Raw genomic sequence first — 72089 nt, 5'->3', positions numbered from 1 at the left:
TCCTTGCATTTAAGGAAGCAAATAGCAAATATTTTCTAGACTATTTCAGAAAACAGGAGAAGTTAGCGTGGCCTTTAGGGTGAATTTCAGTTTTTCCTTCCTGTCAAAAAGGCCAGTAAAATAATGTCTTGCATCATTTCAATGTTGTCATTTTCTTCACCACGTAACTCCCCAACTGCTCAAAGTCTGGTTCAAAATATTTTCCTTTACCTTCTTTATTTATTCCGTGTTGTTCAATTATATTGAATAAATTTAATTGAACATTTATTGGGCTCTACTAAATTACAAAATGTGTGGAAGACAAAAAATAAATAAATAAAACAGTATTTCTCATCTCAAAGAAGTTATCTATTTAGGTAAGGGAAGACTAACACAAATAAATGTCAAGTGAACAATACAAACCGTTGTAAGACTCCCTGACTCCTGAACGACGCCCAGCAGATAGAAGACTCCCAACTGATCTTTGTGGAGTGAGTGGATGAACCACTAACGCTCCAGTTTCCAAACGCCATCAGAGTTGACAGATGGGGACCCACAAGGAATTATATTGGTCAGAGAAGTTTTCACCGGTGAGAACTGCAGACCTCCACCTGTACCTCTGCACTAAGAGATGACCAAACCCTAGGTTAGCTTTTAGCAGCATAAGGTCGTGTCCCTAGGATGACCGCGGCCCCCTCCCCCCTCCACCCCATCAAAACACCTGCCTGAGAAAGCTCACCGCTGCCAGGAAAATTGGCCGCTTTTTTTAGCCAACACCCCAGGATAAGCCCAACCTCCACCTCCGTTTCTTAGAGCATCTGCTAAAAGGAACTTACAATTGTGAATCCTTCCTCTCTCCCCTTGAGATGTATTGTATCTCTTACAACTCGGGAGTGTCCTTAATGACCTGAGAGCCTTTGAAATGTAACGGTATGGAAGTGTAGGGCCTCTGCCTCCCAGCCTGGGCCTAAGGAGAGAATTCTCACTTCCATCACCACCAGCTAGCACTCACAGCTGGCCTCAACACATTGATACTGCCCAGCCTTTGTCCTTTTCCACGGGAGCCCCACTCTCTTCCCCCATGCTTCCTCCGGCTACAACCCCCAGACACCTCCACGCAAATCAGAATGGAGCTCAGCTCTTTCCCCTCCTGTCAGTAGTTCTGAATAAAATCTGTTTTCACTGCTTTCACTAATGGCCTCCTCTGTTTATCTCTGAAATGGTGACGTCGAGACTAGGACGACAGGCAGGATTCCCTGGTCCTCAATCTCTTTGGGCCCTTCTCTCGGTCCATCTCATAGACGTGCCAACCTCCCCACAGCCACTGTCGCCGCCCACCACCGGGTCCCATTTACCTGTCGCGTCTTTCCCCAGCCAGTGGCAGCATCTGCGGAGTGTGGTCCTGGGGCAGACTGATGGCACACCCCCGGAGGGGGCCTAGTATCTGAGGTAGCTCCGGTTGCATCTAACTCCAGGAAGTACTCAGAAACTGTGGCCCACACCAGGAGCCCCTGCTGGCAAATTAACTGAAATCCCTGCTCCTCCCAGGTGTGGTGGGACGGAAGGGCTTTCCCAGGTGGGCAGAAGTGAAAACTGCTCTTCAGGGGTCCTCCTCCCCCTCTTATCCTGGCATCTGTAGGCAGGACCAGAGATATAAAGACTCTATGGAGTTCCATTTCTACAATCTTCTCATGTAATAATAGAGGAGAATAAGATCCCGGGGTTGCTGCTACTTCCACTGCCACTCCTACTTTCTTTTTGCAAGCATACTCTGCACCAGGAATTGTTTCAAATCCTTCACAAATTGCACATCCTTCTCCCCGCGTCTGCAGAGGAAGACACCGAGGCTTGAGAAAATGAAGAGTCTTACCTGAGTTTATGCAGCCAACGAAAGGGGCAGAGCTAGAATTCAAACCCACTTTAAAGATGTTTTTCTAAATGTCTCACAAATATGCAACTAAAATTAGCCACGCTCTTGTCCCTCAAACTTAAGTAAAATAGTAAGTCCGCCACCGCATTTTGTAAGATGCATTTAAAAAAAAATTTTTAAGTTTACTTATTTACTTTTGAGAGAAAGAGAGAGAGAAGGAGACAGGCAACAGAATCTGAAGCAGGCTCCAGACTCTCAGCTGTCAGCACAGAGCCTGATGCGGGGCTTAAACCCACAAACCGTGAGATCATGACCTGAGCTGAAGTCAGACGCTTAACTGACTGAGCCACCCAGGTGCCCCTCGTTAGATGCATTAAAAAAGATTTTTTTTAATGTTTATTTATTTTTGAGAGAGAAAAAGAACATGAGCAAGAGAGGGACAGAGAGAGGGAGACACAGAATCGGAAGCAGGCTCCAAGCTCTGAGCTGTCAGCACAGGGTCTGACACAGGGCTGGAACCCATAGACCCCAAGATCATGACCTGAGCCAAACTCGGATGCTTAACCAACTGAGCTATCTGGGTGCCCCTAAATGCACTGTTTAGAAAGAGATGTGTAGGGGCACATGGGAAGCTCAGTTGGTTAATTGCCCAACTCTTGACTTTGGCTCAGGTCATGATATCACAGTTCATGAGATGGATCCCTATGTGGGGCTCTGCACTGTCAGTGAAGAGCCTGCTTGGGATTCTCTCTCTCCCTCTCTCTCTCTGTCTCCTCTGCTCTCTCCCTCAAAACAAACAATAAACTTTTTAAAAATTGAAAAGCTTTACATTAAAAAAAAGAGAGAGATGTGTGCAAAATGATCAGTTTTGAGGATGCAGGTAAAGGGGTCTATGATATATAGTTAGAAATTTGTACAAAGTTCTCTGTAGACTTACCCCGATCACATTCTCTGTAAATATGGCAAGATTTCAGTAGCAATTGATTTAATATATGAAAATGGTAAGATAACATGTTATCCTAAGAGAAGCTAAAGCTTCTTCTTTTATTTGTCTCAGTTTAGTGAAAGACTAAATCAGTAAAGAGTTTTGCAAATATTGGAAGTTCCATTAGGGGGCAACATAGGGCCATCACATAACTAAGACATTATTTCACCAAAAAAATCTGATTCTTCTTTTTAACCTCAAACATTTCCAGAGCCCAAGCTTACTCCAAAAATAATATTCTAGGAATTGATTTTAAAAATTATTGCCAGGAATTGAAAATTCTGTGAAACCTTCCCAATGGAAGTGGGAGGGAAATAGAGTTTAGGAGGATAAGAACTGAAGTTGGACCTTAGGTAAGTTCTTTGCCCACTTTAGGTCTTCAAGTCCAATATTTGTTAAATAGGGCTAAAATCACCTACACTGCTTACTACAGAGGGCAGATGCTAATTTCCAATGAAACTTTATGCCTGCACATGTAAGATTTGATTAAAAGCAGTTAAAAGAGAATGAATAAAACAACTCAGCAATCCCCACCAAATTCTCTAGTGACCTCATGTAGGTCACCAGCAGAGGTCACTAAAGAAGTGATTTGCAACAACATGGATGGAACTGGAGGGTATTATGCTAAGTGAAATAAGTCAGAGAAAGACAGATATCATATGTTTTCTCTAATATGTGGAACTTGAGAAACTTAACAGAAGATCATGGGGGAAGGGAAGGGGAAAATATAGCTTCAAACAGAGGAGACAAACCATAAAAGACTCTTAAATACAGAGAACAAACTGAGGGTTGATGGGGGTGGGGGAAGAGAGGGGAAAATGGGTGAGGGGCATTGAGGAGGGCACTTGTTGGGATGAGCACTGGGTGTTGTATGGAAGTGATTAATCACAGGAATCTACCCCCAAAACCAAGAGACACTGTATACATTGTATATTAGCCAACTTGACAATAAATTATATTAGAAGAAGAAGGAGGAGGAGGAGGAATGGGAGGAGGAGGAGGAGGAGGGGAGGGGGAGAAGTGATTAGGTGAGACCAGGTATCTAACCTAAACCATTAAATGAATTTTCAAAGGAAGACACAGGGTGATAAAAATCTGTTTAGTATTTTCCATAGATGTTATATATTCTAGGCAGGAAATGATCCTGTTCTAAAAAATTCATCAGGTGGGGAGGAAAAACATAACCCTTTGTTAGAGTCATAATAGGGCCAACCATTGAAAAAAAAACAGAGCCTGTTCAACCTGGGTTCATCCATCTACGGAGTCAACATTTGCACATTCAAAACTTGCAGGTATCACTTGCAGGTATACACATATTTGTTTTGAAGAGAATTTTTGGAGCCAGGAAATAGTTTACTCTTAGTGACAACCATTTGACATCTCCTGACTTTTGTTCTACCATACATGAAGATGTCTCAAGAGAAATTTTAATTTTTACAACTTTAAGTATTTTTACTATTGTGCTGAAAACACATAGCTAGAAACAAAAGAATACTCATGTCTCTGGGTCCCACACAGCTCCACAAAGCTTCACTGTAGACTGTAGAATTCTGAAAGCTGACCCTCTTGCAAAGTGCAAAAGAAAGTTCTCAAGAAGCAGTGGAAGAAAGCAAAGTGGAAGAGGGAAAGTAAGAGAAGGCAAAGGGAAATGTTCTACTTGTAGTCAAAGAAAATTCCATGACAGTGATGTTGGGATAGAAAAGAGCTGTGTTTGGACACCAGAAATAAAGGCATGGAGTATGATAAATATGAATGCTATTTGGGGAAGAGTTAATACAACGTATGAAATCAGAGGTGTCCTAGACCCAGGTTCTGTTAACCCAGGAGTTTACAGACCTTTTCACAAGGCTCTTGGGTTTATGGTTACAGGAAGTCCTAGTGTCATGTACAGCCTCCTTTGCTTAGGCTACACACACACACACACACACACACACACACACACACACACACAAATGGCCAACTTCCCTCAAACACTGGGGCATCTGAATTTAATACATACCAAAATTTTCAGGACAGTTTTTGCATGTAGATAGGGCTTAGCTGCCTACAATCCCTGCTAAGCCAGTCTTTCCCAAAAAAAAGGCATACTTGTCCTCAATCTGGGAAAGCTGGTCATCAACTTGGTTCATGCCTCCCAGATCCCCATTTAGTGACCTGTGTGCTAGTTTCCATTGGGGTTTCCAACCACCTGAGCCCTCTCCCTGACATTAGTGTGAACCCCTTCTCAGTACATTTTTTTCTCATCACATGCCAGGCTGAAAGTCGATTTCACCACACCAGAAAATGTCAGGATTGCCCACAATGATCCAACCCTTCCAGGAAGTTTAAAAATATAAAATGTGCCTTCAGCACCAGCTCCCCAATCTCACCCACCACTTTCAGTTCTTCACTCACTCTTTCATGTACCCTCACCTGTGCCCCAGCACCAGGGACAACCCCTCTGCACCCTAGTCCTGCTGTAGGACCCCACGGAGAAGCTGAAATTGGCATCTCTGATGGACATCATCACAAGGGGATTTGCTGTGTCAGAAAATGAACTCAAAGAGGTAAAGGATATACCCCATCCTCAAACTGATTACCATCAAGTGTCAATGGCAACCTCACAATTCAACAAAATGTTTTCCAGCGTGAGGAAATGTTATAAAACAACTAGATTGTCAAGAATGTAGGTTTTATGTCAGTAGCTTTGTAGATAAGCCCCCAAAGTTAGGTTAGGTGAGAGCAGGAAGGTTTTCAAAGCCAAGGAAAGAAGTTCAATTGGATGTGATGGGTCACAGGCCATCGATAAAGGTTTTGGAGCAGGGAGTAAACACAAATGATGTGTGAGTTCTAATACTACCAGAATATCTGGAGGGCAAGTGTCTAAAGGCAGAAAAAACAGCTGGAAGCCTAGTATAATCCTCCAGCAGGGAAAACACCAAGGCCTAAGCCAGAGAAGAGCAGAGGAGATTAAGAAATAAAAAAGAACTTGCAAAGGAAGAAGCCCCTGGAACAGGACACAGAATGGTTAAATGCAGTAAAAACAAGACTTCAACCCCTGGTTCCAGGGAGAGGAGTGGTACCGGGAGCAGAAATCCTTTTTGAGTTACATAAATTTGTTCGCAAGAGACTGAGATCCTCTGGTTTTCCCAAATAGAAATCATAGTGGCCAGAGATGTGAACCCTATTTTCCCCAGCTGTTCATTCAACAATCATTGATTTAGTACTTCTTATGTGCTAGGCATTAAAAAGTCAGAAATAGGGGCACCTGAGTGGCTCAGTCAGTTAAGCGTCCAACTTCGGTTCAGGTCATGATCTCACCTCCATGAGTACGAGCCCCATGTCAGGCTCTGTGCTGACAGTTCGAAGCCTGGAACCTGCTTCAGATTCTGTGTCTCCCTCTCACTCTGCCCCACCCCTGGTCCTGTTCTCTCTCTCTCTCTCTCTCTCTCTCTCTCTCTCTCTCTCAAAAAATAAACATTAAAAAATTTTTTTTAATCAGATATAATTAAATGAGGTCCAGACCTCCTAGGAATTTATCAACCAGTTCCATGACTTACAAGTAATTATTTTGGTTTCCTCATCTCTCAAATATAGAACTGCCACTCAATTTTCATTCATGATTCCCCCCATAACCAATTATTATGCAGCTATCATGATTTAAATGCATGCTCTCTTGGAGGTATCACTAGCCACTGCTAAGATGTGAATAATTTATTATGCTCCCCTTTCTAGTTGCATTGTCAAGGAGAACACAGAGCTTAAAGAACACCATTTCAAATGGAATTTCAAACATCACAGAGGACCAGAGGCAATGGTCCTTCACAGCTTTTAGCAAAAAGTATCCTTCTCTGCTCTTTCTCAAATGGAATTTTGTGCTCCAGCAGGAGCATGGGCAGTACACTAGGCTGTACTTGGAGCCACGGGTAACAGGGCACGTTATTCTGAAACATCTATTTTACTTGAAGCTTTGGGGCAATTTTATTGACTGGAAGTAGCTTATATTGAAACACCAAAAGCACTATGCAATTCAATATAAATTTTGCACAAATTTTTCATTGTAAACAGGAGAGACTTAAATTTAATGCTGGGGCACCTGGTGGTTGGGGCGTCTAAGCATCCAACTCTTGGTTTCACCCCAGGTCATGATCTTAAGGCTCGTGACATTGAGTCCCCCATCAGGCTCTGTGCTGACAGTGTGAAGCCTGCTTGGGAGTCTCTCTCTCCCTCTCTCTGCCCCTTTCCACTCATGCTTCCTACCCCACCCCCTCAAAAGTAAATAAACATTTTTTTAAAAAATAAAAATAAATTTAATGCTGGGCTGTTGGGAGCATGTGAAAGAGACCTAGGGGAAGGGAGAGGAAGGTAAATAAATTGACTCTTGGATACAGTCCAGGGTAAAGCTTGGGAATCCTGGCTTATGCACCCTAGGATGAAAAAAAAAAAACAATTCAGGACCACTCAATGAGACCCAAAACTCAGTCTTCCTAGGCATCAGTACATTACTAAAATGTCCTTCCTTTTCCCCTATTTTCACTTTCAGTAGAACTTACATGTGCTTTATAATTCTGAGGCTATATAGGCTAGAAGTCACAAACTCAGTAACCGAAACGAAGGAGCAAGCTGTGAACCAATGACAGCGTCAGAGCTGATACTGGGGTGTGTGGGGTGAAAACAATGGTGAATATGGACACCATTGTCTGCAGACCATAGCCAACCCCCCTCCCCCAACCTGTGATGGTTCACTGGCGTGTACCAGTCAAAATGTCAAATTCAAGGATTGTACACTCTGTCTGCTTTTGGTCTCCCCCCACCTTGCAAGGCCTTTAAAGAACTCAGGAGCCCAAATTCCTTGCCCTTTTAGGTTGTCTATGTAAATCTTGACACAAGGGAGCCATCTCCATAGTAACCCTAGATAAATCTAGACATCAGAGTGGCTTTGATCCCTTAGACAGAAATGAGAAAATTTGGTTCAAACTGCCTGACTTTTGATTCTAAAGATGATGAACTCAAAAGATAAGACAAAATTATTTAATTCTGTCCTCTGTGGCATCTAAATAAAGTGGACAAGTGGACGTATGGTTTTCCCAGAGTTTGTCAGCTCTTGTGACTGATGGCTGAGATTTTTTGTGGCTTGGATGCAGCACCCTGGGTGTCTTCAGCAGGCAACAGCTAAAACATCACACAGGTGAGAAAGGACCCCCCTAGTGAGGTTTAGAGCAGAGCAAGCCTTAATCCTCCATTTAGAAACATTTGCAGGGTAGAGAAGAGAGCAACAGCCTTCAGTGCCCACAATGAACAGGAAGAGAAATGAGCACTGGCAAAAGTAAGGGTCTCAGAAGACTGGTTTTCCCAGACGTCTGCACTCCTTCCTATCCGTCTACTAGAAGGCCAAATTTTAGAAGCTGCTTTAACTCCCTGGAAATCTTGAGTTAGAAAAGTAAGGTGTGGGGCAGTATAACCTGATCCCTTGGCTCCCTGGGGAGCATGCTCTCGTAGGTCCCCACATGGGTGCAGAGAGATCCAGTCTCAGAAGTTTCAGGTCTAGTCCCTGACTCCACCCTGTCCTGCCCCAGGGGATCCTGGCAGTCATTCCGGCAAGGCTGGTCTCTAGGAGTGCAAATCTCCTTCTGCTCCCGAAAAAGAAGGACCATGGGTGGGAATGGTAGGCTGACTGTGGACACGGCTTAGTTTATAACTTTAAAATATTGAGATATATGCTATGCAGCCTGCTTTCATGCTGCTGAATCTGATCAGTAATCAATTTCTAAGAAATACCAAGTCAGGGAAACATGTGAAACCAAAGCCCAGTGATGCAAGCAGCAAAAATCCAAAAAATGGAAACTCTACAGGACAAATAACAAACAAATTGCAAGAGGGAGGGGGAAAAAAGGCCACAGAAACTATAGATTAAAAGAGACTTGAGAAACCATTCAACCAGCTACCCTGTGCAGCCCTTCAGAAACGGAGGGAGCTGACTGTTACAGTCATTCATGAGCCGCTCGAGGTGATTTTAATACTGACTCGATATTTGGCAAATCTAAGGTATTATCGTTAACTTTTTAAATATGTGGTAATAATATCAAGGTGACATTTTAAAAATTATCTTTCAGAAATATATATTGAAATATGAATGGATGACATGATATGACATCTGGGATTTCAAATAATCTAGTGGCCGGGAGAGGAAGCGGGGGGGATAGAGATGAACTCAGATTGGCCAGGAATTGACCCCTGTTGAGGCTGGATCATGAGACATGACAGTTCCTGATACGACTGTCTCTAGTTGTACGTAGGTTTCCCTTCTTCCCTCCCTCCTTCCTTCCTTTCCTCCAGCCATGTCTATACATGAGACTAAAAGTAAAATAGGAGCACTTTGTGCGAATAAATGCAACGTCTTTTGATATTTGAGGAACTTAATCTTTCGAGTCAAATGCTTTCCACATGTTAAATGGAGGCATTACCTATATCAAAACATTTGCTGTATCAAGACAGTGTATGAGAGAAAGCAACTCTGAATCCAGAATGAGCTTTAATTTAAATCTCACCTTACCAGCTGGGCGACCTTGAGCAAATCATTAAACCTTGCAGAACCTCCCTGGCAGTTTTCTCACTTATCAACCGGTAATAAAACCACTTTGTTTGCTTTGTTGTGAAGATCAGCAAGAATGTTTGAAAAGTACCAGGAATGTGATAGGTTCTTAGCACACAGAGTTTACAATTGATTATAGACACTGTTGCTTTTATCATTTCTGCGAAGATTTGAATTCTTTGAAACAGAAGACAGAATTCTTGGTTTTAAAACTTCCACAGTTCACCATTTTATTAAAGGTTTTGTTGCATTTATATGTATGACTAACTCTTCCTTTTAGTCTGAGATAGCAACTATAGAAAACAGCAAGCAGTTTAAAGTTCAATATTAAATGTTGATCTGATAATGAAATTGTCTTTGACCATCACATTTTGCCTTATTCTTACACCAGCTTCTGACTGAATATTTTCTGCGTATATACTTATCCATAAGAATAAATTTTGTCGGTTGGCATATGCAAAATTCATCAGCTCTTGGGAGTGTAAAGAACAAATGTAAAGGAGGAGTATTTATCATTAACCCCCCACACCCTGCCTCCCCTCCTGGAACATGGGAGAAGCGTCCCTTCTCCATGGAAGCCCCATCCCTCCACTGCAGTTCGGCTTCCCTCTCCTCTTTGTCTCCTCAAGGACATGACTCCATGATTTTCCCTTCTCTCCTCAGCGTCTTCTGTTTCTCCCTCACTACTGGATAAAATACAAATGATAACATCTATTTAAAGAACCCAACGCTCCCTTGACCCTAGGACCCCATTCAGCCTCTGCCACATTCTTTGGCTTTCTTTAGAGCAAAATTCTAAAGTCCTCTCTCTCTCTCCACTCCCTGGCCAACCCCTCTAATCATCTTTCATCCCCACCACTCCCAAGAAACAAGTCTTGTCAAGGACTTTCTGTCACACTCAACCCAAAGACTGAGTCTTCATCCGAACTGACCTCTCACTGCATTTTGATGCCATTGTCCACATTCCTCTTCCTGATAAGCTTTTTTCTCTTAGGACCTGAAGCTCTTCACTCTTTCCCTATTCCAACCTCCTTTTCCTTCTTCTATACCCAGCTGCTAATCGTAGATCCCAGGCCTAAGTCTTCAGCCTTCTTCTCTTCCAGCCTTTCTGCTCCCACCAGCCCCCCACCCCAACCCCAACCCCACCATGGATCTTTTCTAGGCCCATGATTTTAAATGTTATCTATTCACTAATGACAACCTTATTTTTATCTCCAGTCCTGACTTCTCTCCTCCTTGAGCTCTGATCCCATATATACATCTTTTTAAATTCAAGTATAATTAACATAGTGTTATATAAGTTTCAGGTGTACAATATAGTGATGCAACAATTCTATACATTTCTCAGTGCTCATCACAAATAAGCGTGCTCTTAATCCCTTTTACCTATTTCACCCATTCCCTGACCACCCCCCCGCCCCCCCCCCTCCCCCCCAACCATGCAACCACTAGTTCTCTGTATTTAAGAGTCTGGGGTCTTTGTTTGTCTCTTTTTTTCTTTGTTCCTTTCCACAAATACAATTATTTAAATAACATCCACTCCACATTTGGGTGTCTATGGACATCTCAAAGCTAACATTTCCAAAAGAGACTCCAAATTTTACCTAAGCCCCACCTCTTGATTATGAGCATAGAGGGGAAAAAGATCTAAGGACACCAGTTGTTTTGCAAAAGTCACTATAAAAATAATTAGGTTTGGGGCACCTGGGTGGCTCAGTCGGTTAAACACCCAACTTCGGCTCAGGCCATGATCTCGCGGTCCGGGAGTTCGAGCCCCGCGTCGGGCTCTGTGCTGACAGCTCAGAGCCTGGAGCCTGTTTCAGATTCTGTGTCTCCCTCTCTCTCTGGCCCTCCCCATTCATGCTCTATCTCTCTCTATCTCAAAAATAAATAAAAAAAAGTTATAAAAAATAAAATTAAGTTAAAAGGCAGCCCATATTGAGAGGCATGTTCTTTCTTCCTCCTACACGCGAGGGATCTGTTACGTTAAAAATCTGAGGCAGGGGCGCCTGGGTGGCGCAGTCGGTTAAGCCTCCGACTTCAGCCAGGTCACGATCTCGCGGTCCGTGAGTTCGAGCCCCGAGTCAGGCTCTGGGCTGATGGCTCAGAACCTGGAGCCTGTTTCCGATTCTGTGTCTCCCTCTCTCTCTGCCCCTCCCCCGTTCATGCTCTGTCTCTCTCTGTCCCAAAAATAAATAAACGTTGAAAAAAAAATTAAAAAAAAAAAATCTGAGGCAAGAGAGTGATGGTGTTCAAACAGCAATTATGGAGAACCATAAATGAACCATATCATTTCACTTCCTGCATAAGTACTTTGCAGGCACTCCAGTTTCCACACATTAGGATTGTTCTTGCTCCCCAACCACAGGCACTGAGTCTTTAGAAGTGTGTCCTTTCTTTGGGAACACTGAGGGAGACATTACAGGTAAGTGCTGTGAAACAGGGTTGTTCTACAGAGCAGTGGTACATGTTCAGTCACTTGAGATGAGCTATTTTCAATCCTGGTTGAAAAAAGCTCAGTAATGTCATGAGCTGTTTGAAAATTCCTTTAGACGCTCTTACCAACCAAGCTAATTATTCAACCGTAGTTTCTTCTATGCCTTGTTCCAATTTTTGCTAGAGTTTAATGTATCCCATACTTAAGTCATCCACATCTCAGTCTTATAGGTTGTAAGGTTTTCTTGGAAGCACACTTAACCTTAAATTACATAGTATGCACATGAGTACTATTTTTTCTTTACCAAAATCTTTGCAGGCATGTAAATTATTGGCAAATTGAACTCCTCAAATTTCACATTAAATCCTGATGAGTGATAAAGAGTGCTATTTAAGGGTTACAGGAGAGAAACTGAAACCCAGAGACATTACTAAATCCATAACAGGGCAGGAATGGGATGATGGAAGCCGAAATAAAACGCTTTCTCCTTTTGTTTTTCCTACAGGCCTTCTTTAACCATATGCCTAGTCAGCACCCTAAACAAGGGGCAGCCTCCTGAAGATGTTCGCATTTTTCTTGAGATGGGACGACAAAGTGTCTCCAAAGGCTACATTTAGCTTTATTCACTTTCCCAGCCCTCTTAAAGCAAATGAGTGCCTCTGTGCCCCTCCTTTGATTTATTTTGGTGAAGACCTTACTGACAAGTAAACTTTCTTGTCTCTGTTCAGAGTCTATAAATAATGAATTACTGTCTTCAGAGATAAAAGGAAGGATTAGTTCACAGCAAGGTCAACAGCACATTGTAATGCTCCCTTAAGCCCACCCTTGATAGAGCATAGAAAGGGCAGGTCATGTGTCAGAAACTTCTTCATCAGGACCTGGGAGAAAAGCACCAGACTACCTCCCTTGTAGAAGGGAACAGACTCAGGGAGGTTGACTTGCCTGAGCGCTCACAGCCAGCACGTGGCAGAGCTGAAGTGTAACCGAGGCCGGTCCTATTCCACGTCCATCCCCCTTCCCCTCTGCACCATAGAAGACAAGGCTGCTCTGCTGGAGCATCTTTGGGAGGGACATCTGGAGATCTATAATCTAACCCATCCAGATCCCCTGTTCTGGTCCAACCCTTGGGCCAGCCTCGGAAATCCATTTGCTCCTCCTGAGACACTAAGGCTTTGCCAAGGGCTACCCCAGATTAGGCTGAATTCCTGAATTTTGATGTTTTGAGTCTTTCTCAATCAAATATGAGTCAGGGTCAAATCAAAGCAAACTGGTCTTCGAAAATGGAGGGCGGGGGCACCTGGGTGGCTCAGTCAGTTAAGTGTCTGACTTCAACTCAGGTCACGATCTCACATTCATTAGTTAGAGCCCCACATCGGGCTCTCTGCTGTCAGCACAGAGTCTGCTTCCGATCCTCTGTCTCCCACTCTCTCTGTCCCTCCCCTGCTCAATCTCTCTCTCTCTCTCTCTCTCTCTCAAAAAAGATTAAATAAATAAACATTTTTTTTTTTTTTAATGGGAGGGAAACAGAGGTCCTGGAAGCAGAAGGCCAAGTTTTCTGCCTGGAATCATCATTTGCTGGCAGTGAAAACATATTGCCCCACTGCTCTGAGTCCAAGTTTCCTAATCTGGGAAATGGAGATAGTAAAACCTCTGCCTATCCCACATTATTACACTGAGAATCAAAAAAGTAATGGAAATAGTCCAGGTGTCCCTCAATAAGAAAAAGGATAAAAGAAAAAAAAAAACAACTATGGTGTATCCACACAGTAGAATATTACTCATTAACAGAAAGAAACAAATTACTGATACCTGCAACAACACAGATGACTGTCAAAAGCATTACACTAAGCGGGTGGGGGAGGGGGGAGCCAGACACAAAAGCCTGAATGACCCAATTGATATGAAGTTTTCTAGCAAGAAAAGCTAACAAGTGATGACAAAAAGCAGGACAGTGGTTGCATGGGGCTGGGTGGGGGGAACTGACTGAGAAGGGACTTGAGGAAACTTTCTGGGGTGATGGAAATGTTCTGTCCCTTAACAGAGCATATGCGTTTGTTAAGACTGATAGAATGAACACTTAAGACCCATGCATTTCACCATATGTAAATTGTGGCTCAATAAAAAGGATAATAGCATTTAAAATTCTATAAATAGAAAAGCTGTGTACAAATATAAAATGCCACAGTCCTCTTTACATCACTTCTTGGTCAGACAACCACATCTGAGTGACCTGTGGTTGCTCCCAACAAAAATGCATTTAATTGAGGTTGCTTTCTTTTAATGCCCAAAGTTCATGATCGGATCAGAACACAGGGATTTCTGAGAAAAGCAAATAGCATACAAATAAAGGAACACTAAGTTTAGAAATAATGAGTCACATTCTGATAGCAACGTGGTGGCATATGGGCCATTCCACAGCATATACACATTTCCTCTAAATCAGACTCCTAAATTTCCATAGGAAAGGGAAGTCGCTGTTTAAAATTTAGTCAAGATAGCAAGCAGCAATGAAAAGAATAATAGCCGTTTGTATCGAGTATACCACCAGCCTCCTTTAGAGTGTTACTGTTTCTGCTCACAACAGCCTTGCAAAGCAGATAGCATTGTCTCCATTTCACAACTAAGAAAATCAAGGCTCAAGAATGGCAGTTACTTACAGTAAGACACATACCAAGAAGTCAAACCTATGTGTGTCTAATTCCATAGCTTCTTCACTCTATCCTGACAGATTATCAGATTATACGTGTGTGTGTGTGTGTGTGTGTGTGTGTGTGTGTGTGTGTAATTTTATATCATTATGTAACAGTCAGAATAGGAGTACTTAATATTTATTAGGTAAATATATTACCTCACTAAATATTTGTGTAAATCTCACATTTAACATGTATTATCTCACTAAATGCTTGAAACAGAGTAAGAGGTAGACATTACTAGCTTGATTTTACAAATGAAAACAACTGACCATGGGAACTAAAGGAACTTTCTGAAGATCACATATGTAGCCAGGATTTGTGCCCAGACAGCCTGGGAAAGGGCTCATGCATATTCCGGCCATTGCATTATCTTTTCTCAATGCCAGTCAAAGGGTGGCTTACCTCTGAGAAACCCAAAGTGCAAGGCATAATACAGTAGGATTAAAACTTTTATTTTGGAAAAGAGTAACAAATTTTTCAAGTTTGCTAGGAAAGATCTGCAACCAGGTGCTAGTCCTAGACTATGAAACAATTGCGCATCTCCTACTTCTAACTCCTAAGAGTAGTGGGGGCTATCAGTATTTCTACAGTAAATGCAATGACAACAGAACTTTATAACTCTTTATCAACAAGTATTGTAAAAAGCTCACCAGGATTGACCATCTCTTGGCAAATTACATTTACCCAGTCTAATGGTTCACCCCGACACCTCCCAAACTTGTGTTCAGATTCTCAGAGTAATGGCTCACTGTGCAGTAATGGAAGATAGAAGGAAGAGTATGAGAAAGGGAAGAGAGACTGTGAGCTTAAGAAGAAACCCAAATGTTTCTGATACTCTCCTTCCTCTTTCTCCTCCTGGAGAATTATTGACCTAAGTCTTCTATTCCTATCACAGGGCTGCCAAATGTTAGCATGCATCAGAACCACCCGGAGCAAGGGAAAGTTCTAACAAGTCCCCAGGTGAGGCTAATGCCACTGGGCCAAAGACCACACTCTGAGAACCACTGACCTATAATATTCATCGCTAACCACTGCCCTATAATATTCATTGCTATAGATCCTCTGTTTAAATATCTCCAACCACAATGGACACTGAAGTGAAATTAACACTGCCCACTCAGCAAAGCTTCAGGAAGTTAGAATTTTATTTACTTTTCAAAATGTTAAATCGAAAAGCATTTTGTAGTAACAAATTCTAAACACATATACTTCTGAAATAAAAACAACAGAAATTTCCATATTTCACCAAAAACTAAGAGGGCACACTTCTTCTTTTTTTGTTTTACAAACACCAAAAAGCCCAGCTCAAAACTGTTTACATATGAAACCTCTGCAGACACAGAAGCTAAGGTGCAGCTTCTGCATAAACATGGGCAGCCCGAGTCTCAGTTGAGCTCATTGAGCTTAACAAGTCTCTAGCTCCAGTTCACAGTCAGAAGCAGAGATCAATAAAGCTCCATAATGCTTGTCCGTTAGTCTCCAGACTTTCTTTGCACGAAATGATAAAAGATGAGCAAGGGTCAATAGTGCAATAGACATAGCCCATCCCTGCAGACTCATTAGAGCTCACTACAGTTACAGGTACATTGAGTCAAATAACACTTTTTAAGGGGGTTTCTGTGTTTTTCTGGGGTCACTTTGGAGAGATCCCCTCCCCTTGGTTTATCAATTCACCAAATCCTAGGTAGGAAAGGGACCTTAGAAATCTTTTGGCTTAGGGGGCGCCCAGGTAGCTCAGTGGAGCCTGGAGCCTGCTTCAGATTCTGTGTGTCTCTCTCTTGCTCTTTGCACTTCCCCCATTCACATGTGCACACGTGCTCGCTCGCTCTCTCTCTCTCAAAAATAAACACTAAAAATTTTTTTAAAATAAATAAATCTTTTGGCTTAACTTCCCATCAGCCTATATTGCAAGAAACTTTCCTACAAGATTCTTAGGAGATGCAAATATTACAGTCTCCAAAAAGATGAAGACAGAGAGTGCCTGGGTGGCTCAGGCCATTGAGTGTCTGACTTCAGCTCAGGTCATAATCTCATGGTTTGTGAGTCTGAGCCCCACATTGGGCTCACTGCTATCAGTGCAGAGCCCTCTTTGGATCCTCTGTCCCCCTCTCTCTGCCCCTCCCCTCCTCTCCAAAACTTTTTTTTTTTTAAAGAGGAAGACCGAGATCTACACAAGTAACTTTCAGAGTAGCTTTACCTCATCCCTGACCTATTCACATGATATGATTGTTGTTTAAAATAAATCCTCCAAAACCAAAACCTCCAGACTGCTCAGCTAATTTACAATCACAACAATGAAAAGCTCCATGAAAGGAGGAAGTCACCTTGTGTTTGTCACCACTGTAGGCTAGAATGGGCACAGCTGGACCTGGGTGCTCAATCAGTGTTCATTGGATAAAGTAATGAATGAATGAATGAAACCATCAAAGGCACCCATAGCTGTAACAATACTTTGTAACTTTCCAGAATAACCCTAAATGACTTGTTCTATTGCTAAGGTTCCTACAAGACTGCAAAGACACAAGTTTTAGCTTCATAGAAGAAGGATCTGTGTTTTATATCTAAAATCCTAGTTAGTGATACCAAAGAGACATGTTAAAATAGAGGAAATTTAGTGTGTTAAGCCATAAATGCAGATATGAAACATTAAATTAAATATTAGTGTTGTGAAATTTAAAAAAATTTTAATTTTAGTTTTATCCTAGCAAGGCTTTCTGTATATATGAACATGAAACCTACTCAAAAAAGGAAATTAAAGCTTTTATTAACCCATTTAATCCTAAATCATAATTTTGCTACTTAAAAAAAAAATCTTTCATAAACTTCATATTAAGGAAGTAAGAAAACTAATAACCAAGGAGTACCTGCTATGTGCAAGGCAATGGGAAACTCTTTTTTTTTTAATATGAAATGTATTGTCAGATTGGTTCCCATACAACACCCAGTGTTCATCCCAACAGGTGCCCTACTCAATACCCATCACCCACCCTCCCCTCCCTCCCACCCCCCATGAACGCTCAGTTTGTTTTCAGTTTTCACAAATATCATCTTATTGGGGCACCTCGGTGGCTCAGCCTACTAAGCGTCCAACTTTGGTTCAGGTCATGATCTCACGGTTCATGAGTTCAAGCCCTGTGTCAGGCTCTGTGCTGATGGCTTGGAGCCTGGAGTGTGCTTCAGATTCTGTGTCTCCCTCTCTTTCTGCCCCTCCTCTCCTCCTCAAAAATGAATAAATTTAAAAAAATATTTTTTTTAATATCATTTTATTCACCACATCAGTAGGTACTAACTTTCACATAGCCAGGTAATGTAGATATCTAGATATCCACTGAAACCAACAGTAAGCCAATCAGGCAACTTTTGTGTCAAATTTAAATTAAATGATCCAACAACTAAGTTGAAAAGTAAATTTCTAATGCCTTACCCATGCATTAAATGACTAACTAGACTTGGAGAGAAAAAACATTAGCTTTAGTAAACAAGAGTAGGGAAGGTATTTCCCGATTAAGTCAGGAATACTATTTGATATCACTGGAAAGGACAGGCATTTCAAGGGACATTGATTATTTCCTCATGAACAAAGAAATAAAGTCAGCCAAAAGGGCTCCAAGTGATATTTTTAAAAGGATACAGGGAGGGTAAAGATTATCATCCCGTCCTTTGTAAGAGGTATAGGAGGTCAAAAACCTCCCCTAAGCAAAGGAGGGCTCAAAAGTGGATTATTTACTACGATGGTGAGAAAGCAGAGTGTCTTCTCAGAGCATTTGCAGTAAATATCCCCTCCTGTCTCTCATTCTCTATCTGTCAATCTCTCTAGCTGAGCCACTTTTCATTCTCTTGTCATTTGGGGGAAGAACCGTCTGTGTGTGTCTCTCCCCGTCTTGGTGACACCCCATCCTCATCATCTTCCCTCCGTCTCTCCCCTAGTGGCCGTGGTATAGAATTGAAGTCTTCAATTTTATAGCCCTTGATTGGAAATTTTTATAGTTCTCCCTTAAGAATGGCTCAGCTTTTTTTAAATGAGCTCCAGTCTTATTTAAAACTTCAAGGTTTATAATTACTAAAATTGTCTTGAAATCTGCTAAATCCAGAAAACCTTGTTCTACGCCTCCATGAAAGATAATTTTAAGATGAATTCAGGAAAAGCAGCATTTCTGCAGATCCGGAGAAGGAATACATACACACTGCAGGAGGGTATGTATCTACGAGTGCTCGACCTCTTATAAAGCCAACCATTGACTTAAAAACAAAAATAAAAGTCATCATAAAAAAATTCTAGTATAAAAGGCTTGAGGCAAATAAAATGTACTATCTCTGAGGTATATTGACTCAAACTATTACACTGTTTCCGTGTAAAGAATGAAAACCTGAAACAGAAAAAAAAATTATTAAAAAAAAAAGTTTATCTTAATATAAGACAATTTTCTCAGAGGGAAATTCCTAGTGCTCATTTTGTTTCAGCTATTGATCTACCTCTTAATTGCTCCTTCCTTTGCTATTATTGATTTCAAAATCAGAAGGAGGGCTTAGCCTATATATTCATTTGTTTATCCCTCAAATGCCTGTGGGGAGAAAAGCTGCTGACAGAAGGGATAGTATCTCCCTGCCCAGCAGCTTCTGAACTTAAGAGACCCCGCCTCGGAGCCCAATGTCTCAAAAAGGAGGACACAAAGGTTGATGTATTGTTGACTGAAACTTGTCCAGCTTATAAAAAACAAAGAACAAAAATCTGTGCTCCAAGACTCCTTGCAGCTTCAGAGTTACTGTGAGGTCCTACCATGGGTCCAAATTCACAGCTCTGTTATTTCTTCCTCAAAAGCAGGTCTTTTGTTGCTAAGTCCAATGAACCCAAGTCTGGCTCCCTTCTCCTGGGACTTGAAAGATCCTTAGTCCTTAGAAGGGCTTAAGTTTGAGTTCGTATTTTCCAAAGACCTGTCAAAGAGACTTCTGAGTAAGCCCTCCACAAAACTGTGTTGCATCTAAACAACGACTGCAGTAAAAATAACTTTACCCTTATAACCTGGAATTGATGATGTATTATTCACACAACAGTTTGAGGAGAAAGCCTAGGTAACCTCTTACTCAAAACTGTATCTCAACTTTCCTTAGCAATAACAGCAATATGAATCTTTTCTTTTTAAAAAACTATAAGCCTCCTTGAAATTAAGATGAAAAAATAAACTCTTGCAGTTTTTATTTAATATTCTCCTCACTTAAATTTGGATACTTACCATAGAAATGTAGCTTCATGATGAAAGCTTCATCTTCCTACTATTTGCCATGTCTAAGAATTTTCTTTTTTTTTTAATTTTTTAATGTTTATTTATTTTTGAGAGAGAGAGAGAGAGCAGGAAAGGAGAGAGAGAGAGAGAGAGAGAGGGAGACACAGAATCCAAAGCAGGCTCCAGGCTCCCAGCTGTCATCACAGAGCCCTATGGGGGGGCTTGAACTCATGAACCTTGAGATCATTACGTGAGCTGAAGTTGAACACTTAACTGACTGAGTCACCTAGGAGCCCCAGAAATTTTTTAATAGAAATGCGGGACTGCCCTATCTCCTCTAAATAAACTCTATTATCTATGCTAATAGAAGATAGGGATATTGCAAAATAAGACTCCAGTAATTCAAATATTTTACTGTAAATATTCATGTTACCTCCCACCTGTTTTTTTTTAATTGTTTTTAATGTTTATTTATTTTTGAGACAGAGAGAGACATAGCATGAACGGGGGAGGGCCAGAGAGAGGGAGACACAGAATCTGAAACAGGCTGCAGGCTCCGAGTGGTCAGCACAGAGCCCGAAGTGGGGCTTGAACTCACGGAGTGCGAGATCATGACCTGAGCCGAAGTTGGCCACTCAACCGACTGAGCCACCCAGGTGCCCCTACCTCCCACCTGTTTTTACCAGAGCTGATGGCAAATTAAAAACAAAAACACAATAAAACAAAACGACTTTTTAAAGACTACCTCTTCTTACTCACTAGCTAGGTCACTTCCCAACTAAGGAACTTGCTCTCTCATTCCAACCTCAAATTCAGAATTCAAGCTTGTGGCTCAGCAAAAGCACAAGTTTTAAAGACCTCTAAAATGATTTAAATATAGTGAAATTAAAAAAATGTTGCATCCACATGTTATGCCCAGGGTCTATTCTGTAGCCTTCATTAAAACGTTTACTTCTTTATTTCATTGGTTAGATTTTCAAACAATCAATAAGATAATAAATATGTGAGAAACAGCAGTTCAACTTACTTCTTTATCTGAAAATTCTTTTTCAGGGAAAAATCTGAAAATCTACTTACATTTTTCTACAGAGAAGAAATATCACAGGTTTTAATGTGGCTTCCTTGGGGAATACTTCCTGAGGTATTACTTCCTTGGGGAACTATTCCTTTGGGAATACTTCCTGAGGTCATTTCTTTTTGAACCACTTACAATTGAAAATTTCTTCATCTTGGGTCCAGGCAGCCATCATCGTTCATCAAGTTTAGACCTGAAAGGCATCAGTCAATGATGGCAGTTCCTCCTTATGCCACAATGTCTGATATCCTTGATGACAGGCATTTCTCTTAATTCACCTCCTGTTTCCAGCGTCGGAAACTCTAAGTGTAATGAGAATTGTGTAACCAGTAATATCTAGCCAGGTCTAACACTTTACTTTTTGTCCATTTGGTTGCCTCGCCTTGACAACGTCTTCCTGGTCTATAAATGCTAGATACCCTACTCTCCTTTCAGTCACTGTAATTTATTTTTATCCTTTTGTTATTATTTTACTTTTGTTTCAAGTTCTTATTTAAAGTCTATTTAGTTAACATATAGTGTAAAGTTAGTTTCTGATGTAGAATTCAGTGATTCATCACTTACATAACACTCAGCACTCATCACAAGTGCCCTCCTTAATATACCCATCACTCATTTAGTCATAATAATTTAATACCTGTTTTATCTCATGCACTTCTCTATTGGATGCTCAACCAAACGCTTAACTGGATGCACAAGTCTAATGAAGAGACACAACATTCTAGGAGATGTCAACTGGTAATAGAGATCCCTCCACTCTGAAACACAAGTAGAAAAGAGCGTCTAGAAGGTTTGCTGTATGTTTAACTCCATCTCTGGTAGTCAGACTTTAATTAAGTCAAGAGACTTATATCTTCACATCAATGAGTCACTGAAATGTGACGTGGTGATAACTGTAAGCCTTTTCTCCACTTTGCTAATTGAAAAGCTCAAAAAAGAAATACATCTTATGAATGCAACCCTTCTTTTAGCCCTAAAGGATCTGGATGATATGACAATATACATTTTTTATGTAATTCAGTAAAAGTCACATACTGCCATCCTCTTTTTCCCCCTGATCTTTTCCATGTGCTTCCTGGTTTAAAAGCTTTTAGGGATACCTGGGTGGCTCATTTGGTTAAGTATCAGGCTTCGGCTCAGGTCACGATCTCGTGGTTCGTGAGTTTGAGCCTCGCGTCTGGCTCTGTGCTGACAGCTCAGAGCCTGGAGCCTGCTTTGGAATCTGTGTCTTTCTCTCTGCCCCTCCCCTGCTTGTGCTCTGACTCTATCGCTCTCAAAAATAAGTAAACATTAAAAAAATTGTTTTATTAAAAAATTAAAACTTACAGTATTAATACAATAGTGGGGGGAAATGTTGAATGTTGCTCTAATTTTATATTTGACATGGTCCAAGTATGTTTGGCCATGCCAATTAATCTTCTTGGCCTTCATATATTATCTATTAGTTAACTTTCTTATTAAATAGGGTTAATACTTATTCTTTTTTTTAAATGAGATGCTATAATAAAAAAGAACCAATATTCATAAGTTTCTAAAAATATAAAATATATTTTCTCAATTCACTTCAATAAGCACAGGGATTGCCAACCACAATTCAAGACACTAAGCCAGGAAGGAGGGATACAGAGCAGAGTTGACCAAGACATAGTTCCCAAACATTGCTAAATATCATTCATACTTGGGGTTTAATATCAAGAGTTTAACAACAACAACAAAGGTACAATACTTGTACACTGAAAACTACAAAACACTGTTGAAAAAAATTAACTAAGATCTAAATAAATGGAAAGACATCCCATGTTCATGGATCAGAAGACTTAATATTGTTAGGATGGCATAATCTCCAAACTGATCTACAGGTTCAATCTGTAGAAAGGGATAGAAATCCCTATCAAAATTGCAGTTGTTGTTTTCCAGATGTTGGCAAGCTGATTCTAAAATTCATATGAAAGGGGAACCTGGGTGGCTCAGTCAGTTGAGCATCCAACTCTTGATTTCAGCTCAGGTCAGGATCCCAGAGTTATGGGATTGAGCTCCATGGTCAATCCACTACACTCTGGGCATGGAGCCTGCTTGGGGTTCTCTCTCTCTCTCTCTCTCTCTACCCCATCTCTCTTTCTCTCTCTCTCCTCTGCCCCTCTCCCACTCACATGCTCTCTCTCTCTCTAAAAAAATAAAAATTAAAAAATTAAATTACATGAATATAAAAATGCGAGGGATCCAGAATAGTCAAAACTATCTTAAAAGAGAAGAACAAAATTGGAAAAACATTTCAAATTTTCAAAACTTAGTACAGTAAAGCTATAGTAATCAAAAGAGTATGGTATGGCATAAGGCTCAATATATTGATTAATGAAATAGAATTGAGTGTCTAGAAATAATCCCTTACATTTATGGTTGTCAACTTGGGCTGCTATAACAAAATATCATAAACTAGATGGCATATAATTGACAGCAATTTATTTCTCACAATTCCAATGGCTGTAAGTCCAAGATCAGGGTGCCAGTATGGTGGAGTTTTAGTAAGAGTCCTCTTTCAGGCTATAGACTGATGACTTTTTGTGTTTTCAAAGGGTGGAAAGAGAGATACCTAGCTCTCTGGCCTCTGCTTATAAAAGAACTAATCCTATCCATGGAAGCTCCACCCTCTTGACCCAATTACTTTCCAAAGACCTCAACTCCAAATACCACTATTTTAGGGATTAGATTTCAACATATGAATTTGGTGGGGATGGGGGGACACAAATATTAAGTCCATAACAATGGTCAATTGATTTTGACAAGAGTGCTATGAAAATTCAGTGGGCAAAAAATACTCTATTCAACAAATGGTGCTGGACCAGCTTGATATCCATATGCAAATGAAAGAATGTGGATACCTACATCACACCACACACAAAAATTAACATAAAACAGATCATACACCTAAGTGTAAAATCTAAAACTCCTAGAAGAAAATATGAATAAATCTGCATGACCTTGGATTAGCAATTGTTTCTTACTTACACACCAAAAGTACAAGAGATCAAAGAAAAAAGATAAATGAGACTTCATAAAAATTTGTTTAAAAATGTTATGCTTCAGGGGCACCTGGGTGGTTCAGTCGGTTAAGTGTCCAACTCTTGATTTTGGCTCAGGTCATGATCTCATGGTTTGTGGGACGGAGCCCTGCATCAGGCTCTGTGCTGACACCACAGAGCCTGCTTAAGATTCTCTCTCTCTCTGTCTCTCTGCACCTCCTCTCCTCATGCTCTCTGTCTGTCTCTCTCAAAATAAATAAAAAAATGTTTAAAAAACACAAACTTTTGTGCTTCAAAGAACACCATCAAGAAAGTGAAAAGACAACCCATAGGATGGGAGAAAATGTTTGCAAATCATGTATCTGATAAGGGACTTGTGTACAGAATACATAAAGAGTTCTTACAACTCAACAATACAAATACCTAATTAAAAAAAAAATTAAAAATGGGCAAAGAAATTGAATAGACATTTCTCCAAAGATGTACAAATAACCAGTAAGTACATGAAAAGATGTGCAACATCATGATCCATTAAAGAAATGCAAATCAAAACCAAAATGAGATACCACCTGACACCTCCCAGAATGGCTAAAATCACAAAGACAAACAATAACAAGTACTGGCCAGGATGTGAAGAAATCGGAACCCTCATATATTCCTGGTCAGAATGCAAAATGGTGCAACTACCTCAGAAATCACTTTGTGATTCTGGCAGTACCGTGATGGAGGCAGTACCTCAAAAGTTAAACACAGAATTGGTATATGACCCAGCCATTCCACTCTAGGTATGTACCCAAGAGAAATGAAAACACGTGTTGATACAAAGAATGTACACAAATGTTTATAGCAGCATTATACATAAAAATTCAAAAGGGGAAGCAACTGAAATGCCCATCAAATGATGAACGAATAAAATGTGGTATGGCCACACAATAGAATATTATTCAACAATAAAAATGAACGGATAACTGACACATACTACAACCTGAATGAACGTTGAAAAAGCTATGCTAAACGGGGGGTGGTGGGGGGGGGGGGGGGGGGGGGGGTGGGTGATGGGTATTGAGGAGGGCACCTTTTGGGATGAGCACTGGGTGTTGTATGGAAACCAATTTGACAATAAATTTCATATATTGAAAATAATTAATTAATTAATTAAAAAATTTTTAAAAAAGAAAAAGCTATGCTAAATAAAAGAAACCAATCATAAAAGACCACATATTGTATGATTTCATTTATATGAAATTTCCAGAATAGGCAAATCCATAGAGATAGAGTGCTGGTTAGTGGTTGGCTAGGGAGGAGGTGGGTGTAAGAGAATAGAAAGTGACTGCTAGGGGCGCCTGGATGGCTCAGTTGAGCCACCGACATTGGCTCAGGTCATGATCTCACAGTTGGTGGGTTCAAGGCCTACGTCAGGCTCTGTGCTGACCGCTTGGAGCTTGGAGCCTGCTTTGGATTCTGTGTCTCCCTCTCTCTCTGCCCCTTCCCTGCTCATTCTCTCTCTCTCTCTCAAAAAATAAGATGAACTTTTAAAAAAGTGCTAATGAATATGAGATTTATTTTTGGGGTCATGAAAATATTTCAGAATTAGATAGCGATGATGGTTGCACAACTCTGTGAACATACTAAAAACCACTGACGTGTACCTTATAAATGAGTGAGTTGTACGGTATGTGAATTATATCCAATAATGCTGTTTTTTAAAAATAAAAGAAGAGTAGGACAGCCATTTAAAAAATAAAATGATGAACATCAATATAAACTTTTGGTTCCTATTTATGGTAAGATTCTGTTTTAATTTACACAGCCAATAGCATGTTGTGACCTGCCTGATTTTAAAAAGTCTAGTCTTTCTGGGAAGAATTTCTTAGGTGATTATTACATGGTTTGTGAGATGCTTCACCAAATTCCCCCTATGCCTCCCATAAAGCTGTCATATAAATTTAAAATACAGGTCACTAGGTCACTAGACCAAATACTGAAGAGTGGGACAAACTGCCCACAAAAGGACCTTGGCTTCATTTTCAGTTGCCATTATGTTTGCATGAGCTTCTTTGCCTATTGTTGTTTACTCTTGACACCTGAATTTTCTTATTGCCTTAGTTTCTTGTTTCTTATGTTCACTCTGGGTTTGTTCTTTTTATACCTAACAGCAACCCTGACCCCAAAATTAAATTTGATGGTAACTAAAATAATATCTTTACAATGAATGCCAAATTCGCCACAGAAAAATCTCACAACCCTAGAGCAGCTATGAATTTTCATAGTACATAAAAGTCAGAGAAAGATGTTTTGTTGAAGAAGGGTGACAATTCACTCAGTGGGGAATGGGGCAGTGATGGGGTTGGAGTTCTCCTTTTCTCATTACACAGCTATTAATTACAGCTGAAGAGTCTTACTCCAACTAATTAAGGATAAGTCTGAGAAAATTGATGTTAAATCAAAAGCCTTAAAAAAAAAAAAAAGAAGAAGAAGGCAATGAATCTCTTAGCAAAAGACAGGCAAAGTAAGTTTGTTCTGGGCAGAGTTGCAGTTACACGTCAAAACCCAAAGTAAAATAGTTGGATCATTCAAACATTTTGGCCACTGTGCTGATTAATGGTCAACTTGACTGGGCCATGGGGTGCCCAGAAGTTTATGCAAACATTATTATGAATGTGTCTGTGAGAGTGTTTCCATAGGAAATTATCATTAGAATCTGTAGACTGAATAAACATGATTGCCCTCCCCAATGTGAGTGGGCCTCATGAAATCAGTTGAATACCCACATAGAACAAAAAGGTGAGGTAACTCCTCCCGTCTGACTGCTTGAGCAGGATGTTGGTCTTTTCCTGCCTTAGATTCAAATCAAGAGGTCAACTCTTCTTGAGTCTGGAGACTGTCAGCTTTTGGACTGGAATTTGCATCATTTGCTCTCCTGGGTCTCCAGATTTCCAACTTCAGAGCTTGAGACTTGTCAACCTCCATATGAAAGTAAGCCAAATCCTTATAAACTTTCTCCCTCTCTCCTCCTCTCCCACCCCCACTCTCTCTCTCTTCTGTTCTCACTCTCTCTATAATTGGTTGTGTTTCCCTAGAGAACCCTAATACAGTCACTTTAGACCAATATGTATTTCAGACATTGAGAGTTCCATCATTACTATCCTTAACTGATGAATCAGTCTCTCTCATAAAACAGAAAATTGTTCTCTTTAAGTTAATTTCTACTTTTGAAATCTGAATTATTTAATTTTTTTTTAAATTAACTACTGTTTTACTAAAGGTCTTTTAAACAGATGAGGAAGTGAAGTGCTCTGTGTTTGAATATATGATACTGAATTAAAATACGTCTTATGTTGGTCTGTTACATTAAGGTAAGCAATGGGTTTCCCTGAAAAAGTGGTTCATAGAAAACACAGTTGAGTAAGTCATAGTTGGCACAAAAGGAGAGGAAGGGAAGAAGATAGGGAGGTAGGGGAGAAAAGGAGGGATGGAGGGAAGGAGAGAAGAAGGAGAAACCAATCATATTCCTAAAAGACTAGGTTCAAGCTGTATGTGTTATAAAAGAAAAGATTTTAATAAGTAAAATAGATGTATTAAGCATTTTCTAAGGTCCAGATACTTAGCTAACTGCTTTATATATGTATTATAATCTCATTAAGCTCTCAAAATAATGGTAGGGAACACTTATGAGACATTTACTCGGGGCCAGGCACAATTTTGAGTGCTTTCTGAGTATTAACTTAAGTAATTTAATATGTTTATTATCCTTTATGGCAGATGAGGAAATTGAGGCTTTGAGGGTTAAGTAAGCTGTTCTCATTCATAAGTTACGTGGTCATGTTGGGATTTAAATATGGGAGGTCTGGCTCCAATATCTGTTCTCCTAACCAGCACAACATGGCCACCTTCTCCGAGAAAAGTGATATATACAAAGTCATGGGAAGATTGTTTACACTGAGCCAACAGAGTATAGGGCAAAAGACAGGTTTTGAAATCCAGCTCTTAAAGTTCTGTCACTTCAGAAGAGGCACAACCTCTCTGATTCTTGCTTTACCATCTATGAAAAGGAACTAAAACCTCCTATCCTGCAGACTTGTGGCAAGACAAAGATGATTTATGGAAACCTTGGTAATCATAGTTCAATAAATTATAGTCATTATCATCATTATTATTATCTTTATCATTATTATTATTCTTTTGAAGCTTGACAGAGAGCTCAAAGACCCAAGCCATACGACTTTCCTGGTTGGTTGGTTGTTGGTTGGTTGGTTTTCAACCTAAAAGTTCTAATTAATGAAGAAAATAAAATTCTATGTAGATAGAGGGAAACACAAGAATTGATAGTAATGGAGGATAGCAGGTACATCTTTATAATCACATAGCCAGGACGGGGAAAAATGTTTTCATTTAACAGGAAAACAGAATTACCCACTTGTTCTGAGAACACAAGGATAACTATACAATCACTAATGACGTTCCTTATACTAAGCAGACGGAAACTGAGATTGTTCCTTTAATTGATTAATATATTCCAGTAATTTATCCAAGCACCTGGGTTTAACCATGATATGGTTCTGGAAACAGTAGCTGGCTTAGCCAAAAGTGCAGAGTCGGTACAAAGCTAGTTGGTGACTCTATGCAAGCTTCACAAACCTTTAGAATTCTACTAAGTGTTACAAAGAGTTCTACTCTGGGACAGTAAGAGCATTTTATGTCATCATAAAAATAAGTGATGCTAATCTAACACTGTTTTTAAAAAATAAGGGTTAACCTGCACACTGTGAAAGCAAACCAGAAAGAAGTCAATAAAATTTGTCTCAAATTTCTGTTTTTGCATTTATTTATTTATTTATTTATTTATTTATTTATTCTTATTTATTTTTGAGACACAGAAAGAAAGAGTGCACGCAGGGGAGGGACAGAGAGACAGGAGACAGAATCCCAGCGCAGAGCCCTATGTGGGGCTCAATCTCACAACCATGAGATCATGACCTGAACCAAAATCAAGAGTCAGACACTTAAGTGACTGAGCCACCCATGTGCACCCATTTTTTGCTTTTAAATACCCACATCTGTTACTGGGTTTCCTGCTTATTCTCCTTCTGATAATAAGATGAATATAAGAGAATAGGGGTTAATAGTTAAAGGGAGATGTTGCTGATGTAGTTGGCTGGAACTTTATTTTTTTGTCTTAATTTCATTGGCTTTCCGTTGTCCTCTTTGTCTTGTCCACATGGCTGTAGATACACATTGGATAGTGCTATGTAAAGACAGTGTTTGAAACTGCTTTAGAATAGATCCTGTAGGAAATCTTTTGTTAAGCTGGTCTTACAGCAGCTCTGGGGGTTTATGTATTGTTCTTCTGGGGTCTCTTTATTGCTAAGAAGTATCCTTTTAAGAAGAAGCCTATTATGATACATTTCATATGTTTGTGACAATTAATGGGACAGCCACATTCATTCCTTAATGAAATACTCCTTTTCCAGTTTTTAGAACAAACTACTGACTCTCATTATTAACATGACTTTTATTCTAATATTAAAATTGAGAATGTTTAAGGGTTAGGATCTTCTGACAATGAAAGACTTCAGCTTAAGCATATACATATCTGTAAACTTGGAATCAGTAAGCTGGAGCAGCGTCGCTCATGCTGCTAGAACATAGCTCCACAGGTACTCAGAAAATGCACTAAATTAAGAAGAAAGTAAAGGAAGGAAGGAGGGGAGGGAGGAAAGGCAGGCATGGAGGCAATCCTGCTTTTGACATGCACCTTATAAGAGAGCAGCTCGTTTAGTTTTTAATTCAGGGGGCTCTTTCTAAAGTATTCCAAAGGTTCTCAGTCATGATGCTTGGATTTCTGAATGCTAAAGAGTCATGAAGGAGGTGGCTGAGTCACTGAAAGGAAGGGAAGGAACATACAGTCCCACTAACAAAATAGGAGAAATGTCATAGCACATAAGAGAAGTTCTGAAAGATGAGTATTTAGAGAAGGCAGAATGGAGGAAGGAAGCCAAGAGGAGAAGGGGGGGAGGGAGAGATGGAGAACTATATGAGTACTTTGTAAATGGTGGTTCATTTTATTCTTCAGAAGAACCCTATGAAGCTAGTACTATTCCCATGTCACAGATGAGAAAACTAAAATATAGAGATACTAGATCATTTGTCTCAGAATATAGTCTGTTGGTAGAAAAGCTGGGATTTGAACCCAGGAGCATTTGGTCCCAAAGTCCATAACCCTTTCCACCATGCCACGGTGGTTAAGTTTGGAAGCCTGAGAAAACTCACGTTTCAAACTGTTAATCTTGCTCCCCCAGAAGTAAGACTATCCTCAGCAGATGCACACCAGATCTCGCACCTGACAGCTGTCTGTTTTAAGTAAAATCTCACATCAGGTCCTCTCTCCTCCCTGGTATGCTGAACTCCAGATATATTCCAAACAACCTTTCTGGATCAATCAGTACAGCTTTTACCAAGTGATCCCATTCCCTTCCTTGTAATATTTGTCCCCAAACCTCCCAGGTTACCAAAGGGAATATACTCTTTTATTACTTTTAACTTTTATTGCCTCTAAAAGATTTCTACCTCAGCAAACATGGGCTCTTCAGTTATGCAACAGTTGCTTTATGATAATGATGACAAAAGGCCTGGTTCAAAATGTTCAGTTGATACAATTATCATTACTTCAGATTCTTCTACTATTATATTCTAACAATTCTTTCTGGTTCTTTAAATTTTATTCCCCTTTCCGTAAGCTGTGGGGTGTCTTAACCATTTCTTATCTCACAATTTGTATTATCAGCATCAAGGGAGAATCCTCTTCGTGGGGAAAGCACATCATTTGAGAATTTTTTTTAATATCCTCCTTATCTGTGGCTATATTTCATCTTCCCTTCCTAATGTTACTTGTGTCTTTGTTTCTTGATTTTCTCAGTGAATAAGTTTTTCTTTTATTGATCAATTCTCCTGGATTTTTACTTTTCTATTTCATTAATTTCTGCTCTAATCTTTACTAGTTAACATAATTCTTTTGTAACTTTTTCCTAAGTTTCTTGGTTTGTACATTGTTTTGCAAAAAATACACTTAAGGTTCATGATTTCTGCTTATCTATACTCTCATGACTTTGTTACGTATGATTTTTTTTTCTTCTGTTTTTAAAGATTTTGTGGGAGCCTGGATGGCTTAGTCGGTTAAGCGTCCTACTCTTGATTTCAGCTCAGGACATAATCTCACAATTCGTGGGATTGAGCCCCAGGTGAGCTGTGCACCAACAGCACGGAGCCTGCTTGTAATTCTCTCTCTCTTTCTCTCTCTGCCCCTCCCCTGCTTGGGCATGTGCAGCTCTCTCTCTCTCTCTCTCTCTCTCTCTCTCTCAAAATAAATAAACTTTAAAAAAAGATTTTGTAATCTCATTTGTTCTTCTCTTTAATCTATATTTAAAGTATTTTTAAATGTCTAGTTGTATATCAACGAGGGGGAATTTTTCTTGTTAATTTTATCCTCATTGTGCTTTGATAGATGATGTGATCTGTATGATTTCTGCCTTTTAAAATGTGTTGATTTTGAGAGCACCTGGGTGGCTCAGACGGTGAAGCCTGTGACTTTGACTTGGGTCATGAGCTCACAGTTTGTGGATTGGAACCCTGCATCTGGCTCTGTGCTGACAGCTCAGAGCCTGGAGCCTGTTTCAGATTCTGTGGCTCCCTCTCTCTCTGCCCCTTCCCTGCTCCTGCTGTCTCTCTCTCTCTCTCTCAAAAATAAATATTAAATAATATAAAATGTATTGATTTTTCTTTTTTTATTTTTTTAATGTTTATTTATTTTTGAGACACAGACAGAGCATGAGCAGGGAAGGGGCAGAGAGAGAGGGAGACACAGGATGTGAAGCAGGCTCCAGGCTCTGAGCTGTCAGCACAGAGCCAGACGCCGGGCTTGAACTCACGGACTGTGAGATCATGACCTGAGCCGAAGTCGGACGCTTAACTGACTGAGCCACCCAGGAGCCCCTAAAATGTATTGATTTTTATTTCCCAACCTAAAGTTTTGAGAATGTTCTATGTTTAGATAGAAAAAAAATATCTTTTTTCCACTTGAAAGTGAAAAGATACACATAAAGGTTTATCTGGGTGTGGTTATATTACACACATGTCATTTAAGGTTATTTTTAAATTTGTTTTTAACGTTTATTTATTTTTGAGACAGAGAGAGACAGAGCATGAACGGGGGAGGGTCAGAGAGAGAGGGAGACACAGAATTGGAAGCAGGCTCCAGGCTCTGAGCCATCAGCCCAGAGCCCGACGCGGGGCTCGGGCTCGAACTCACGGACCGCGAGATCATGACCTGAGCCGCAGTCGACCGCTTAACTGACTGAGCCACCCAGGCGCCCCAAGATTATGTTTAATGGTCTGGACGCTTCTGCCAACTGTACCAGTTTCTCCCCAACTGCAGTTGAAGTAATCACAAGGTCTCGTATCCATTTCACAAACCTTTGGCAGGGAGAAGTGAGACCTGTTTCTATGCTTCCACAAAGGTATAATCACATGGGGGGGGGGGGGGAGTCAAGATCTAGGAAGAAAACTAGATAATGAATAATGAGACCTAAAAACTAGTGTAAATAGTATTGGCTGTACTGTACAACAGGCTTGGTGACCCTGGACAAGTCACTTTTCAGGTTTTCTCTTTCCTCATTACCCCAATGGTGGAGTCTTACTTGCTCTGCCCAAATAACGAGGTTTGTCAGGAAAAGCAGGGAGGTTAGGAATGCGAACAACACACAGTGATGATGAAATAAAAAATACTAGCAACGGGTGCAAATATTTAGATGCCGTACAGGAGAAGGACAAGGTAACATGTAAAAACGGCCAATACAGGCTCCAAAGCGCTCAGTTCCTCCTAGTGGTTTCCTTCCCCAGGTCCCAACCACCTCCAGCTTCCTTTGGGGACACACTCCCTCCTGCGTGGAGAAAATCCCGCCCGATAACGTTAAGTCTCCCTCTTCGCGGCACCCGCAGCTTGGAACCTGCTGGAAGTGTGTTGTGAGATGAGCAGAAACCTGCCAGCAGCTGAAATTCGCGCTCCAGCACAACCAGCCCGGGCCGAGCATGTGCAGTGCCTCCTCAAGCCCTGGGGGCTGACTGGCAGATGTCGCCCAAATGCTCATCAGTCAAAGGAGGCTCTGGGCCCCGGACGCCCCTGGGTCTTGGGCAGATCGTCTCAGGTGCGGAGTTATCAGGGCTGGGAGCCTCTAGGGCCTCGGCGCTCTCGGCAAAGCAGCCGCCACGTTAAATCTAAGCACCTTGCTCTCGGTAGAGGAGGGATCGATGGTGTTCTGGATGCTGGCTCCCAGGGAAGATGCATTTCGCCGGTCCCGCGCCTCCTCGGGAAGATAATTGAGAGCGGAGCCCGAGCGCTGGGCACGCGGGCCCCGGATCCGCGGGAGCCCGCGCCGCGCGTGTCTGCACCGGCGAGCCGCCTCCCAGCCCTCTTTCCCCAGTTTGCTTTCCTGCCGCAGTCCGGGCCCACATTAATTCTCTTCACTTGTGAGTGAGCACACACAAGTTCCCCGGGCACGATCCTTCCATCTGTTTCCCCGGGGGAGTCCAGTTTTTCAACGATTAACCTCCCAGCCAAGGGGCGGAGGGAAGGTGGCGGGATGGAGGGAGTGGGGCGGGGAGAGGCGTTTTGCACGTTCAAAGGCACCAAAATTAGCTGCCGACGCTAAACGGGTTTACTTTCCTCGGTTTTTGACAAACAAATGCAGTGGGATGCCTGCTCGGCCGACTGCCGCCCCGGCCCCGAGCCCCGGGCTCACTCCTCAGCCTGCTGCCGAGTTTCGCTCCGCAGTCCTGCGCGGCATCCGCCGAGCTTCGCCCCCTTGCCCAGGTCTGCAGATGGATGGATGCTGGGCAGGCTTCCTTCCCCTGGTCGGGTTAACGCCGGCTTAGGCTAAAGCCCCAAAGCTCCCACGTTGGGCCTCCTGTTTATCAGCCCGCCCCCACCACCACTACCAAAGGACGTGCCCCTTTGGTAGTGTCGGGGCTCCCAGCCCAAGCGAGGGGGAGGACACCTCCCTATCCCCTCCTCCCCATCCGCGCGGCGGCTCGGGGTTTTACTGCAGCAGCCGGAGGTGACAGCGACGCCTTAGCCTCCTCCGTTGCTCTCAGAGCCCCGGCTTCCCCTGCATCCGGAAAGCGCCCCCTCCAGAGAGGCTGGTCCCCGGAGAAGTGCTAACGAGCTGCAGAAAACCAAATTTAAAAATGTAGAAGTCGCTGGGCTGCATTCCTCCGAGGACGAGCCTGATCGCCCAGGACTGAGAGTGGCAGCGTGTGGGAAGTTGGGACCGTAGAGCAAGGGGGGAGGGGAGTGGTGCAGCCGGCATTCTCTTCTGGAAGGAATCGCTGGGAGCAGTGCTGTTGGACACAAGTTTGCGTGGGAGTGTTTTCCTTTTGTCAATAATTAATCACCGGAATCAGTCTGGCAGAATTGGAGTTTTAGCAATAGTGCAGAGGGCGGGGCCGAACACCTAACTCCAGGACGCTCCGAGCCACCCGGCGCAGTGGGAAGCTGGCAGCAGCTGGGGAGGAGCCAAAGCCTGGGTGCTCACCTAAGCCGCAGGGAGATACACCCAACCGGGAGGTAAGCATCTTCCAAAATATATGCTTGAACGCTAAAGCAGATTTAGTAAGATAGAATTCCTGCCTTTGCAGGGGAAAAATTAATCCTAGCTTTAATGCAATTTATCAGTTTATTATTTAACTGCATTAAAAAATTAAGGATTGAATGGGTTTTTCCATTTGCCTTGAACTGTGTTAGAAACTAAGAGGTTTCAACTCAACAGAAGCCAAACTTTATTACTGAAACTTCCCCAGCCAAAAGAAGAGAAAATTACTTCGTTAATTACTTTCAGGATTTATCTTTGTGTAGTTCAGTAACTGTTCAGGGAAATAATCATTGGGAGATGCTTGGTTTCATTCTTAAGTATTCTAGTTTTATGTTCTTATACAATACTTTTTTTGCCCATAAAGCTACTTTAGGCAGTAATACACACAAGCCAACTGGCCAAAAAGTGACCAATTTCCAATAAGGAATACATTTTAACGTTTTCTCACGATTATTAAGCAATACGTATTCTCTCAAAGATGCTGATGTGATTATTTATAACTAACCAGACTTCTAAACCCCAAGAGAAAGGAATAGTCAACTTCACCATGGAGGTGGGGGTGTGAGGAATAGGAAGAAAAGGGTTTTAGATATGAGCAGAGTCTCAACTAAAGTGATATTCAACTGGTTGGCGATTAATATATAGGAGATCAGCCCTTGATTCAATAAAGAATTTGAAGAATTATTAAATGTAAATCTTAGCCGTAAAACTACAAATAAATTCATCAGGGAAATTGGGAAAGTTGTTTTTCAAAAAGACATAGAGTGGTGTGGTAGTTCTTTTGAATTAATGAAGAAATGTATGGTCATTTTTGCCTATGAACTTTTCAGATTAATGCATAGAACTAATGAGGTTTTCATAACTTGATTTGTACATTGTAACTATTCCTATGCTTTTAAAAACAGGCATCACTTTGATAAATTTCAATGGCGGTGATGGCCTTCTACACAGATTACTAGAGCAACAATAAGCTTTCATCTGAAATGCACTATCACCCTCATTGTTCAAATATTTCCATTCAACTATTTAATAGCAATAAATTAAAAATGGTTTGTCAGACCAAATACATTTGGATACAAAGTTAAAAGTCAACCAGTCCTCAACTTCAGTTTTCTTAATCCACTGTTTATAAACTTGCAAATACTTTTATAAAAACTGCCCCTCATAATTCTGTATCTACTATGTCAGCATAAACTATTTTACCACCAAGTATACAAGGTGAAACACTTTCTCTAAAAAATTATCCAAATGGAACTCAACTTCCAGAATGGTGTGTAAGGAGCTCCATGAACCCACTCCTTAGCAAAACATCAATTGGTAAAGAGTATACATCAGCAACTAGTTAGTCTCTAGAAATTGTCCTGAGGAAATATAACGGATGAAGAAAACTTTATTCAAGACAGTCTACTAAAATTCAATAAGAGCAGCAAGAGTGTGAGGCATTTGAGCCACAACCCAGTCCCTGCCCACCTCCAGCTATGGGACCATGTTCCACTCTGGATGGGTGCCGCTGAGAACACAGGACTCCCTCTCAACTTGGATCCTAGTCTAGGGCTATGGTATATCCCTGAGAAAAGCAGGCTGCTGGCATCTTACCACCCCAGCTTTGTGTTGCAAAAGTTCTTTTCTAGACTGGAGCAGGCAAGAGGTCTGAGGCTCTTCCTCCAACTATCCCCGATTCTTAAGGCCTGTGAGGAAAACCTCAACATCTAAAAGACAAATAAGCCATTTAAAAATGGGCAAGGGAATTGAATAGACATTTCTCCAAAGGACGTACGAACAGCCAATCAACACATGAAAAAGTGCTTACTATCAGTAGTCATTAGGGAAACAAAGATCAAAAGCATAAGATACCATTTCACACCAACCAAAGTGCCATAATAAGAAACAAACAAACAAACAAAAACCAGATAATAACAGTTGTTGGAAAGGAGGTAGAGAAATTGGAATCATCATACACTGCTGGTGGGAATGTAAAATGGTGAGATGCTATGGCAGGTAGTTTGGTAGCTCCTCAAAAAGTTCAACATAGAGTAACCATATAATCCAGCCCCATTCCACTCCTAGCTGTATATCCAAGAGAATTAGAATGTGTGTCCACGTAAGAACGTATACACAAATGTTTGCAGCACCATGACTCAAAATAGCCCAAAATGAAAACAATCTAAGTGTTCATTGACTGAAAAATGGATAAAGTATGGTACAGAATGGAACAACGGAATATTATCCAGCAATAAAAAGGAATGAAGTACTGATACTTGTTACAGCATGGGTGAACATTGAAAAGATTACGCTAAGTGGAAGAAGACCATATATTGTATGATTCCATCTGTGTTCCATATCCACAATAGGCAATCCTGTAGCCAGAAACAAAGGGTGGAATTGGAAAAGAATAGAGGACAACTGGGGCGCCTGGGTGGCTCAATTGGTTAAGTGTCCGACTTCGGCTCAGGTCATGATCTCGCAGTTTGTGAGTTCAAGCCCTGCATCAGGCTCTGTGCTGACAGCTTTCTCAGAGCCTGGAGGCTGCTCTGGATTCTGTCTCCCTTTCTCTCTGTCCCTCCCCCGCTTACACCCTGTCTCTGTCTCTCTCAAAAATAAATAAACATTAAAAAAAATTTTTTTAAAGAATAGGGGGCAACTGCTAAAGGATACAGGTATCTTGTTGGGGTGATGAAAATGGTCTAAAATTGACTGGTGATGTTTATATAACTGTGAGCATACTAAAAACCATTCAATTATATACATTAAATGGGTGAATTACATGTTAATAAGACTTTTTTTTTTAATAAACTAGCCAAGATATTAAAAGAACAGATGGATTTAGAATTTGGACTTCATGAATCCCCACGTACCAGTAGATGTATAGTTTATATGAGGCTTTCTCCCAAGGACCACACTGAAATAGATGACATAATTAAGAGTGGCACAGGTGTTACACGGCTATGTGATTTGCGTATGTTTGCAAACCCACCAAGCTTTCCTCTGTTTTGAAATAAGTCAAGGGGCGCCTGGGTGGCTCAGTGGGTTAAGTGGCCAACTTCGGCTCAGGTCATGATCTCACGGTCAGTGAGTTCAAGCCCCGCGTCGGGCTCTGTGCTGACAGCTCAGAGTCTGGAGCCTGTCTCAGATTCTGTGTCTCCCTCTCTCTGACCCTCCCCTGTTCATGCTCTGTCTCTCTCTGTCTCAAAAATAAATAAACGTTAAAAAAAAAAAAAAGAAATAAGTCAAATGTCATTAAGGCAGGCCTAGAGAGAATTGGCTTGCAAATCCCCTACCTTTTTGGACTCACCAACCTACTCTATTAATTTAAGCCCAGTGAAGCCAGTTGTTCCTCCCACTTCTAGATAAATCTAGTCCTTTATCCGTTCTTCAGGCCATTTATTGAAAGAGGCCACACTAAGTGAGAGGAGGTTACTAAATCTCAGTCAAAAGTGAACTTTGTTACTCAGATTAGCCCAGTCTCGCTCACACTAGATTGGGCCCGGAAGTAGGAGTCTTGGGAGGAAAGGACGAGCTGGGGCAGCCACTAGGGTCCTCAAAGCACACTGACATGTCACTGCTGGGAAGCATCTCCTGCGATTGGGACAGTCTCAAATACAGGAGAAGCTCTCAAATAATTAATGGACTGCCTGATCTGGTCCTAAGAACCATGGAATTGGATGACAGTGTTTTGTCCAGAAATAAGAATATAAAATTGGTGAGTCTGAGTTTCGTGTGGCTGATAAGCAGCACCTCAACTTGCTGCTAGAAACAGTTATAAGTACACTCAGACAAACCACACCCTTACCCTTAGCTGTAGGGACTCAAGTAAGTCTGCCTGCTTCAGGAAAACTCAAGATTTTCCATTCTCATCAGCACAGACTGATCCTTCCATGTATGTTTAATTTTTTTACCTTTTTTAAGTGTTTATTTATTTGAGAGAGAGAGAGTGCGCATGCACAGGAGACAGGCAGAGAGAGAAGGAAACAGAGAATCCCAAGTAGGCTTCGCCCTGTCAGTGCACAGCCTGACACAGGGCTCGATCTCATGAAACATGAGATCATGACCTGAGCTGAAATCAAAAGTCAGACGCTTAACCACATGAGCCACCCAGGCGCCCCATGCCATGTATGTTTAGAAGAGCCTATCATGCTGATAAAAATGGGTTCTATGTGACTTTTGACCATCAAAGTTTTGTAGAGGTCCTTTTGCAATATTGTAGCCAATTAGAATTTAAAAAAAATTTTTTTTTTTAATGTTTATTTGCTTCTGAGAAACAGAGAGAGACAGAGCATGTGCAGGGGAGGAGGAGAGAGAGAGAGGGAGACACAGAATCCAAAGCAGGCTCCAGGCTCTGAGCTGTCAGCACAGAGCCCAACGCAGGGCTCAAACTCACGAACCATGAGATCATGACCTGAGCTGAAGTCAGACGCTTAACTGACTGAGCCACCCAGGCACCCTGCCAATTAGAAGACTTATATAAAATAATTGTAATTGTAAATGTCCAACCAGTTGTCTATAAATTAAATATATGTAAAAAAAAAACCTTGATCACAGTTATTATTTATTAATATTACTTTGATCAGGATTAATAATTCATTTATCCAACAGATATTTATCGTACACCTATCCTGTGCCAGAACAACTCTAGGCCCTGAATGAGTAATAAACTAAGCTCCCTTGAGGAGCTTAAATTCTAGAGGGGACATCAGCCATTTAAAGAATTATTTAAAAATAATAATTATTATAATAAGTGAATTTTATAGCATATGAGCGGAGAAAAGGGCTCTGGAGAAAAATTAACCAGGGAAGGGAATGAGGTGCAGTTTTAAACTGTGGCATCAAGCTAGGAAGTAAAATTATATAATTAGATAACATAAAGATTGTGTACAAACTTGGCCACATGTCTCTGAGATAGACCATGAAGATGTCCCCTGGGGAGTCTCGGTTTCCCCTTCCCATCAGCAGTATTTTGCTACCTTAGATTTGCTGCTGTTTCAATAAGGAAAATATTAGCCTCAACAAATTCCAAGCAGGTACAAGGAAGACATAGCTAATACCTGCTCTAAAGAACTATAACCTAAATAAAACACCGCCTTATGATAACAAAAATTCTCGTTGAAGGAAATCATTAGCCCGGGGTTTCGGTTTTCTTTTGCCTTTCTCTTTTGCTTTGCCCTGGATTCTTGTAGTCTGCCAGAGGACTGTGTGGTAAATAATTAAGAACTGCTCTCCCAAAGTGAACATCTTTTTGAAGAGTGAGAGGGTAGGGGAGAGGTTGAGGGGAAGAAAATTTTCAGGCCAACTTGGAAAGGTGAAAGGAGAACAGATCTTTCAAAATTAGAGAACAGAGCATGGAATCCCACAGATCACTTGATAAAAGGTGGGGGAAAGTAACCAGAGTGTCCACTTAGCTGGACTGTCCCAGAATCTCTACTCAAGTCACCTGTTTTAAAAGATACCTGAGGACACATTGTTCAGTAAAATACAATGGGTGTGGCAGCGTTCCTGGAATAGAGCTTTTGGAAAATGGCTTAAAAGAGAGCAGGGACTTGATTTTTTTTAAGTCAAAAAAAGAGCATTTATTTCAGGCTTACAGGAGAAGAATTTAAGCATGTTCAGAGTCAAGTTAGAAATAAGTCAAAAGAATCCCTGTTGGGGTGCATGGGTGGTTCAGTCAGTTGAATGGCCAACTCTTGATTTCAGCTCAGGTCATGATCCCTGGGTCTCAAGCCCCGAGTCGGGCACCTTGCTGACCATGGAGCCTCCTTAATCCCTCTCCCTCTGCCCCTCTCCCTCACTTGCACGCTCTCTCTCTGTAGAAAGTGGCCAGAGGAGAGTGACCGTGTCAGTCTTATTCATAGTTTATATCTCCAGCATACTCTTGATGAACAGTTGATTGGATGGACGGATATGTAGATTAATGATCTGCCAGGTTAAGATCAAAGGTGTTTGCACAAAGAGACAGTATAGCAAGAGTGGTTAAGAGTTGTGTTCTCTACATTAGTTGTGAGACTTTGCACCAGCTTTTAAATTTCCCAGTGTCTCAGTTTCCTCATTTGTGAAACAGTTATAGAAATAGTGCCTCCATTATAGTGTTATTAGGCGAACTACATAAGGCAATACATATAAAGTGGTTAGCAAAGTTCTGGGACATAAGTTGTTCAATAAATACTCTCTGCGATTGTTACCAAAATAGAATGGTAGTTTCCTGGGTGACAGTTTGCTATTTAAACATTGCATCCCTGCCTTTTCAGCTCCATTAGAAGATCAAAGGTTGTCAAGTAGGAATTCCAAGCTAATGTGATCATTTTGAGTTCCAGATCTCTGAAAAGATACAAAAGAGAATTTGGGAATTAATAGAAGTAGAATATTGAACAAATAAATTAAAAGGACTAGCAGAAGAAAGAAGGAAACAAGCTCAAAATGTTACTTCCATGGCAATTTTTCTGGAGCAATAATAACTCTACTGTCCTCACACCCAGACCTCTTCTTTAGGTGACCAAAGTGCCAGCTCATCCCTGTTCTGCAACATGCTTGTGCCTCATAGAATGTCATGCCCCACAGGCATCAATAAATGTTTGCTCATGCAGAAGAAAGAAAAGTGAAAACAAAATTTGAAGTTGAGTCTTATCTAAACCTAGAGATTGTGGGGTACCTGGGTGGCTCAATTGGTTAAGCATCTGTCTTCGGCTTAGATCATGATCTCACAGTTCGTGGGTTCAAGCCCCGCATCAGGCTCTGTGCTGATAGCTCAGAGCGTGGAGCCTGCTTCTGATTCTGCATCTCCCTCTCTCTCTGCCCCTCCCCAGCTTGTGCTCACTCATGCTATCAGAAATAATAAATGAAAAATTTTTTTAAATAAATAAATAAACCTAAAGAGTGTTATAGTATCTTTTTCATTTCTTTTGAAAATCGAATAATCCGCTTTTTGTGTGAGATCTTTAGTCAGAATTATCATAGTATCTCCTCATAGACAGTTCCCTCTTACCTTCTAACTGAGGCCAAAGGCCGGCCTATGACCAACCTATGGAAACCCAGCGTCTTTACTGCCTCCTTCTACTTCTGTCAGAGAGAATTCACACGGTCTCTTTCCTAACCATGGAGGAATGTCATGTTTTTCATCTTCTGTTAAGAATAGTAAACTGCTTGCCCCTTACTAACTCATCAACTGGGGAGTCATTTTTAAGTAAAATCAGCTTAGAATTGCTTTATTGATGGAAAAAAATAGGCATAGAAAGAATACATAACTGACCCAAATACTGCAGTTACCAACTCTTTATTCCTCGAGGTTGCAGATACTTTACTCCACAAGGGAGATCTTGGTCCTTAAATTTTTAATAAGATATTTTATTGACTAAAATTTTAAACAAAGAAAATAAATCAATCAGGTAGCCCTAGTTCTGGTTTCGAAGGGCAGGAAAATCAGGTTATAATTTAGGACAAAGGAGTTGTTCCACAGGTTTCCTCCATTTAGGAGAAAACAAACATTGATGCAAACACAAAAGAGGTGATATGGTACCCCTGTGAACTTCCGGAGTGAAGTCTTTCTCCTAGACTCATGGGAGTCACCATTTGACCCACTTAGCTCGTATGTCTCTGAAGGGTCCAGTAGAGTCACTTGAAAGGAATCTCTTCGGACTGGAAATAAGATGCATGTAGAAAATAAGAAGAACAGGTAATAAATGTGACAAAAATTATTCTCTCTGAGCCCTTACTCTCTGAGCTCCCTGAAGCATCCTCTACCAATGTTGTGTTTGTTGTATCACCTTCACAGCAATGCAGAGATAATCATTTTTGTGCTACTGACAACCTAACCGATGTTCCCAGAGGTTAAACAACATTCTGAATATCGTACAATAGCAAACTCCAGTTTGCCAATTTCAAAACCCACACTTTTGTTATGGCAAAAAAACAACTTAATGAAGCAAATCATTCTCTAGTGGGATATTGAATTCTGTTGTAGAAATAAGATCTTAGATTTGATGAAATCTTAGTAATTTCTTCTTAAAACCTTCCTGCTGATTGGTAACAACCCTCAGAAGGTGTGGTTCAGTCTCTGCTGGAACAGTTTCCCTAATGGAAATCTCACTCCTTCAACCAGGCAATCGTTTCCCCTTTATTTATTTTTTTTTTATTTTTTTTTTCAACGTTTATTTATTTTTGGGACAGAGAGAGACAGAGCATGAACGGGGGAGGGGCAGAGAGAGAGGGAGACACAGAATCGGAAACAGGCTCCAGGCTCCGAGCCATCAGCCCAGAGCCCGATGCGGGGCTCGAACTCACGGACCGCGAGGTCGTGACCTGGCTGAAGTCGGACGCTTAACCGACTGCGCCACCCAGGCGCCCCCGTTTCCCCTTTAAATAGCTCTTATTGTTTAAAGTTTTTCCTGAGATTCACCTCTGAAAACAATAAAACAATTCCAAACCTTCACCTCCATGATAGCCTGTAACACATTTAAAACACAAGTTTCTCTCTCTCCAAATCTTCTCTCAATGTTGCCCTTGAAAACCTTCCAGACGTTCTCTATCTAACTTTCTTTGGCTGTGCTCAACCTGCCGCAGTAACCACTCATACCAGCTGGAAAAAAGATGCTAATCAAAGCAAAGAGTTGCAGCCCCCTCTTGTCATCCACGGCACAGTACTTCTGTAGATACAGAAGAATATTGGCACTGCAGTCTGAATGTATCTCCCCAACATCCATGTTGAATCGGAACCCCCAAAGTGATTAGGAGGTAGGGGCCCTTCAGAGGTGCTTAGGTCATAAGAATGGAGCCCCCTCATGAATGGGATTAGTGATCATATAAAAGAGGCTCCAAAGGGATCTCTTGCCCCTTCCACCATGTAAGGACATGTTAGAAAGTGCCAGCTATGAACCGGGAAGAGGGCCTTCACCAGAAAGACAGTGATGCTGGCACCTTGATCTTGGACTTAGTCTCCAGAACTATAAGAAATAAATCACTATTGTTTATAAGCTACCCAGATTGTGGCATTCTATAAAAGCCCAAATGGACTGAGACAATTAGATCACATTTATTTGCCGACCTTTCCACAACACTAATGGCTCATAATGAACTTGAAGTCAATTTAAATTCTTTAGTGTTTTTTACTTGAACTGATCATAGGCCACATTTCCCTCCATCCTACCCTTGGACAAGTAACTATTTTTTTCAGGGTTTTTTTTTAAGTTTATTTATTTATTTTGAGAGCAAGAACTCCTGTACATGAGCAGGGGGAGGGGGCAGAGAGAGAAGAGAGAGAGAATCCCCAGCAGGCTCTGAACTGTCAGCATGGAGACTGACATGGGGCTTGATCCCACGAACTGTGAGATCATGATCTGAGCTGAAAGCAAGGATCAGACGCTTAACTGACTGAGCCACCCAGGTACCCCCAACTGACTTTTCGAACTGAAGAACACGACTTTATATTTCCCCCAAAGTTTGACCATACTTGGAACTCTGTAATCTGCTGTATTTTACAACTCCACCCCATAACTTGGACTTATCTGCAAATTGTCTTTTTCTTCCTTTCTTTCTCTCTCTCTTTCTTTCCTTCTTTTGCTTTCTTGCTTTCATGTCTATTTATTTTTGAGAGACAGACAGACAGAGCATGAGTGGGGGAGGGGGAGAGAGAGAGAGAGAGACAGAATCCCAAACAGGCTCCAGGCTATAAGCTGTCAGCATAGAGCCCAACACAGGGCTTGAACCCCAAATTTATGTTACTTTACCAATTATGAAGCTCTTTCACAAACATTTCATATGATTCTTACAACTACCCTGTAAATGAGATACTTTTGTCATTCTATATGTGAGGACAAAGATTCAGAAAGACTGTCTGACTTGCCAAATGTGACACAGCTAATAAATAAGAAATTAAGAAACAAGCCTTAGGCCTTCTGACTCTGTTTCCAGTGACTTTTCAAAACCTGATTTTAAATACAATAATTAACTTCACCTCTTTCCTTTTTCTACAACCTCCCTGCCCCCCACATGGATATCAACAGAGACTAATTAAAATCAAAAAACATTCTCTACAAACAAAATCTCGCTCAGAAACCCACTACATAAAGCAGATTACAAGCCGGTTGTTCTGATAGAAGAGAGGTATAAGCCTCTTAGCCTCTAACTCTGTCCCAGTTGGGACCTCCCCTAAACCCTGCTATGGGTGGTAATGTGGCACCTTATAGTCCTCCAAGTACATTCAGATGTCACTAGCCAATGGCATGTTCTCAAACTGTAACCTTCTCTAAGAATAATTTTTAAAGTATGGCTAAATTTTCATGCCTTGTTTTTATAATACAATCTAGAATTTTGTGGCAAATCATTTAGCAGGATGGAACAGAATTGTTTTGACACGGAACAGAATTGTCTTATTTATTTTTAGATTTTATTCATTTTTTAAAATTTATTTTAAAGAGAGAGAGAGCATACGCATGTGGAGGAGAGGGGCAGAGGGAGGGAGAGAGAAAATCTCAAGCAGGCTCCATGCTCCGCGCAGAGCCTTTCACAGGGCTTGACCCCGTGACCCTGGGATCATGAACTGAGCCAAAATTAAGAGTTGGACACACAACTAACTGAGCCACCCAGGCACACCAACATGGAACAGAATTGTTTTAAAGTTTGAAGGCAACTTTGGGTTAATTCCCATCTTTATTTCACAGATGAAGAAACAGCAACCCAGAGAAGAGAAGTAACCCACACAGGATCATTCCACAGAGGCACAAGGGCAAGAACCCAATCTGGACCCTCCCTGGCAGGTAAATTCTTCCAATTAGAGCATGGAATCGCCCTTTTAGAAATCTGACCCTTTTGAAACAATATGACATCTTTAATAACATGGAGCTTCTGGTTCTCACATAAGCAACCAACAAACATTTATTATACACTTGACATTACAATGGCATTTAAGATAATATAAAGGAATAAAATGTGGCAATTAGCTTTAGTAATGAGGCCTTGAAGCAGCCGTTCTCAGCTTACAGATATCGAGGCCCCTTTGAAGTGTAGGTAGAAAATGTTTATGCAAAATTTGCAAACATTTTAAGGGGTTTATAGATGCACCCACCACTGAGTGCTTAACCTCCAGGTGAGGAGCCTCTCGCTAGCTCAGTACAAGTGCCAGCGTCAGGACTGTATAGCTCCAACTACTTTCTTATTTATGGGTCTGCTGGTTAAAGGCTGCTTCTGTTTCAGTATCCTTCATCTTTTATTTAAATGGAGCCGCACCCCATCCTGAAGACCTTTGATACAAGAGAGGAGTAAATGTCTTAGTATCTAAATAACTAGATGGGACAAATTGAGAAATATAAAATGAAAACATTTTCTTTCCAAAATGTTAACTGTGAAAGTGAGGATGATCCGTGCTTATAATAGGACATCCATTTCCCTTCTGTTTCTTTAATTTTTAAGAAAGTAAGAAAAGAAAAATAAACCTAGATTTCGACTAGTTGCCTGGCCACTTTTATGAAATCTATGGTAAATGGGAAAAAGAGTAGGGGTGGGGACAAAAAGAAATAGATTTATCTTCTAAATTGATTGTTTCTTAATCCTTCCCTTTGCCATAATGTTTTCAGAGATTGATGATCCTGAAATGGTTGGCCACAATTTCTTCATTTCAAAATAATTTGGGAAGTTCCAATATTACTTTAAAGTTATGGATAATGAGGCCTGATTCCAAAATTCAAAAAACACTCCTTGGACATTAGCATGTGCAGAGCATTGTCACAGGAAGCAAGTGCAGTGTGACAGAAAGACCACTTTGGAGTGAGAGAATCCTAGGACTGAATCCCACTGTCATTTCCTCCTTGGCTTTAGACCATGAGCAAGGTACAAAAAGATAACGAACTTCAGTTTTCTTTTTTTTTTTTAACGTTATTTATTTTTGAGAGACAGAGAGAGAGAGAGAACAAGCAGGGGAGGAACAGAGAGAGAGGGAGACACGGAATCCGAAACAGGCTCCAGGCTCTGACCTGTCAGTACAGAGCCTGACGTGGGGCTCAAACCCATGAACCGGGACATCATGACCTGACCCGAAGTCAGTTGCTTAACTGACTGAGCCACCCAGGCACCCCTCAGTTTTTGTATCTTTAAAATGAAGTGATATATTTTTTATCTCCTTTTGACAGCCACACCAGAACTGAATAAATGTACTAGAGAAGAATCTCTCTAAAAGTGGCCTCCAATGTGATAACTGATAAAGTTCAGATGATTTGTCTTACAGATGAGCTCATTCTCTTTTCGTCTATGCCTGGTGTCCATAGCTAAGGCTATGATTAGTAGGATTAGTATAGTGTATAGTGTGTAGTCTAGTGTGTAGTAATCCTAACAGTTAATGTTCACTTAGCCCTTCTTATGTATTATTCTAATACCTTACACGTTTTCATCTTACCAGAAATTTTATGATGTTCTATTATGATTTCTAATTTCCAGTTGAGGAAACTGAGTTGGAGTGGGTAACTTAGCCAGGATCAAAGCCAGACATGATCCAGAGCCAGAGCTCCATACTTACCACACTGCCTCTCAGTGAGATTCTCACCCAGCTCCCCGTGTGGTCACTGTGAGACTTTTGCCCTCAGTTTCTTCATCCTTCATCACTTAAGTTAAGCATCTAGCCAGTGCCTGCTGCAGTGGTCCTTAATAAATGTTTCTGTTCCCTGAAGAGAGTTCCACATTATAAAATTCTAGGGTTTTTAAAGAGCTCTTAATTTGTTTCCCAGGGCTGTGGTAACAAAGTACTACAACGTTGGTGGCTTAAAATAAGAGAAATGTATTCTCTGATAGCTCTGGAGGCTAGGAGTCTGAAATCAATGTGTCAACAGAGCCACACTCCCTCCAACGGCTTTAGGGAACATTTTTCCTCTGTACCTCCCTTGCTGGAATTTTAGCTACAAAGACCCTTTTCCCAAATAAGGTCACATTCACAAGTTCCAAGATGTGGACATATCTTTTTGGGGATCCACCACTGTTAGGGGATTCCCTCCGGTATTCTTGACCAACAAGCCCTCATTTATACAAAGAGGGAAAAGAACATTTCATCTCACCCAGTTTAGGTGTATAGTTAAATTGGTTATAAAATCTGCCAGTTGAAAATATTTTTCTTAATGTACCCACTTGCCGCTAACCTTCTCACATTTACTTGAACATCAGCAAAGTTCTTAGGAAACAAATAAGTGTTACCCATTTAAAAGAACAAGCGTGGAGCTCAGCGCTTCTCCACTTTTCACTGGAATCACACAAGGCATCCGTGCACCTGGAGAATAAAGCCAGCAATAATATGTCCACATACAAGGAGAATGAGAAATCTGCTTGGCTCAATTGTCAACGAGAATTTTTTCTTTTAGTATGTCATTTAAGTAACTCAATTCTAAGTACAAGATCATAAGATCTAATTAGAGTAATTTAATTTACTAAAAGCAACAACATTTTTTGACATAACTCTATAAACACCTGCCTTTCCTTTCTCCCCTTCTCATTTTACCCCTCCAATTCCTATCCCAGAAACTAGCTGACCTAGAATCCCAACCAACTCAGTAGGGCAATGCCCCTGGATCTGGGGGTTGGCAGAGAAGATAGCTCAACAATGCTATGTCAATCTCCATGACCCTTGGAGTCAGCCTGGCTTTCCACTCATTTGCCTAAAAGCAGTAATAACTGAGACACGGAAGTAGCTCAGTTGAGGGCAGTGAAAAGGCAGCAGACCATATTACTACTGTCACAAAAATCACACCTATGGAAATTCAGTGTTAGTGGTCACCAAAATAAGAAAAATACCGAACTCATCACCAGGAGCATTCCAGACAGTATGATAAGAAGTAAAAAATAAGCCAGAAGAATGAGAAGGAGGAGGAAGCAGAGGAGGAAGAACAGAAAAATAAACAAAAACAAAGTTTTATGAGCAAATATTCAGTGTTATCAAAAAAAATAAATAAATTTGCAAAGAAAACGACAGTTAGGAAACACTGTCGGAAGTATCTTGGTTGCCCAGCTGCCTATGCAAACAGATTTCCTTTGACAGAACTCTGGGAGCAAGTGCTCAGCAGGTATGATTTTGACACATCAGTATTGCAGTAACTCGCCTTCTTCGGCCTCAAATTGTTCCTCGGAAATAAGCTTTCTGTTTCTGATGAAACATCAATTATAATGAGGATAGGTGGGGATGGATAAAGGCTTCATGGTCAGACTTCTAGCTCCTAAGAAAACAGAGTCCTTTGAAACAAACAGTAAGCAAGTAGTTCCTTTACCAAATTGTGGGTTTTATGGCTAAGAGCTGGGGAAGAAAAGAGAAAGGCAGAACAGTTATGATGTGCGTGGAACACAGTTGCCTAGAAAGGGGTTTATAATGATAGTAGAAAAGTTTCAATCAAACAATTTAACCACTTTTCCACTCTTACTCCTTCGTAAGTGCTCATTGTCAAAAACGAATCAGCATATCATAATTACAGTTCCTACAAGTACTATATTCTGTATATTGTATGCCGAATTTCACTGATGCCAAGAATACACCTAAATGTGTCAGTCCTCCTCTCAGAAGCTTCTTTGTAGTTTGGCAGTTCCCAATTTTCCTCTTAAACCCTGCAAGTCAAGAAAAAGGGAACCCTGTTGGGACCTTGCAATTATTATTTGAAGACATCTGGGGTTATTCACTTACTCAGCTTTGGTAGTACATCTATGTGATTTTGCTCAACTTGTCATGCCCCACTATGAATGGAGAACCTCAATGACTTTTAATGACAAAAAACATATATTGTTCAGACTGTTTCCAAGTGTATTTTTAAATTTCAGTTCTCCATAATGTTTAGAGTTATTCGTTGACATTTAAAATTTTTTTAAGTTTATTTTTGGTGGGGGAGAGGCAGAGAGAGAGAGGGAGAGAAAGAATCCTAAGCATGCTCCACACTGTCAGTACAGACCCTGACACAGGGCTCAAGCTCATGAACCATGAGATCATGACCTGAGCCAAAACCAAGAGTCAGAAACTCAACAGAATGAGCCATCCAGGTGCCCCTGACATTTAAAATTAGTTGCAATAAGATACACTACACGTAACATAAAAATTTACTATCTTAACTATTTTTAAATGTACAGCTCAGTAGTGTTAGGTATATTTGCATTGCTGTGCAACCAGTTTCTGAAATGTTTTCGTCTTGCAAAACTGAACATAACCATACCCATTGAACAACTCTCAGTTTCCCCCTTCCTCTAGCCCCTGGTAAGACCACCATTCTACTTTGTTTCTATGAGTTTGACTACTTTAGATATCTCCTATAAGAGAAATTATACAACATTTGTCTTGCTGTGACTGGCTTATTTCACTTGGCATAATGTCCTCAAGTGTCATCCATGTGGTAGCATGTGCCAGAATTTCCTTACTTTTTGGGGATGAATAATATTCCATTATACGTATATACTGCATTTTATTCATCCATTAATCTGCCAGTGGACATTTGAGTTGCTTCTACCTTTTGGCTCTTGTGAATAATATGGGTGTACATTTAATGACTTAATTATTTTTAATGATTTTAAGGCCACTGTTTGTGTGGCAACGCTGTTTACTTTTTACCTCTGAAAACAACTTGGCAGACCTTGGGAAGAGTATCTTCAGAAGGAAAGGGCCACCCAGAAGCTATAGTCTTTCCTCTTTCCTTCTTTATAGGATAACAGGGTTTCTTCTTTAATAAAATAGTAATACAGAGGTTCATCTTAAGAAATGACATTATAGTTAAAAACTTGGCTTAGAAGCCCTACTCTCCACTCCAGTATTGGCAGAAATAAATAGGCATACTTGCTCTTTTTCTTTTTGTTATTATTTATTTTTTAATGTTTTTTTTTATTTTTGAGAGGGGAGGGGAGGGAGAGAGAGAGGGAGAGAAAGAGAATCCCAGGCAGGCTCCATGCTGTCAGTGCAGAGCCCAACGTGGGGCTCAATCCCGTGAACCATGAGATCATGACCTGAGCCAAAACCAAGAGTCAGACATTTAACCGATTAACCCACCCGGGTGCCCCACTTGCTCTTTTTCTATATGAGTAAATGAAAGGACAACAGGAATAAGACAAGATATATCATCTCCCCTAGTGCAAATTTCTCTTCTTATTGATCTACTCAACATTAATGTACTTCCTGCTCTATTTTAGTTTTGAAATATTTATCTTCTTTTTGATAGCTACCCAACATAGAGACTGGTCTAGTATGAATAGTTTATTTCTTAAATTATTTTGAAATTTTCTGTTAAAGTCAAATTCCAAATTTTCTTTCCCAGGCAGGTGTCCTTAATTCACAAATCCCTCTGGAATCTGTCAGCAAATGTCAAACAATAAGGATTACTTTGAAATTACAGTTACTCAATACATGCCATGCTGCCCAGTGGTCTCAGTTGAGAGTTGGACTGGAAACACATGTTTTCTATTGTTCTGCTTTTATTTAGTGTCAGTTAAATTTGGAGGTAATAAAGTTGGTCCAGATAGCCACAAAAACACTCTGCTTTCGTGTATGATTCAAACCAACACTGTACCAACAACAACTTGGCTAAACTGTTAGTGAGACTTTTTCCTTTTAGTACTATTTCAGTAACTCACTTCTAAGTACGAGAGTAGAAGACTTCGAGTAACTTTTGCCCAAAGCGGTAACATCCTTTGACTTATAATTGTTTGTTTCTTCCTCTCTGAGGAATCTAGAGAATTTTTCAAATCCATCCCTTCTGGTCTGACTTCCAATATTAACCCTGGTATCAGCATAAAGAATTCGTTGCCAAAGGACGGCTGGAGCGTATTCTAAGATGGAAGGGAAATTCACATGAAAATGTTAAGCAAGGATGGAACTTTCTATGAGGCGCAGAAAACATTGGCGTCATCCACAGAAAACTTAGAGCAAGATATCTGGGAAAGCGGGAAGCCAATAAACTGCTATTATGCCTGATTCTTACATAGACATGATAGGAGGTTTTGCCATTAATCATAGGAACTTTGTATCTTTGTGAATCAAATCATGTTCATATAAAGAAGCAGCTTTTGATTAGGTCCTCAAGACAAAAAGTATTACTTAAGGTTGGGCAGGGCACAGCCCACACAGTGGTATGTGGTAACCCTGCCCAAGATATTTGAAAATGTGCTTGGAGATTGCGGTGCCTTTCAAGTAGTGGTTTGTGGTCATCGCTATATATGTGTGTTGTTGTATTTTTTATTTTTTCAAAAACATTACTAGGCAATCCAACTAGCAAACACAAGGGCTGAGGTTTTCTTTTCCCCATAAAATATACAAAGCACTCCGTTATAGATAACCGTTATTTCACAAAGACTCTTTGACTTTATATCTTAAGAAAATCTTGCAAATAGTTTAAAGTGGTATCAATTCATAAGAAACAACAACAAATACTACTATGACTATGACTTCTAAAGAGCTCACAACCTATCCCTACGTTCTTTATATCAGTGAGACAGACTTAGAGACAATTATGAATTATCTTTATTTTACACAGAGAAGCTGTGACCCAGAAGATTTTGGAACTTGTTCAAGGACACAAAGTAAAATGAATGAATTAATGAATGAATGATGACAAAACAGTAAAGCTGAAACAGAATTCAGGTCTTCAGATGTTCTCTCATCCTGTGATTTTTTTCTATTAGAACAATTTTTCTACCTACCAATCTTAAATTATTACTCACCTAGAGTAAGCACTTGTAAAAGCCATTTTAATGGGCTTTAAAACCACTTCACAAGTAGTTTTTTGTTCCCCACAGAGTCTGTGAACTTTTAACAGTATGAGAAGGAAAGAAAAAAAAAGCATTTGTTACACTGAAAAAAATTTAGTACCAGCTTCTTCTTTCCTTCCTACAAAAAGACAGATTGTACTGAATTTATAAAAAACAATCTGCCTAAACCTCATTGCCTGAAAGCAGACAATGAGAATTCATAACTACCTTTTATGTACCCCACATTGTGCTGTGGAAATATTAAATAAGTACAGGTGTGATCCCTGCCCTCACCCCACTTACAATCCAGTCAGCCATCCATCCAGCCATCCAGCTCATCAGCCAGCATACAAGTATCCCACATTGCAGACAGCGGAGATAAAGAGCTGACTGGGGCATATTCACAGTTCTCAAAGACCTCATAGTCTAGGGGAGAAACAGACTGTACATGGCTAATTATAATATGGTGTAAGTGCTAAAACACTGCTCTAGTAGTAACACATAAAAGAAAGCAATATATTTCCCTTGGGAAGGGTAGTCTCTTGGGAATGTTTCATAGAAGGGAGAATATTATTTCAGAGATATGTTTCAGAGAAGGGAGCTAGGATTATGAAAGTAATCAGGATTATGTCTAGAAGAGAAAGGGCACAAGAGCATTTCCAGAAAAAAAAAAAAAAGATGAACAAAAGCATAGAAGCTTAAGAGTAAATGGAATTTAGCAGGAGAGTTCAGAGATGCTACTGGAGAGGTAGAGAAATCAAACTCTGAAGGGCCTCAGAGAAATGTTTCATATCATAGGAAATGGAGAGCCACTGAAGGGTTTCAAGCAGAGAAATTAATCTGTGATTTTAGAAAGTTAATTCCAGCAGCAGGATGGAAGATTTTAAGGTGAAAAAGAGATAAGTTGGTAGGCTATTTCATTAGTTCAAGCAAGAGATGGAGAGAATCCATAGCACTGCCCAATAAAATTTGCTGCAGTGATGAAAATGTTCTACATCCATGCTGTCCCATATGGTAGCCATGAGCCACATGTGGCTACTGAGCACTAAACATTTAAATTGCCACATGTGACTAGTAGCTGCCATATTGGACAGTGCAGAGGCATCTTAGAGAAGCTGGCACTTGAGTTAAGCCTTAAAGGAGGGTTTTTCCAATTGGTGTAGCTCACAATTGGGGTATTTTTCAATCACCAAAGAGAATAACATAGAATACAGTAGAGCTAATCAAAGAGAATAGAATAAAAAAAAAAAGCACTGCAGAGTAATATTGTTGAGAGATGTTTGTTTCGGTTATGTAGCTGGGTGTGTGTGTGTGTGTGTGTGTGTGTGTGTGTGTGTGTGTGTGTACCCTGGATCACAATGTAAATGTACTTTCCCTCTCCATTCTGCTTAAAAATGTTTGAAAGCCATTCCTTTATGAAAGGGTATGATTTAACTATGTTCAGAGTTATTAGGAAAACGTTTCCAGAAGCGCAGAGTTTAAGTTCATTGGAGTTTAGAATAGGGAATAGGGATAACTCTGGACCTTTCAAGACTTTCTTAATTACTGTTTTGCCTTCCAAAAATTAATAGACTTTATTATTTAGAACAGTTTTAGACTTACAGAAAAGTTGAGAAGATAGTACAGAGTCTCCACATGCCCTGTACCCAGTTTCCCCTACTAATATCTTACATTAGTATGAACATGTGTTACAATTAATGAGCCAATGTTGATATGCTATTCAGTAAAGCTAGTATGTTACTCGTATTTCCTTGGCTTTTACCTAGTATCCTTTTTTCCTTTCCAGGATTCCACCCAGAATAACACGTTGCATCTAGTTGTTGTGTTTCCATAGGCTCCTTTGAGCTATGACAGTTTTTCACACTTAGCTTGTTTCTGATGACCTTGAGAGTTTAAGGGGTACATATTCTACAGCATGCTACTCTGTTGGAATTTTGTCTGGTGTTTTTCCTCATCATTAGACTGAGTTGGGATAAAAACACAGAGGTAAAGTGCCATTTTCATGCCATGATATCATAGATACCTACCATTAACATCATTTATCACTGTTGATGTTGGCCTTGATCCACTGGCTGAGGGAGTGCTTAATCAGTCTTCTCCACTGTAAATTTACTTTTTTATCTCCCTTTTCAAATAGTACTCTTTGGAAGGAAATCACTCTGCTCCTTTTAAAAATGAATTACTTAATTAAAGGGAGGCTTGAACTTGGAGTAAATCATATTGAGTTCCTTCCAAAAGGAAACCTACTTCTGAGAACAGACACAGTCTCTTTTTAGATTCAGTGTCTCTTTCTGTAGCAGGCAGAATAATTTTTTCACATCTCAGATTTTCAGGTTCCTAATATGAAGCACACACACAAAAGCTGAGTGACTGACATAGAGTTCCAAAGTAAGTCAGAAAGGAATTAACCCCAAATCAATTGCAAATCCTTCTGACTTTTCTCCTCAGCCCCAGATTCTGATGTTTTAGAAGTAAATTTAACCCAAAATGTGTTGGAGGGTGTTTTTTTTAATCCCCCAAGAGAGAAGATTCATTTTTAGCTAATGCTTAGAAAGGGAGATATCATACTGAGAAAATCCAGGAATTTGGAGTACCTTCGTTAGGTGCAGGATCACGTGTTCTGTGATATTAGCAAGGTAAATTCCACCCTGCCAAACCACCTGCTACTTACCTCTCGCTGCAGTTGCCTAACTTTCTGCCACTCCTATTCTATTCCCATGGACAGAAAACAACACAGAACTTCTGAGCAAGCCCCACCTCCACATTTGTTACATCCCTGCACGTTCCCTTTACAGTATTCTCATTTCATGACTCAAACATGGGTTCATAGGAACACATGTTGTTGTTTGTTTTTCATGGTTGATGTTGCTCTATTTATCCTTTCTTGTCCACTCAGGCCGGAACAAAGTCCTGCTCCTGAGTAATGTGTGTCATAAGTCCCAGGTCCTCCCTGTTCATTCTGGGAAAAGAGGTGAAACTTTATCTCCTTCCTCACTGGACACAAATCTAGTGAGAGAAAAAAATCATCATCTGTTGATAAAAAAAGGGCAGTGACATTCAGAAATAAAATATAGTCACTTACTCTCCAATCAATTGTAGGATAACTTCTTAGGGGACTTCCAAGCCCTTACTGTTTTCCACTGCCCCAGTGTCCCTGTTCATTTGCTGGATTCTCTGTAGGATTCAGTCTCTTCCTGTGGTTCCCAGGACTCTAATAATCCTTCTCCCTCTTCCTCCCCTGAACTTGGTAAAACTCTGCTTTGGGTCTTTTAACCATACTAACATGTACATCACTAACAAGAACCTTAATTTTTGCCAGTTCCAGGTAACATTTGCATTAAATAGGCATCAGGTCCACATTTGGTTAGAGGAGCATATGAACTGTGGGATTCAGGAAAGAGTCCTGAGTAAGGCAAGAAGAGTAGAGACTGGGGAAACAGGGTAGGGCCGAAGTCTTCCAGATACCCTACATACCTGGCTCCATTGTCCTTGCTCAAGACTGAGTCTTCTAAGACCACAGAAAACCTTCACTGGACTTTTCACTTCTTTCATCCAATGTTAATTCCCAAAACACAGGGTGTTCCCTGCCTGGTCCAGTCACTTCCATTCAGTTTGACAAACCAACTTAAATGTCAACAAATTTAATATCAATTTGGTGTTAGCCCCATAGACTTGGCCCTTTTCTTTAAACTGAGTGATTTGGTCTAGGGGATCTCAGTTCCATTAACATTCTAGATTTCATTTTAACATTCTAGATTTCACTGTAGCTGCCTAACACATGTGGCAAATATTGTCCATAATGTATATGGGTGGAATATACTCAACTGAATTAGAATCCTCAAGGGTGCCTGGGTGGCTCAGTTGGTTGAGCCTTCAACTTCGGCTCAGGTCACGATCTCACAGTTTGTGGGTTTGAGCCCCATGTCAGGCTCTGTGCTGACCGCTTGCTCAGAGCCTGGAGCCTGCTTCAGATTCTGTGTCTCCTTCTCTCTCTGCCCCTCCCCCGCTCACGCTTTGTCTCACTCTGTTTCTCAAAAATAAATAAATGTAAAAAAAAAATTAAAAAAAAAAACGAATCCTCAAAGATGATGGTGACTATCTCTGTCACCATGGAATCTCCAGTTCCTAGCGCAATTTCCGGCATGTCAATAATTATTTTCAGTAAATAAAAGGGAGGGAGGGAGGGAGGGAAAGAGGAAAGGCTTTTTCCAGTTAGATTCTAACTTCCTATCTATATGCTTCTCCATGTACAAATCCTTTGAATTGATGCTACAGTTTCATTTTTACTAATCCTTACAGCAAACTTAAACACTAGGGATTATTATCTCCAGTTTACAACTGAGGACATTGAAGCCCAAAACAGTTAAGTACTGGGCCAAGGTCGCACAGCCAGTATGTGGAGGAGTCAGGACTTGAACCAACATCTATCTTTATTCCCAAATCCATACTCTGCATTATGCAAATGTAATAAAAGCATTTCCCAAACTATAAATAATCCAAATTGTTTTGTTATTATTATTAGAGAAACTCTGGTAAATCAAATCCATTAGTCACCTTAGAATGTAGTACCACACTGGTCCCCATGTTTTTAAAACAATGGCCCAGAGAAAGCCTTTCCTTACGCTTCACAGTCCATTCCTCCACGTAACACTGCTGCCCTTTGCTTCACCTCCTACCTCTTACAGGGAGCCTCAATTGCTTTGTGTTCCATAGGGGCTTCCAGCCCTCCCAATTCACCCAAGGGTATCACTCAGCTTCAGCTGTCGGTCACACCCATCTAGGCCCCTGCAGCCACATCACTATCTGCTTAAGCAATGCTACCCCTAAAAGTACAGCCTCCTTAAAGATCTAGGAAAGTTTTTAAAATCATCAAGTTTAGAGGAACAAAATTGTTTTAATGTATGTTTATTTTTGAAAGAGGGAGAGAGAGAGAGAGAGAGAGAGAGAGAATGCAAACGGGGGAGAGGTAGAGAGTGAGGGGGAGGGGCAGAGAGAGAGAGGGGGACAGCAAATCCAAAGTGGGTTCTGTGCTGACAGCAGCCAGCCAGATGCAGGGCTCAAACTCACAAATTAACGGAATCATGACCCGAGCCAAGCTGAAGTCAGATGCTTAACCAACTGAGCCACCCAGGAGCCCCGAGGGAAAAATTATTTAAAGGTAACAAACTAGTGCCTCCCTCTTTTCCATATATGGAAATCATCTTTCAAAAGCGCTTAACCAAAAACAAGGAGATTCACTGTGTGCTTGAGCAGAGTTACCATTTTAAGTTCTTTGTTTAGCTTTACTGTGATAGGGCATTAGGTCGTTAAGGAAGTGAGCAAACTAATTCCACCCTTCATTGTGAGAAATTAAGACTTCAAGATGTTTCCTCTCATCTAGTTCTATGTTACCTATGGGTAATTCATTTCATTGCATTTCTGCCATCTTATTTCCCCAAATTCAGCCTATTCTCCTAGTTTCCTTCTTAGCATCTTTCCATGTCCTTTCCCCCATGTGGTACTCATTCCTGGCCCCTCAGCCATTGTGTGTGTGTTACATGGTCCAGCGTGCTGCCTGTAAGAGCATCTCCTGTCTGCAGGTCCATTTTGGGGAAAGATTCCTTCTGAAGCCATTACTATTCAGAAGAAATCACACAGTAGTACTCAAAATGCATTTGTTGATGAATGAGTGAATTCTTCTACCCACATTACTCATCTTAAAAAGTGGGTTTTTTAAATCTTGGATGCAGTCCCATAGGAAATTTAAAAATGGAATCAAAAGGAAGTAGACATATATTACTTAAGCAAATCTAGAACCTAAATATAGTGATATTCCAACAATAGATTGTAGCAGATGGTTTACCAATAATAACCCACTCTCTCTTCTCACCTTTTCTTTTTTTAAATGTTTTACACAATTTTATCCCATTTTATTCTGTAAAAATGCACACAGATTCTAGAATATACTATAATGCCATTTTTTTTTCAACTGCATTAGTAATTTTTTAAAATTATAGTTGACATACTGAGGTACCTGGGTAGCTCAGTTGGTTCAGTATCCAACTCTCGATTTAAGCTCAGGTCATGATCTCACAGTCGTGGGATCGAGCCCCGTGTCAGGCTCTGTGCTGACAGCACACAAGCTTGGGGTTCTCTTTCTCCTCTCCCCCTACCCCTCCCTTGCACACACTCAAACTCCCTCTCTCTCAAAATAAATAAACATTTTAAAAAATAACATATAGGTGACATACAATGTTATATTAATTTCAGATGTACAACATGGTGATTCAGCACACTAACAGCACTCACTACATAAGTGTAGTCACCATACAGTTATTGCAATTATTATTGACCATATTTCCTATGCTGTACTTTTCATCCCTGTGACTAATTTACATAGTTATCTTTCTACCTAAGAAACAATAAACAATCTTTAAAATTGCTTTTCATCAATAAGGGAAAAAATAATCCAAGTGGGGGAGAAATCAATGCCTTTTATTGACTTCTAGAACTTCAGAAGACCGAAGTGACATATGACAATAAAAGCATTTTTTTACATGTCAGAATGGCTACCGAGAGGGTTAGAAAATTATACAGAGGACTGGAAAAACTAGCAAGACAAGAAAAACTTCTAAAATCTTAATTCTCTAAATTGTTAGCAATGTGTAATCAATGTCCTACCAGGTATCCACCTTTGGTGTAATGCATTTGGTATGCTTTAGATCTATTGCTTGATTGACTGGTTGATTGATTTTTTACAGCTTAAAATAATAAACATTGACTGTCTCACAGTTTCTGTGGCTCTGGAATCTGAGCACATCTTAGCTGAGCAACTCTGGCTCAGGGTCTCTCATAAGACTGCAGTCAAGGTGTCCGTCGGGGCTGCTCAAGCAAGAAATTTAATTTTAGAAAACAAAGCTATGGCTTGTGTGTATTTTTAAAAGCTAAAATGTAGAGAGAAAAAGTCAATGATATTTCTATAAATAATTTGTAAATGAGTAATTTATCTCATTTATAAAAGTGAAAAGAGTATTAAGAATATTTTAACCAGATTTTTAATACAAGGTTGATCCTGAATGAGTAACGCCCATGGGAGAACAGAGACAGGTTTTCTGAAATCACTGGGCTTCAAATTCATTTCAACTTGGCTTTAGAATGCAGGGAAGGCCATGTGTCTATATGAAATTAACTCCTCATTCTCTCAAACCTACCACAGCAATCCCCTGTTAACCCTTAGAGACCCCTTCACTCATAGGATAAAGACAAAATATTTAGCTTATCCACCTAGGCCCTGCAGTGGTTGCCTAACTCTGGCCATTCCCTTCTCTTCAGTTTTCTCCTACTCCCACCCTCCATCCCCAGATCTCTATGGCTCCACTCCCTGCCTCCCACAAACATCCATCAACCCTCTTCCCACCTTAACTTTGGCACAAACACAACTTGATCCCTATCTTGGCCATTCTCCCACCTGACTACCCATCTATCTGTATGACTTATAGTCATCCCTTGAATCTCATCTCAAATATCTCTTCCTCCAAGACATGCTGAGACTGGATCAGGTTTCCCACAGCCCCTTATACACTGCTCTTTTCCTTTAGGGCATAATGGAGTTGGAAATTACATATTTGTGTATATTATTTGATTGCTACCTGTCTCCTCAACCAAGTTTCCTAAGGGATCTATGCCATAGGTCTATGCCTATGTCTGAGTCATTGTTCTCCCACCTTCTCCTAGTACAACCTGGAACATGATACCTGATGAAGGTATTCTCACACTCCCCAACAGTTACCTGGTGCCACCCTGAATCCTATCTAGGTAATGAAGAGGAAGCAAGTATGGGTGGTCATGAATAGAGTTTTAAATATAATATATACAGTTGTCTAGTGGGACACCCTAACAGCTCAAATGGTGAGACCTCCTCATTTTCTCCATTTCAGCCTATCAGTGAAAAATGTCGGTTGTTTGGATAATATCACTCACTGACATTACCACTTCTTCGGTCATTCATTTCCTCCAACACCTAATTCTATTGGCCTTTGCTGTTTCTCTGCAACCAAAGCTAGGAATGAAAAATAATGTGGAAGTCAGCTCTTACCAAGGTCCACCTACCACGACAAGGCATTTAAATCCAATTACTTAGTTCTTACTTTGGCTTTTAGGAAAGATGGGAGGCTGACATTTCATAAGAGAGTGCAATGACTTCAGTTTGTATCATCCATTTATTTGGATTACCCTGGCCATTATTACAGATAATTGCAACCTGGTAACACAAAGACTTTTCATTTTCAGGTGTTTTTGTTTGTTTGTTTGTTTGTTTTTGTAGAAATTACACTTATCAGAAAGAGTTACTTATTATCAAAGCCAAACTGTTGAAAGTCAATAATAGCTAACTATATCCTACTTAGGTTGGGACTCTGATCTATAACTATTATCTTTCTTTAAGTTGGTTGCTTGTCATTCATTTACTCACTCGTTCAGCGCATATTTACTTATGACCATAGCCTGAGGAGTCCACAGTCCTATGGAGCAAATACATCATACTTTCACGAAAAAGAATCAAAGAAAAGAGACATTTTCAGGTCAGAAGATAGAAATGATCTTTAAAAAATTTAACTGTGATTTGAATAGGAAGCGTTCTCAAAGTGGAATTAGATGATGTGGCACCGTTATATTCTTAGGAGTAAGCAGAAGAGGCACAAAGGTCAGCTTGTATTACCATAGACACCTATCATGTCTATGAAACTTTATAGAATCTTCCCAAGAATCTTTTTTAGAAATGATAGATGCCCTTCTTTCTAGGAGGTTTTAGATGCATATAGTTGTAACTGTGATCCATCTAATCACAGTGAGACCAAGAAAACATTTTTATGTGGTTTTCATAAGTTCTCTACCCAAAAATCAAATGACCATCCAACTTTGGGCTTCCCGTTTGTTTTAGAGATCCCCAAGACCACCCACCTGTTCAGTGACCTACCAGAAATACTCACAGAAGTCAATATAATTTATACTCACAGATAAGGATTATTACAGTGAACAGATGTATAACAGTATCAGCAAGGAGTAAAGATACAGGTAGTATCCCAAAAAATTCATTTAGAGGCTTCTGATGCTCTCTCTCTCCCATGAGTGGACAGACCAAGTGCTCTTCTTTCTCCACTAGCAAAAAGTGCAGTGATACACATGCAATATTTCTGCCCAGAGGAGCCCATTAGAGACACAGCACTGAAGTCTTCACTGGGGCTTGTTCCATGGACATCCTTTGCCTGACAATTACCAAAACTCCAGACTTCCAGAATAAAGTAGGTGTTCACCATGAATTATGTCATTTGCACAGTTTAGGCATAGTGAATCATCCTTATCCATTAGGGAATGGAGAGAACATTCCAAAAGCCAAGTTCCCAGATGCCAGCCCAGGGCCAAACTTGCAAGCAGATCCTTCTAAAGATAGCAGCCTCAGGCTTGCTATATTAACTCTTTTCTGCACACCATTCTTTAAATCTTCTTCCAGAATACATATTGTAGGAAATAGAAAGTTCACACTTCTCACTCTTTGTACACATGGCTAAAGAAAATGTGGTTAGCCTCAATTTTTAGATATTTTCACTAGACTATTACTAGCAATTATCATTTTTAGATAAATATTATCATTACTAATATTGTTGCCATTAATCCTAGTACTAATTATTATTCATAATTGCAAAATTATGAATTCCTATGATTAACATATTGGGTATTATTTCTATATAATACTCATATTAACCCATTCAGTGATCACTAACATGTTTTTAAAGGTGTTAACGTGCGGAGACCACGAAAACCTAAGGAGCTTCTGTGTTTGGTTCCTTATTTTATTTCTCTTCTCATCTGTTAACAGGACAGACTTTCTGCAGCTTCAAAGGAGCCGACCATGGATTTCAGACGTGTGAAGGACTATTTCTCCTGGCTCTACTATCAGTACCAAATCATTAGCTGCTGTGCTGTCTTGGAACCCTGGGAGCGATCCATGTTCAATACGATCTTACTAACCATTTTTGCTATGGTGGTATACACCGCCTATGTTTTTATCCCAATCCACATTCGTCTGGCTTGGGAATTTTTCTCCAAAATGTGTGGCTATCACAGTTCAATTTCTAATTGATCTTAGTTGCATTCTGTGAATCGGCATTGCCTCTGTAAATGTTGCTTACAACTTACCAACTTACATGAATACTGTGTCTTCTTCCACTCTCTGATCTGAAAAGCTCCCTTCTCTATGCATTCTTGTATCTTGCCTGAAATGTGAGATAGGTGTCTCTTTAGGTTCTTTTGTACATTCTGCATTGTGCATCGGACCACGGATAACACAAAGACCTTACCTCACATACCAGCTGTATTCTCTCAACTTAAATCTACAACTTCAAATTTTTTTTTTTTAATCAGAAATTTCATATAAAATTTTTCTGGGAAGTTGGCTCCTAAGAGACCTACCAGAATTATATTTAAAATGCTCCCTTGATACTTGTTCTGTACTAAAGGGTCTATTTTTAAAAATCTGTTCATAAGCTCCTGTCAAAAGTATCCTATCCTTGTTTACAACATACGAAAAGATATGAATAAATTATATGGGCCCCCTAAAGTCTTATTTTCTAGTAAACTGCTGATAACTAAAATTCTTTTACTTCAAGTGCAAAAGAATAGGCTGGAGGCAATTATCTCTTTTCAGACACGGTTCATGAATTATTTCAAATGCCTTCTAAATGTCTGGATTTATAACAGGTTAAAATCAACAATGTTGATTTTAGATAACCCAGTAAGTATTATGACACAAAAATGTTAAGTGTAAGGAACAAAACATAATCAAAGTAAATTTAGATATTGTGACTTGAGATGCTGCCTGGCCTTGCGTGATGCTGGGGAGCCAGGGGGAGAAGGGGGAGGGAAAAGAAACTGCTTTCTTTCTGTGATTTCACTCAGTGGAGGGTTGGGGGGAAGCACGTATTGGGCTACAGGAAGAAACGCTAATAAATAGACTGGAAGTAATATTCTACCAGCAGGAACTCGACAGCTCCAGTTAAATGCTTTGATATAGTGACTCCTTTGCAGAGCAAAAACAAGATTTATTCAATTTCCTTCAAAGTGTTTATCTGAAAAACAAATACAAGTTTTTAAGTATACTGCTGAATCAGATGTGAATGCCAAAGACCAAACCTTATAGTTTGTCTTTCCTTCCAATAACCAGTAAGGTTAGTAATTCTGGAGGGTAAAAATGGAAATAGTTTTTGGACAATATTTGCACCTATGTTTGTATTATGGGGGGAAAAAAAAAGAAAACATTCCCAGGAAGCCCAGAGAGAAAGATGTTTGGCATGCCAAATTAACATGCATGTTTGTTAAAAAACAAAAACGTGTTTTGAAGATAAACCAGATCTGAACATGTACTGTTGATTTTTGCAAAATAAAATTAGGTTTAATTTTGTAAATAAAACATTCACCTCCAGATTTGCTTTTTCCTCATATGACACTAAATATCCAGGTGCTTCTGTCCTCATTTGTCCCCAGACTTCCTGTTTCTTACTAATCCATTGTGGCAACTGATCTTAAAACAGTAGGATAAAACTAACATCTATCAAGAGCCTTCTCCATAGTGAACACATTTTACATGTTGAGGTAGGTATTAAGGTCTCCCAGTTACAGGTAAGGAAAGTAGAACTTGGCAAAGATGAGATTCATGTTTAAGATCCTTTATCTACTAGTGGCAAAGCAAGAAAGCAAATCCAGGACCACACAGGGCCCTGAAATATTTGCCATATGCAAGCCCATGGGAGGATAATGTGAGCAAATGAAAGTTGATGGGATACGGTCACCAACATGTCAGAAAGCAAAACCACATCAATTTAAAGGGGCAAGGGTATGAGGAGACAGCTGAGGTCAGAGGAACAACAGGCCCAAGTCCCAGGTCCACCTTTGCTGTTACCCAAGTGCTGTGTTCACCCATTTCTATGCTGTCCAGGCCCATCTGCCTATTTTGAAAGATTGCTTTCACTTTTAAATATTTAACAGAGGGTTCTCACTTAAGCATGAACTTGGACACATTCCCAGTTCACAATGATTTAACACCCTTATATACATGGACCCCTACTAAGTACTCTTGGAATTCAATTACAAAGATACTGCATTGACCTTCTTAAAATCCTCCTTCTAAAAATAAGAGTTAAAATAAATGTGAATAGACACAGCAAAGCTTAATAAAAGATATTGCAAAGCACTGCCCCAGGATGTCACTTTGAAGGTAAGCATTTCCTCTGAGCAATCAAAATGATAAACACAGAGTCCAACAAATACAATCAAATAGTTTGGATAAAAACCTATCTGCATGCAGAAGGCAAGAAAGCCCTACCTGCCGTGTCTGCTTTGTCAATTTTCTAGACTAGGCAGAGATGCTCTTTACCATGACTACAGTTAACCTAGTTTACAAACACTGTTTATATGCTTTTTCTTTATTTCTTTTATTTGTATGTTTCAATGGTGGTCACAGAACTGTAAAAAAAAAAAAAAAAAAAAAAAAAAAAATAGCCAAAAGCTTCATGGTTAAAATGGGCTTATGTTTGTCACTCACTAAACTTGGAATCATAAAATGTTCCTGCACTGATATTGGCCAAGTCGACAATTGCTTTCACCTACTTGAGCAACAAAAAAAATATGAAATGCTAAGAAATCAGGCAGTTTTAACAGCAAGATAATACTGGTCAGTCTTTGTTAATAAGTTGTGTGTACAAAAAAAAAAAATCTCTAGTTCACATTTTCTACTTCTTTCTTCTTCCATCATTACCATATTTAGATTATCTCACTAGTAGAGCATGTGTCCCCTGGAAGGCAGGAAATTTATTCTTTCTGAATGCCCAGTATCTAGCCCAGTGTCTAATACAGAGCTTAGCAGATACACCTCCTAGAGAACATTACACAGTTTCCCATATCCTGTATCCACATAGAAACAAGGAAACTCAGTATTTGTATTGAGCCAACCTCAGAATGGACAATTTCCTTCTATCAACCAAAAGAGTAACACTCATTCGTTTATTTCTTCATTCAACAAGTGTATTAAAAGCCAACCATGTACTGATAGAGGAATGGCAAGATGGATAGATATTCTATGAAGAAAGCATTGTAGGAACTAGGTGGTAGGTATTCACATGTTTGTTGTAAAATTCTCTCAACTTTACTGCATGTTTGAAAGTTTTTATTGAGAAAACATTGGAGGACAAGTCTACCATGTGCTAGTTGTTGAGCTTGCCACTAGGAAACAAAGATAAATGAGACAGAAACAGTAACATCCCCAAATTCATGAATCATACAATCTGGCAGGCAAGACGACACAAAGACAAAAATAAGCAAACAAAATATTTACGAGTTGTGGTAAGTTCTTACGAAAGGAACAGCAGAGTGCTAGAGAGGAAGAAAACAGAGGGTCGAGGCAGGTAGAGCAATTGGGGGACCCAGTGAGACTTAAATCCAAACTTCTCTTACTGTAGGAGGTTAAGCAGGGGGACGGTGTGGGAAAGAGGTGATCTTACCTTGTAAGATGGGGACACCTGGCTGCTGTGTGAGGGCAGATGGGATGGGAAGGGGTCAGAGCCGGGATACCCCATGCAGGAGAGAGCTGGACTAGGTGGAAGCATCAGAAGCAGAGAGACAGATGGTCTGATTTCACATGTATTTTGTAGCTAAAAAGACAATATGCCTTGATTATAGGTTGGATCAAAGGAGTAATTCCATGAAATACTCACGACATTTTTCTTCCTTTTTTAAAAAAATTTTTAAATGTTTAATTTTACTTTTTGAGAGACAGCGACAGAGCATGAGCAGGGGAGGGGCAGAGATACAGAGACACAGAATCCAAAGCAGGCTCCAGGATCTGAGCTGTCAGCACAGAGCCCCTTACAGGGCTTGAACCCACCAATGTGAGATCATGACCTGAGCCAAAGTTGGATGCTCAACCAACCTGAGCCACCCAGGTGCCCCTCAAGACCTTTTTCTTTAAACATCTAACCTACCCAACAGAAACTTCCTTCTCATTTTGGTAATTTCCGGAAATGATAAACTGTCCTAAGAGAGACTGAAGGAAACCAAGTTCATGTATTTTTACTATTTTTTCCAGCTTTTAAAGTTTCACTATATCTCATCAAGAATCCTTATCCTTTTTATTTTTAAGTTTATTTATTTTGAGACAGAGAGAGAGAGACCATGAACAGGGGAGAGGGGCAGAAAGAGGGACAGAGAATCTCAAGCAGGCTCCACGCTGTTGGCATGGAGCCCAACATGGGGCTCAATCACACAAGCCATGAGATCATGACATCCGCTGAAGCCAAGAGTCAGATGCTTAACCAACTGAGTGACCCAGGCACACCAAGAGTCTATACTTCTGATTGGAAGTTTTGGAAGTACTGGAAGTATTGGAAGTCTATTGTCCACCATGAAACAGAATGTTATTCTCTAGGTACTTTGCATCATCAGACTAAAACCAAAAAATCAGTAGCATGGTTCTTCCAAGGGATTAAATTATCCCAACACTAATTCTAGAGCTTGAAAAGGCTTTGAAAGAAAACCTCAGGGCTTGGGGTCTCTTTGATTCATTCCTGAATTATTATGCTGACAACAGTGAAAGTAATAGTACTGAGAAGATTTAATGGCGGTCTTATCATACTGGGCTGACCAATTTTTAATTTTAGCTATTTGGTTGGAAATTATAAAGAAATAGGGTACAGAAGGAGTTCCAAAATAAAATGACAGTTGCCTTTACTATTATGGCAAAGCCTATTTCTGTAGCTTTTTTGTGAACAAAATGATGATGTATTCCATTAACAATATTCACACTTCTCATCATTTCCAGATGGAATTCAAAATTCAAATTGCTGCTTTTTATTATTGTACTTTTGTTCCTAAAAGAGGCAGCATTTAACCCAGATGTCTGATCATGGGGGGAGGGGAGATTGCAAAACAGAGGAGAGCACCCCAGGTTCCACCCTCCCAGCCTCCACCTGCCAAAGCCACACCCACACTGAGCAGTCAGTAAAGTCCCTGGATGGCACCGACCTGATCAAAACGGACAAAGAGGAAGGAGAGAGGGAGAGATTGGGGGGAGGGAAGGGGAGGGAAGAAGGTTTATCCTTTTGTTCTTTAAGTTTATACTGGGAAAGTCTCACTTCCAAGCAAAGTGCAATCCTTCTCTGTCCTCATTCCTCAAAGAACTTCCCTGATCTCATATTTTTTCCTAACATGAGCAATATCCAAATGTTTTACGTCTTGTTCATATTAATATTTGTTTCTTTTGTCACAATAATTCTCCTTTTCCCTCAGTTAAAATAAGTCTTCTGAATAATCAGGCAATTGATCCTCTCTCCATCCTCCAGTGGGTCTTATGTCTTCCCTCCTCTATCGCCTGGCTTCTAAGTTTCACTCTGCCTCACCCTATTCCAGGCCTATTGTGTCACTATTTTTCAAAGTTCAATAACCTCCTTAGAAAATTAGAGAATGGACTTGGGTCTCTCCAGGGATTCTTCAAATTAAAGTCTATAGTCCATGAAATTCTAGTGACTCTCAATATTTCAGCTTCTTGAAGCTTCCCCTGGTTATTTTTTAAATTTTTTAAATATTTATTTTTTGAGAGAGACAGAGACAGAATACAAGCAGGGGAGGGGCATAGAAAGGGAGAGACACAGAATCGAAAGCAGGCTCCATGCCCCAAGTTGTCAGCACAGAGCCCAATGTGGGGCTTGAACCCACAAACTGTGAGATCACGGCCTGAGCCAAAGTCGGACACTAAACTGACTGAGCCGCCCAGGCACCCCATCCCCTGGTTGTTGATAGGAAATTCAGAATTTCCCTGAAATTCTATGGTCTCTGTAACCTTAGCACTGACCATCATTGTTGTGGGAGAAAGGTAATATAATCCATACATAAAAACAAACAAGCAAACAAACACACAAAATCCCAAAGAGTAATCGGTCAGTCCTTTACCTTAGATTCAATTGAGAAAATCTAGTTCATTGAATGGATGGTGGGTTTATAGGAGAGGCCTTCCTGGGGGATTCAGCTTGCATCTCGCATTTCAGTAGCCACCCCTACTGCACAGACCTTCCCCATCACCTCCCAGACCTTCTCAAGGTCCTCCTGCCTACGCCTACTTGGAGCCCCAGGAAGGTTTACTGTCATTCTCAGCAACCTCCGTTTTCACCACTGGATGAACACAACGGACTGGGGATAGGCAGGGCGGCTCTGAGGAGAATCCAAAAAGAGAGAAGCTGTTCATGTCTATTGGTCTAGCCAATAGACAAAGTGTCCAAAAAATCAGCTGTCAGTGTAACCTCTGGTAGCTTATCTTGTGCACCTTATTATGCAAAGGCACTACCAACCTCCTAGCCCTGAATTGTATTTCTTCGAGCCAGAGAAAGTAAATGGCTCCAAAGGAGAGGGGAAAAAGGAAGGTCCATTACTCACATATGCATATTCCATGCCTCTCCTATGTCAGTTCCCACAGAGGTATGTGGGTGTTGCTTCTGGAGAGCACAGACCACGTGTTTTGCGTGTGTGTTTGGTTTTTGTTGATGTTGTTGTGGTTTTCCTCATGAATTTTGTAAAAGCTCATTGAATGAACTGATGAATAAATAAGTCCTTTTTACAATTCCAGGTTGAAAGGCATAGAGTAATATTCCAGATATGATTTGTCATTAGAGTTTGTATTGAGTGATTCACATATAAAGAGAGTTTCTTTTTTAAAAAAAAAAATTTTTTTTGAGAGAGAACATGCATGTGCACTTGAGCAGGAGAGAAGGGCAGAGGGAGAGAAAGAAAGAATCCCAAACAGGCTCCATCCTAGGCTGGATCCCATGACTCCAGCTAGATCCCATGACCTGGGGGATCATGTCCCCAGCAGAAATCAAGAGTCGGATGCTCAACCGACTGAACCACCCCAGGTGCCCCTATAAGGGAGAGTTTTAAACTCTGAATAAAGAGGTGAAGGTTTTGAGAAATTACTGACCCTTCCTTATATTCTCCTACCTGTTGCTCATCTTCTGCTCCTACATTTCCTCTCGTGGCAATCCCCGCATGCGCATTGCTAAAAGATAGAGGGTTTTTAAAGGTTAATTGATGAATTTCCTCCTCAAGTACTACACCATTGGTTCTCATCTGTGGCTATACATTAGAATCATTTGGGAGCTCTAAAAACCACCGGTGTCTGGCCCCACCCCCAAAATTAAATCAAAATCCCTGGAAGGAGCCCCAGCCTGAGAGTTTAAAAAGCTCCCCAGGTGATTCTCATATGCAGCCCAGACTAAGGACCACTTTACCAGGTCATCATGAAGTGCTAATTAAGTCACTAAAATCCAATTTAGATCCGGATTCTCCATTACTCTCTCCCACTTGCCGGGTTCCTGAATATGTCTGTGATAGGGTCAAGGCTCCACTGTTTCTCTAGATACAGCTTGAATCGCAACAAATACTACTTCCCTACAGTTTTTCTGTAAAAGTACTTAACACTCCCTTTAGAGCTCGAAGTGCGAAATAGTTAAGAACATCACACTCCCCACCGGGTTTGGTTCCACATAATGATGTCTTCAATCATTTCATCATGCATAATTTAGAAGCAGTAAAAGATCACAATTTATGCTTAGAGGCTTGAAGCTCTAAGTACACTCAATCTGCCACTGATGGGCTTGGTGGAGCTTTTTCATTTGCAACCTGAGTACAAGATCATGTCACAAGAATTTGGTTAAGCCAGATAGATAGTGCCATCAACACTGCAGCAGAGGGTGGAGCAAGGTTTAGACATTTCACCAGAACGTTGGAAGGCATCAAGGCATCATGTGGATGAATGATGGTACCTTGGCTTCCTTTTGTTTTCAATTACTTGTAGTTACCCGTCTTTCATGTAATATACACATAATATAAGATGTTGTTAAACATCAAAAACAAACAGAGACCAGCCTTGAAAATTCTCTGAGCAGACAAAACCAGTTGAGTAATATAAGCAAAGCTTAATTTAGCTTTTTTTTTGGCAAGACTAACTTGACCAGGTCATTTCTTGCTCATGCCTGTGGAAATCATAAACAAGTTTCCCAAAGTTGATATGAGGTAACCACTAACCAATTCCTTATCATTTAAGAAAATTGTAATATTATAAACCAATCACTGTTGAAGAATAAATAGTCACTGCCTTTCTACAATATAAATTGCTTTATAATGATACACGTCTGAGTCTCATTCCATATTTTGGTTTGAGGGTTCTCAGTTTGAGGACTGTCTTTCTGGTGTGTGCACAATAAACTTTTACTGGTTACTACTTAGGTGATTCCTGGTTTTACTTCTGCTATTTACGAGCTCTTGACAATTATACACACACACATTTTTAAACCACCTAAAGCTATAGCAGTGTGGGTGGTAACAGAAGCCATTTTAATTAGAAACTAAGTTAACCAAGTGAAAATGTGTAATTGAAAAATAAATACGAGTCGTGGATGGTAAAAGGATAAATACCAACCAGAGAGTAGAAAAGCCCAAGTTCTAGTCCTTGCTCTGGTAGCTGTGTGTCACCTTAGGCAGGTCACTTTCCTCTACACTCCAGGTTTCTCTGCTGTGGAATGAGGGGCTCACCTGGGGATGGCATATATGTTTTTTGTCTTTTTTGGTTCTTCAGGCACAGGCAGGGCCTTCCTGGAGAGGGCATTGAGAAGCATTCTGAGGCTGTATCAGCTCACTGGAAAGAAATCCATTATCAACATATCAGTGTCTATCACGAGGTCAGAAGAAGGAAAGTGAAGCTAAAGTTCCACTGGGCCAAACACCAGAGAATTACTTTCCCAAGTCTACAATGGATGGAGGGGCGCCTGGGTGGCTCAGTCGATTAAGCATCCGACTTCGGCTCAGGTCATGATCCCACGGTTCGTGAGTTCAAGCCCCGCATCGGGCTCTGTGCTGACAGCTCAGAGTCTGGCACCTGCTTCAGATTCTGTGTCTCCCTCTCTCTCTACCCCTCTCCCACTCACACTCTGTCTCTTTCTCTGTCAAAAATAAGTAAACATTAAAAAAATACACTGGATGGAAACCAGTGGAAATAAAATGAAAACAGCTATTTACACCACCTTACTGCTAATCTTTATAGCCATATAAAAATGCGTACACACATACTGGCACATAGTTGTCTTTACCCAGTCACACTTACCCTTCAGCTCCAGTTCAAATCTATCTCTTCTCCTAGAAGAGGTCAACCGCATGCCAAATAATAAATGATAACGTTTGTGCAGCATGTACTATGTGTCAGGCACTTAATTCACTTACCCCTCCCAGCAATCCATTTAGGTAGATATTATTATTATCCCCATTCTACAGATGGATGAAACTGGGGCACAGGCTGTTTAAGTGACTTTTTTAAGGTTACGCAGTCAATGAGAGAGCTGGAATTTGAATTGAGGCAGTCTGCAGCAGAGAAAATGTGGTTAACCATTGGATGAAATGGTATCTTCTTCTGAACATCTGTATCAACCATCCCCATTCACCATATTGCATTCTATTATTTATTGATTCCATGTGATTACCAGAGATCAATGTGGTAAGCACTTTGAGATTTAGACAGAATTTTATAGAGGGTAATCATAGATCCTGGTTTGTCCAGCCAGTGTCTTCGGGTGGAGGTGGGAAAATTCAGAGGCTTTCTACCTGAGATCATATCTGAGTTACATATTAAAGAATAAATAGCAATTGGGCCACATTAAAATCAGCAATTAAAATCAGCTTATTTTTAAATATAAAAATTCTTCCATTCTAGTTGGCTATATTGCTTGGACCCCAAAATACATTATTTTATAAATGGAGTGACCACCCCTCCCCAAAACTCAAAAAGAAGAAAACAGACACCATTAAATTACATGCAAGACTAAAGTGCATTCCTATCGTAATTGTGGTAATTTGCTTTACA

General features: G+C 40.4%; 1 protein-coding gene across 1 annotated transcript; it reads left to right on the top strand.

The window, feature by feature from the left end:
* Positions 1-34025: 34025 nt before the first annotated feature.
* On the top strand, positions 34026-63619 carry SPTSSB (serine palmitoyltransferase small subunit B). Its single transcript, XM_040480661.1, has 3 exons — positions 34026-34470; positions 45139-45234; positions 62016-63619. The coding sequence occupies exon 3, from the start codon at positions 62049-62051 to the stop codon at positions 62277-62279; it is 231 nt and encodes a 76-aa protein (XP_040336595.1). The 5' UTR covers positions 34026-34470; positions 45139-45234; positions 62016-62048; the 3' UTR covers positions 62280-63619.
* The last annotated feature ends 8470 nt before the right edge of the window (positions 63620-72089 follow it).

Source organism: Herpailurus yagouaroundi, unplaced genomic scaffold (assembly GCF_014898765.1).
Source record: "Herpailurus yagouaroundi ecotype Mexico unplaced genomic scaffold, PumYag 159, whole genome shotgun sequence".
In the NCBI taxonomy this organism is placed as follows: Eukaryota; Metazoa; Chordata; class Mammalia; order Carnivora; family Felidae; genus Herpailurus; species Herpailurus yagouaroundi.
The sequence above is the reverse complement of the archived record's forward strand: the minus strand, read 5'-3'. Positions and strand labels throughout refer to the sequence as shown.

Excerpts from the sequence above, each read along its gene's own strand:
- SPTSSB (XM_040480661.1), top strand. The coding sequence starts at position 62,049 with ATGGATTTCAGACGTGTGAAGGACTATTTCTCCTGGCTCTACTATCAG.